Source organism: Nicotiana sylvestris, chromosome 9 (assembly GCF_000393655.2).
Source record: "Nicotiana sylvestris chromosome 9, ASM39365v2, whole genome shotgun sequence".
NCBI lineage: Eukaryota > Viridiplantae > Streptophyta > Magnoliopsida > Solanales > Solanaceae > Nicotiana > Nicotiana sylvestris.
In genome coordinates, this window is record NC_091065.1 from 64,722,102 (window position 1) to 64,794,190 (window position 72,089).

General features: G+C 38.6%; 3 protein-coding genes and 1 long non-coding RNA gene across 5 annotated transcripts; 1 reads left to right on the forward strand and 3 right to left on the reverse strand.

Moving 5' to 3' along the window:
* Positions 1-19,753: 19,753 nt before the first annotated feature.
* On the reverse strand, positions 19,754-20,728 carry LOC138877677 (serine/threonine-protein phosphatase 7 long form homolog). The gene is made up of 3 exons (XM_070157303.1): positions 20,399-20,728; positions 20,073-20,258; positions 19,754-19,996 (listed from the first exon to the last, which is right to left on the reverse strand). Exons 1-3 carry the CDS (start codon positions 20,726-20,728, stop codon positions 19,754-19,756), a joined length of 759 nt encoding a protein of 252 aa, XP_070013404.1.
* A 2,403-nt stretch (positions 20,729-23,131) lies between these two features.
* LOC104245386 (uncharacterized) lies at positions 23,132-29,569 on the forward strand. Its single transcript, XM_009800987.2, has 6 exons — positions 23,132-23,723; positions 24,238-24,449; positions 28,041-28,323; positions 28,408-28,493; positions 28,599-28,690; positions 28,804-29,569. The coding sequence occupies exons 1-6, from the start codon at positions 23,361-23,363 to the stop codon at positions 29,064-29,066; spliced, it is 1,299 nt and encodes a 432-aa protein (XP_009799289.1). The 5' UTR covers positions 23,132-23,360; the 3' UTR covers positions 29,067-29,569.
* Positions 29,570-30,853: 1,284 nt separating this feature from the next.
* On the reverse strand, positions 30,854-35,573 carry LOC104245387 (protein DEHYDRATION-INDUCED 19 homolog 4-like). Of its 2 annotated transcripts, none has more exons than XM_070156506.1 (5): positions 35,234-35,573; positions 34,579-34,775; positions 33,707-33,784; positions 32,891-33,144; positions 30,854-31,377 (listed from the first exon to the last, which is right to left on the reverse strand). In XM_070156506.1, the coding sequence occupies exons 1-5, from the start codon at positions 35,280-35,282 to the stop codon at positions 31,269-31,271; spliced, it is 687 nt and encodes a 228-aa protein (XP_070012607.1). In that variant the 5' UTR covers positions 35,283-35,573; the 3' UTR covers positions 30,854-31,268. The 2 variants fall into 2 exon arrangements, with proteins under 2 accessions (XP_070012607.1, XP_070012608.1); XM_070156507.1 differs by having other exon boundaries at positions 30,854-31,374; positions 35,234-35,569.
* Positions 35,574-58,369: 22,796 nt separating this feature from the next.
* LOC104209994 (uncharacterized) lies at positions 58,370-60,594 on the reverse strand. Its single transcript, XR_706752.2, has 3 exons — positions 60,421-60,594; positions 59,690-59,798; positions 58,370-58,830 (listed from the first exon to the last, which is right to left on the reverse strand). It is a non-coding gene; the product is annotated as an uncharacterized lncRNA (long non-coding RNA).
* Between the last annotated feature and the right edge of the window lie 11,495 nt (positions 60,595-72,089).

Sequence of the window (72,089 nt, forward strand, 5' to 3'; positions counted from 1 at the left end):
GTCAAAATACGATATTACCCTTTTAAATAGTCTAAATGCCTTACTTATCCTAATAAGAATTCTTTAATATTAATATACTGTTTACCGTGAAAATGGTAACAACAATTAAATTTGTAAGTGGAATTCTAAAAATACATGATCTATTCTCGAGATAGTTGTTAGAGCAGATGATGATAAGAACATGAAGTTTAACGATGAAGTGCAAGCTAAAACGAGGCAGTAATCAAACCGAAGAGGCTTGTTGCCCAGATGCAGAACCGGTCGATGAGGACCTCGGGGTCGAGATTCGAGTCGAGCTCGAGCTATCGTTGCAGCCAGGAATGGGATAACAATTAAGGATACGATTAAGCAAGGCTCTTTACGACCGATATTGAGAAATATGGTGAAGAACAAGTAAGAGAACGAAGATATTAAAGTGGCATCGGGCCAGTGTGAACGAGCAAGTTAGAAAGAAAAGAGAGAGAGATATTATTGCACTTGTGGAGAAATAGAGAAACATCATCCCTTTACAAAGTGGTATGGGTTCCCCTTATATAGGCGAGGGAATGCGGTATGGTACAAAGTGCATTAAATGTAAATATACGGGGATGGGACGGCTAGGCAAGGTACTAGAGTTTGCTAAGTCTAGCCGCCTGCCTCGGGAATCCCCCGTCCTCGAAACCTTCATCGGGTCACTGGCGACTTCCTTATCCTCGGAATCTCTGCTGGTTCATGGACGATCCTCGAGAGAGGAAGCTCGATCGTGATCCCACAGCCTCGAGATGCTGCCATGACTTTCCGAATGTACTTTAATGGCGGGAAATAGATCCCCCTGATTTTACCGCATACAGATAGTCTCCGCGTTTCCTAGAACGAAGTAGTAGGAAACGATATTGAACCATCATCTCGAGCTCATTATTGCCATAACATCAAAACATCTAAGAGCATTGAATGCCATGCCCTAGAGAACCGTGCAAGGCCACCGTCAAATGCGGTAACAGAGAAACCCACGAACTGCCCTAGGCTCATCTTTTCTGCTTCCCCAGTGATTCCTATAAATGCACCGGTTGCTAGATATTTTTATCTTCACCCTTCCTTCAAGCTCGCGAATCAGAATTTTGCTATTTGACATCCTTCCCTCTTTTCACAGAAAGGTTTTACCATTTTTCATGGCTAAGACTTCTAGGACAGTCCCCCGACGGAATGATACCACGTTGTCATCCCGATTACCTGAGGGAGAAAACATGTCGGTTCCCATTTTAGAGTAATAGACTCCTCATGATATTGACACGTCGAAGGATTTCGACATTGAGACTCCCTCATCTATGCCGGGTCGATGTTAGCACGTATCTCGATATGTTAGCGTCGTGACCGATGTTAGCAAAGTAAAGGAGGACTGCCGATGGAGCAAGGCAGTAGAGGTAGAGATTCCCGGCCCCAACGACAACATTACCGACTTCAAGGCTGGATTTCTTTACATATATACTTACCCATTCACCTTGGGCCCTGATAAATCTGTTGAATCTCCTCCCTTGGAAATCGACCCAGTTATCCTTGACTTCTGCGCCGGATATCAGGTGACCCTCGGTCAGATCTATCCATCCTTTTAGAGGATCGTGTTAATGCTTAGGCGTTTCACCGAAGGGGTTAAAAGTGAGGTTTTTACCCTTAGCCATTTGATCAGATTGTACCTCCCTCAGCTGTATTAAGGCTTAATCAAGCTCCGTCACCGGTCCAAAAAATCTTTTTTCACGAGTGTCAATGAGGGGAAGGACTGGGGATGGATGAGCAGGTTTGTTTGGGTGAGCACCTCAGACATCATCCCGGCTCAGAGGATGCCCTTTCCGGAGTAGTGGAATGCTCGACGTAAGCGAATTTCCCTTTAACCGCTTCTCGATTACTCTTTCATTCATCATGATAACCTCTTCGTGCTTTTTGCAGCCGCTACTGGCATCCGGAGGTGGTCCCAGATTTGCTGGGATGGATCAGGCACTTGGACGAGAAGTTCCCATACCATGTTCGGTCTTGGACCGTCCTGGCTAAGGAGCATTGGGTGGCCAAGAATCATGGTGAGGTTCCTTCGCCGTCTGCGCTTCGCATTTTGTGTTTTCTTTCGAGCCCTTAGCAAAAATGTATCACGATTTTGTGCTGGTGCAGGTCTCGGTGAGAATATGCAGATGAGGCCGCCCTCTGACGGTGAAGTGGAGGCCTTGGAGCCTGATACGAACAAGAAAAGGAAAAGCAGGGCATTCACTGCTCGTCCTGATGAAACTGTTGCCCCAACATTCGGGTTGAACCCCGATGTCGAGGGGGAGGATGATGATGGAAGTTCGTTGAGGAGGAGAACAAGATCTAGCGTGAGAGATTTACAGGCGCCCCGATCGGAGGCTGCTGAGTTTGGAACAGCTGGCTCCGGCAAGGCTAATGAGTCGGGGGTCCTCGAAGAGGACTCTGATGTAGCTTCGAATCGTATGACCAGATTCGGTGTAGCTTCTGCTAGGAGGATCGTTGGTCTTGAGGGATCGTATTTTGGGGCCTTACAGGAACATGGGTTGCTATTTGGAGAAATCGGCGACCCAAACGATTTCATTCCAAACTTTCCGGTCTCATCAGGAGAACTAAGGGATACTGAAAGGATGATCGATGCCACAGTTGGGACTCCTCTCAGAGGGGGAGACTTCATTGCCAATATTTTGATGGCGTAATCGACAGGGCTGATCTCGACATCTCTGGCGCCATTAAAGCGGCGGAGAAGTCCATGCAATAGGTGACAGCTTTTCCTTGTGCGTTTTTTTTCGTTCTCAGGCATTATTCGCCGTCTTTCTTAATTTTCTCATTATGCCTCAGTGTAAAGAGATGTATGATCATGCCATTCTTCGACTTTGTGGGGAACTTTTTTGCCACGAGAAGGAGCGTAATAACATCACTTTGAAGCTACAGGACTCGGAGGCTCGTGGTGCCCAGGGAGATAAAGAGTATGGGGGAGCTTCGAACCTCTTTGGAGGCGGCGCTCTGAAAGAAGGCCGCTCTTGCTGATCAGGTACTCTGTCTTGCTCATACCCGCCCTTTTACTCCGTATTCACACATGTTCTGGATTCATATATTCATCGACTTGCCCTTCATTGTAGGTCGAGCAGAGTAGCTCGCGGATTAGTCAGTTGGAAACGGAGATCTCCGGGCTGAAAGAGCGAAATGAGATTGTGGCCGAGGAATTGGCGACATCCCGAGATCTTCTCTTGGACACTCGCAGGGAGATTGTTACTTTGTCCATGGCTAAGTCTGAGGCAGAATGAGATGTTTCCACTTATAAGGAGGATGTGGCCACATCGCATACAATGGTTCATGACATATCCCTGGCGGCCGAGCAGAAACTGATCCGAGCTGTCGAACATGCCAAAGCGGAGGCGAAGAGGGAGATCCTGGAAGAACTCGAGGCCAGAGGATTCGATCTGTTTGCCGACCTGGAGTAGGCTCGTGTGGCGGAGGGAAGACTAGCGCTCTTGATTGCCCCTGATAGGGGTGAAGACGATAGTGGCAAGGAGTAGTCTCTGAGCCCTTTTTATATGCCTTCTTTTTTGCTTCATGTGTTCCCCCTCCTGGGAAACGAATAATGTAAAGACATTTTTCCTTTTTGTCAATGAAAGGAACTTTTATTTTGTCAGCCCTTCTTGTTGCTTTCTCTCTTTTTTGTTTTTGTTTTATGATCTAGTATCGGCCCTTTTGAGCCTTTTCATAGGACGGACCGGGGCCCCCAAGACTAGCCATGTACCGAGGTTGAATTGGTAGCTCCTCTGAACCGATATTTACGACGTCGGGGATCTCCCGAGGTCTCTTGGTTTTATGAGTTATGTGGGAGCTTGGAATGATTATGCCAGTGCACTCCCCAAGAAGAATGTGACGTTAACGCGGCCAGAATTAATTGGCCTTCTTGGGCAAATGAGCAGTTTTCGCTTAGCCCCTATATATTTGTTTACCCGCCCTTCAAGCGGCGATTTTGCAGTCTTTGATAAGCCTATCTCCTCTATTGAGCCTGGCGCTTTGTGCGAGTCCTTCCGCTCCTTTGCTTCAGAAAGTTTTTTTCCTGGATCTTCCTCTTCTTCTCCTTGTTCTGTCGTAGTCATGGCCGCTACTTCGACACCTGATCCTCGGATGAAGGGGAGTCCCTCCTGTGTTCCATCTTTGGTTGGCGCCAGCGGCTCGCCCCTAATACCGGGAGAGCGAGGCCTGGGGTGCCCTGCCTCAAAGAGGGTCATCACACCGGGGAAGCCTCCCAATGTTACATCGAGAGCATGTATCGAGGATTATTTCATCGATGAAGGAGGAGAACCTTGAGATGATTAGGAGAGAATGTGGATGGGGGGAAGGCGTGATTCTGCAAGTACCTTCCCTTAAGGAGAGTGTCATGACATATGTTGAGGGATTCTTGAGCGTGTATATCCATGTTCTTGCACCGGGTTCCCCGGACTGGGTCGTGCTTGATTTTTGTAGAAGATATCAAGTAACATTGGCACAGGTTCATCCCTTTCTTTGGAGGATAGTGCAGTCGATGAGATATTTTGCTGACAAGGCCGGGATAGAATTTACCCTCAGTCACCTCATAAGGTTGTACTGGTCATTGCGTTATCAGGGCCTGATTGATCTTCAGCGTAGGTCCACCCAAGACCCTACGATCGGCAGTGAGGAGGATAAGGACCGTGGATGGATGAGTCAGTTCGTTCGAATTCGGACGACCGACATTATCCCTAGAGAATTTTTACCGTTTCTTGAGAAATGGAACTCCACACATAAGCGCTCTCTTCGAACTATATTTTTCTTCATATGAGGTTGGCCCCATAACGATGTCTTCCTGTTCTTTGTTTATAGCAACTCATTGGTTGTCCGGCGAGGTCCTTGATTTAGCCGAATGGTCTCGTAGGCTGGCAGCTTGCTGGACTTACGATAGGCACCGGTGGCGATATCTTTCAAAAGGGAGATGGGAGGCGAAGCATCATGGTAGGTTCCTGGCGTCCCCCCCCCTTTTTAGGGACAACTTCCTTTTTGCTGATTCATCTGCCATATGTGCCGAGAGTTCATTCGAGGCGAGACTGGGTTCCCCGAGGGAAGAGGAGAGATTGCTGGCCTCGGGATCAAGGAGCGCCGGTAAAAGGAAAGGTGCTTCGGGGTGCGAGAAGGCTTGTGGTAAGGTGCCTTCTCCATAGCGGTTAAGGGGAAGCGATTCGGTCGGCCAACAAGTTTTCGGGATTGGTGCACCATCGACATTGCTTTGGCCTTTGACAAGGCTCAGCGTTTTGGCCTTATGGTGAGTTTCGGCCGCGGTAAGGATGTTCTGGCCCTGCGCTCCTTTCTTTTCTTTTTATTCACCTGAATTTCTTTCTCAGGCTTTTGATAGGCTCAAAGCCGAACTGCTTCGTTGTGAGGCCCCGTTGCGGGAGGCTCGAGATAGGGAAAAATCCCTCAAACTTCTCTGTGCGGCAAAGGAAAGCGAGCTCGTTTCTTTGCGGCGTGAGGTGGACCGAAGCCGTGCCCGGGAGGCCCTCTTGGAGAAACAAGTATTCTGCATTTCGCACTAGCTTGTGTTCCCTTTTTTGTTCTGTCATCTTTGACGTGTTGCCGTTTCAGTTGAAGGATAAGGAGGATGAGCTGGAATAACTCTGGGGCGAGGTTGGCAAAGCCAAATGTGAATTCACTAAGCTACAAGTGCATGTTAGTGCCCATTCCGAGGCCAAAGAGAGGGCTCAGGCCGTGGCATCCGTTCTTGAGGCGCAAATTCGAGCCGCATGTGCGAATGATTCTTCTCGGGCAAAAATGATCGCGGGACTCTCATCCGAGCTGTCAAGGGCGAAAACCAAGGTAATGAATGTTCGGGTCGAGGTTGAAATGAATAACACCAGGGCGGGGCAGAAAATGGCGGCTTATTCAAGGAGTGTTGTCGCTGCTAAGGCTGAGTTGAAGAAGACCCTCGATCGTGCAAACAATAGCAGGGAATACGAGAGGTGCAGATCCCGGAGGGAAATCCTCGAGGAGATTTACGCCAGAGGCTTTGATCTTTAGGGGGAGATCGAACAAGACAAAGAGAGAAGTTCGATGCCAAGTTCCTGATGTCCGATGCTGAGAACGATGAGGAGGAGACCGCCGAACCATAGTTGCCGAGAAAAAGGGGAACGAATATTCCCTGCCTTCTTTGTTGCGTATATATAGCTTTCATTATATGACGCAGGCTGAGATTGCGCTTCGTCATCAATACGTAGCAATATGAGGGGGAACCCGCAACTTGTATCTTCTGTATTTCTGCTCGTTGGAGTTTCAATTGGGTCGATTCGATCCCGGATTTGCCCTTAGGCTTGCATGCTTTAACCGTCTTCAGGTTCAGTCTCCGAGTCGGGATCCGACTCGAGCTTAATATACCCTCGAGTTTTGCGTTTGTTTGGGTTGGCGATGATAGCATTTATGTCGTGCCCTTAGGTATACTGCGGTTTAGCTATTTCGGGCCCAGTCTCCGAGTCGCGTTGCGACTTGAGCTTTAATTGACCCTCAAGTACCTTTGGTTTTTAGACTGGCGATAGTGCCTCTTACGATGTTTCGGTCATTGAGACCTTTCAATATGTGGCCCAGAGGCTTGCATAGTTAACTATTTTGGATCCGGTCTCCAAATCGGGTTATGATTCGAGCTCATTTTAATCCTCAAGTTGTCAATTTTTTAGCTGGCGACAATGGCTCTTACGCTGTTTGGTCGTAGAGACCTTTTAATATGTGGCCTAGAGGCTTGCTTAGCTGGCGACAATGGTTTTTACGTTGTTTTTGCTTGTGGGATTTTTTGTAGGCTTTGTTTTCCACTCGTTAAGACCTTTTAATATGTGGCCCGGAGGCTTGCTTAGCTGGCAACAATGGTTCTTACGCTGTTTTTACTTGTGGGATTTTTTGTAGGCTTTATTTTCTACTCGTTAAGGTCTTTTGAGATATTTTTGCCTGACCCGTCGTCGATTTTAGAAGAACCTCGATTTCAAGTCATTGTCGACGATATTTTGAGCACATTAGAAGGTTCATAGCTCATAGGTCGAGTAGATCGACGCTCTTACGATTTGGAGCCGACATGGTCGGAGCTCATTGTTGCTTGTTAAGGGAAGCCTGTTTTAACCGGTTCTTTCCGAAGTATATTCGAAGTAGTGGCCTACGATTTTGTTTAGCGACGATCGGGTGTCCCTGAGTCACGTTATTTTGGCTGTATCAGCCGTTTTGACCGTAGTCATATGTGTTTGGCTGTAGCCATTTTTAATCCCGAGTGATAGTTTAGGCATCTACACTGAGGGTATGCCCTTTAGGGATTCTTACAAATGCGACGTATAGCCTAAACTTTGGGATTTTCATGCATGTTGAGGTCTTACAGTTTGTCATGCCTGTTGAGGCCTTACAGTTTGTCATGCCTGTTGAGGTCTTACAGTTTGTGTAATGTAGAATAGATCTGGTTACACCGAGGCTGCCCGCTAGGGGTCTTACAGTTTTGGGTTTTCTAGCGTATGGCAATTAATGGCAGTCTACGAGTCATCGAGTTTGTTTAAGATTGAAGACCGCTTCTCGTGAGCTCGGAGTTGCCTTGTGGGGGCTTCATGAGCCCGGTGTTCCGACCCTAGGATCGTGCGGGTGTTGAATTGCTGATGTTAAGTCTCCGAGTATCTGGGGATGCATTCGGCGGAGAGGCATTTGCCACGAGCGTGTTAAAATTCCCCTTTCTGAAGTATAAGATGCCGAAAGATATTCTTTATTGCTTGGCATAGATATACGCTATAAATACATGCCGTTTTGTTGTTGCGGGCGCGGCTCCTTGGACCGTTCGGTCTGTTGCATTATTCCCCGTTGGGGTCTCGTTCGTCATTTTTCGGTGTGGGAGCCAGTTGTAGAGAAAATCTCGTAGGCTTGTTGGATCCTTCTTAGGAAGTGCATTGGCGCTGCCTCATTAAAAACCTCTGCCAGTAGAAAACCTGTTTCGAGATAAAAAATCTAATCAAAGAAAAAGAGTGCAACAGACGTTCTGAAGCCTCGGAATCTTCGAGCTGGGGTATCGTCCCGATTATCTTGGTTATTGTCCTGCACAAGGGTAATCGTGAAGTAGAAGATGGGAAGAGGGAGGGGCGCTTATACCTCGGTGGCGACGACGCTTCTCGAGTTCTGGCGCCAATTCAGCGGTTGTTAAATGGTTATTTATTTGAACGTATTCGGGGCGATCATCAAAAGATCGTGTGCATGACGTGTTGATGCTTGTCTGCTTTGTTTCCCTTTGCCATCTCTCCTTCTCGCGATTAATTTCTAGCGCGACTGCTGAGAAGTTCCCGAAGGTGCCCATTGTCAAGCAATTGGGCCACTTCCTCTCGGATTTGCCTGCAATTTTCGGTTTGGTGCCCGCGCGAGTTGTGAAACTCACAAATCAAATTGTAATTTCTGTGGGAAGGATCTGAATGCAACGGTCTGGGCCACCTGGCGTCTCCGATCTTGCTAATGGCGAACACAATGTCTGGCATATCGATGCTGAAGTTGTATCCCGATAAGTGGGGCACGTTTGTTGGCGCTATGCTTCGATCAAACCTGGTTCTATTGACGAACCCTCGAGGGTCCTGTCCTCGATCTACCCTCCGATCATTGCGAGTTAAGTTGTGCCTCGGGGCGTTCCTTCTGTATTCGAGGTACGACTTGTATCTTTTTTTGTTTGATTTCGATTCTTTTACCGGGAGTCTTTTTGGGTACACTGAGCCCGAAGGGGCTCCCAACTGGTCGTCCTCGGCCCTAATCTTTGACTGATACCGGTTGTGGACGTCCGATCAGGTCACGACCGGATATTCGATCAGGTTTTGCTTCAGCTGCTTCGAGGCCACCGAACTTCGTTCGTTCAGGCCTTGGCTGAAGGCTTGCACTGCCCAGTCATCAAAGACCGATGTCAGCTCCATCCATTCCATCTGGAAGCGAGACACGAACTCTTGCAGCATCTCGTTCTCCTTTTGCTTAATCTTGAACACGTCGAACTGCCTTGTTGCTACCTTGATGGTGCTAGCGTGCGCTCTTACGAAGGAGTCCATTGACATGGCGAATGAATCTATGGAGTTGGGAGCTAAGTTGTGATACCACATCATGGCCCCTTCGAAAGCGTTTCTCCGAATTTCTTTAGACGGACTCGATCTCGTCGTTCTTTATATCGTTACCTTTTACTGCGTAGGTATAAGCAGTAACGTGTTCGTTGAGGTCGGCAGTACCGTCGTACTTAGGGAGTTTCGGTATTCTGAACTTTTTAGGAATAGGCTTTGGGGCCGCTTCCTCGGGGAATGGCCTCTATATGAAATTTTTCGAATCCAAACCTTTTAGGACCGAGGATGCTCCCGGGATCTGATCCACTCTAGAGTTGTAGGTCTCGACCTTTTTATCGTTGGCCGCAATCATTTTCTCACCTTATTCGATCCTTCTGGAAAGGTCCTCGAGCATCTTCTCTATGGCAGGGTCAGCCGTTAATCCGTTGTTGCCTGACCTTTCGAGTACTTGCTCGGCAGGGGGAGCTATCTCTAGTGTTGCTGTACTGGGAGTCTTCGGATGGCTTTGCAGCTGAGCAATGGCCAACTGTTGTGCCTGCAACATTTCAAAAATAACATGAAGACTAACTCCCTATTCTTCCTGGGCCGGGATTCTATGAGCTTCATGTCGGTTGTCATGCCATATGCTCCTGTCGGCGTGGGAAGTTTCGTCGGCTTGTTGCGCGTCCTGCGAATCCGCGTCCGCTAGGATCGGTCCGGGCATGATATCAGGATTCTGTAGGGGTGCTCCAGCGGCCGGGACAACCACGCCGTTCCCTCTGTGGTTTACGAGGTTGTCGTTCTCGACTCTGTTTACCGAGCCAGACATTTCGACCTGAATCAAAAGATCTTGGACAAGAAAAAGTGTGAAAGATAATGTGCGTTTGTGCAATGAAACCAGCAAGAAAATAATCACTATTATTTTTAGCCCCACGGTGGGCGCCAAACTGTTTACCATAAAAATGGTAACAACAATTAAATTTGTAAATGGGATTCTAAAAATACGTGATCTATTCTCGAGCTAGTTGTTAGAGCAGATGATGCTAAGAACGTGAAGTTTAACGATGAAGTGCAAGCTAAAATGAGGCAGTAATCAAACCGAAGGGGCCTATTGCCCAGATGCAGAATCGGTCGATGGGGACCTCGGGGTCGAGATTCGAGTCGAGCTCGAGCTATCGGGGGCAGCCGGGAATGGGATAACAATTAAGGATACGATTAAGCAAGGCTCTTTACGACCGATATTGAGCAATATAGTGAAGAACAAGTAAGAGAACGATAGATATTAAAGTGGCCTCGGGCCAGTGTGAACAAGCAAGTTAGAAAGAAAAGAGAGAGAGATATTATTGCATTTGTGGAGAAATATAGTAACATCAGCCCATTACAAAGTGGTAGGGGTTCCCCTTATATAGGCGAGGGAATGCGGTATGGTACAAAGTGCATTAAATGTAAAGATATGGGGATGGGACGGCTAGGCAAGGTACTAGGGTTTGCTGAGTCTAGCCGCCTGCCTAGAGAATCCCCCGTCCTCGAAACCTTCATCGGGTCGCTGGCGACTTCCTTATCCTCGGAATCTCTGCTGGTTCGTGGACGATCCTCGAGAGAGGAAGCTCGATCGTGATCGCACAGCCTCGAGATGCTGCCATGACTTTTCGAATGTACTTTAATGGCGGGAAATAGATCCCCCGATTACACCGCATACATATACTAAATGAAATATTAAATAATTTCGGCAAAACAGCTAACTAAACAATGAGGGAATCGTTTATGACCATTTAGAAATGGTGTCTTTTAGAAAATGATACCTTTTGGTTAGTCTCTTCATTCTAAAAAGAACACTTACAAATATATTTATAGAATTGGTTACAACAACTTTGGAACTTATTTAAGTTATCAACAACCATAACTTATAAGCAATTTTATGATTTCACTTCCCCAAAAATCAAAGATTAAAATCACTTCTACTAAGTAAAACATACTTACTAATGATTAAAACTTCTTATGTTTACAATTTATCAAGTGTCATAAAGACTCCACGAAAGCAAGGGCCAAGGGATTTGGAGAAAAAAAATGAAACAAATATCTCGAAGAAGTATCAAAAGTCAGTTCTAATACTTTTGTATTTTACTTTCCAACATAGAATTGGAAGTGTAGATACTAAATTTGCCAAAATGATCTATAAATGTAGTCGTTTGTTTCCTTTATTTGGTGTGTTCAAAAATTTATGAAAGCAGGCACTAGATTAGATGTGCAAAATGACATTATTTTCCGGGCTCAAACAATTGTCACAAATCGAGTCCTGAGTATGAAAAAATCTTTGGTAGGGAGCGATTTTCCTCGAATGGGGCCCTACGCAGCGCGAATCTAGATATAATCGGGCTCCAATGCGAATACTGAACAACAAGTGAGAAACCAAAAAGAAAAATTTGAGAGATAAGAATGGTTTGACGATAACGAAAATCGGGTTATACTTTCTTTATTCAACTTATTGTTTAGCCGATTATTCTTTGTAATTTACAAAATTCAATATGTATATTAAATGTAATGATAGGTGGTCACAATCTCATAATATTTAGTGTCATGCATACACATTATAATTAGGAATAACTGAGGTTATTATAGTATTCATAGTTTAAAATATTTTTGAGATCATGAAATGATATTTAAGTTTAGACAAATTAAAAGTTTTATAATTGTGAATATTGAGGTCTTCTTGTAATAAACATAATATATTTTTACGCTATACATTATGCTTGACGACAGAAAATGTGAATAATCTGAGTTTGGTGATTTCGCTAAACATATAATTATATATTCATAATAAATTGAGATTATTTACGAGACAAATTGAGATACCTGCTGGTATCTTATGTAAATGTGTTTTAGCGGTCTATGTGAACTATATTGTGGTAGTCAATTCTTTATAAAATTTGGAGAATATAATGAGTTTAAGCCTATTTTTTTCTTTGACAGTACTAAATCTTTGGTGTTGCACAAAGTTATTCGTCTGAGTATACTATTATCTCTTTCTCTTTTCAAGTTTTTAATTTTTTTTTTATTTAATACATATCATCCGTATTTTTGAAAAGAATATCCTATGGATGATGTGTTTGTTAATTACTGAACGACTACATAGGGAAGTTTTTTTTGGTAAATGAGTTACTCTTTAGTTTAGTTTAATTATATGTTTAGAAAGTTTGGTGTTTGTTTGGAATGAACTTTTAAGTTTGGTGTTTATTTGGAATGAACTTTCTTGAAAATTATTATTCTTTTCCTCGTAGATTTAATATTGCATATGTAAATTTATTTTATATTTTTCTTACAACTTAGTTGAATTATTCGGTCAAATAATAAGTAATATGTACTTCCACTTTTACTATTTAGAATTATTTTAATATACTAACTAAAATAATAATAGGTACTGTCAGTGCAAAATGTTAAATTTATTAAGATTGTTTAAAATTATTATTTATTTCAAAGAAAAATGTTAATCATAACAGAAAGTAAAGAGTTTATCTTGAACTATCAAATTTATAGTAGTATTTTTGCTTTGTCATCTCAATAATCGAAGTAGAGTTAGCAAAATTATGTATCTATTAATAAGTCAAAAATGTTGCATATTAGGTGAATACACTTTATTTAATATATGTACCTTATAAAAGTAAATAAGAATAAAATTACATATATCTAATCAAAAATTGATTTTTTTTACAGTTGTAAAATAAACAATATCAAATTATCTTGACCTCGACAAACAACTCACTACACGATAATTCATATTGATTATTTATATAAACTGGTATTTTATTCTTCATGTTTTATTTACGCAAAGCTTTATTCTAATAATATCGATATTATTTATAAAACTATGTATTACATGACTCTGCATACACGTACAACGCACGTGCCGAGAAACTAAAAAACTATGAATTCACGTGTCGGAGTGTATATGCTGCCTCGCCATTGTACTTGATAAGTTCCAACTAGATCCTCTAACAATGACTCTTGTGACATGAAAGCAGAGAAATGTCCGCAAAAATAAAAAATACAACTTCTTCGGTTTCAGTTGTGAATCTAATTTTTTTTATCTGTTCAAAAAAGAATGTTCTCTTTCTAAATTTGGAAACAAATTAGCTTAAACTTTCAATTCTACCCTTAAAGAGAATCTTTTATAATCACACAAATATTCTGGACCTCCTTTTGACTTGTTTAGGACCACAAATTCAAAAAGTTTTTATTTTTTCTTAAATTTCGTACCCAAATTCAAATAAATTGAAACGGTGTGATTATTAGGTTATTTTTTTCTATCTATTGAAGCGGACACGCACCAAGCTGATTCATGGCTCGATTGCATTTTTTCGGTTTTCTTTTTCTCACGTCATAAATTAGGAGAGGTTAGTAGGTTGGAATCAACAAACAGAAAAGTTGAAGAAAAAAGTTGTGGCAAAAACCCGAGAACCAAAAGGGCACATGGCAATATTCAAGTACCGATGGAGGGGGTAAAACACGAGTCCAAAACCTTTTTAATCATTTTTTGGACAAAAAACATTTTTGTACTATTTAAAAAATAAGTTACATAAATAAGTAAAACGCAGTATTATACTGCGAATTACTTTAACGGATTTTTTTTTTTTTGTAAATCGCAGTACTATACTGCGTTTTACTAAGATATATTTGTAAAACGCAGTATAATAATGCGTTTTACATTAAATAATTGCGTTGTACTCTGGTTTTTGCCCCCACCAATAATGAACTGACATAACAATAATTCAATACATAAAACGTAGTATTGTACTGCATTTTACATAGAAAAATTCTACACCCCAACGTCGGACTTGCCTTATTTAAAGGCGTTTCAATTTTATAAAAATTCATTCAATACTTTATTTCAAACTTACGTTCATATTTCTCTCTTTTTCTTATCAATTATTTTTTTACAATGTCTGAAATGGCAAAAATAAGGGTTTCACTATATTGGGGAGGTGAGGTTGTGTTGGAGAATAACTATGTGAGGTATAGCTCACCTCCACAATGTCATGTTAAATTGCCGCTTACTATGGAGTACGATAAATTGGTATCGTTGTTACGTAAAATATGAATGAGAGGAGGCGTTCGGTTAACCTTAAAATAATCGGTAGATTTCCGTATTCAGTGACTCCGCAGGAGTTTGCTTATTATTCTGAGTTTAACATCGAGGATGATGAAACTCTTAGAGATTTTTTGCTGATTCCGGCTGAATATAGGGAATTTATTGTAATAAAATTATTGGAAATGTACGTCAAGGTGGAAGACGTTCCCAATAATGAGGGCGTGCATAGTTGGGATAACCCCCAATCATCGGGTGGTTATTCTGGAGCAGTTTTTGCCGGACAGATTGGTGATGAAAGAGCTTGCCTTGATTTAAACTTGTCACCACCGGCGAATGAGCAGCCACAAAATAATTTTTTGACTTTAGATAATCAACAAGACGACTGGTAAACTTCAATTTTACTACGCTTTAGCGATGTTTAATTTATGTTTTAATTGGATTTGTATTAACACTCATATTTTTCATAGGGGGTACCGTCCGGATATGAATTTTACAAGTTATGACCCTGCCCCTAGTTGGAATATGCGTAGTTCTGGAGTATTGGACCATGGTGGTCCATCTGGGAGTCATCACCAACAAGAAAATATCCATCATGAAACGTCAAGATAATATGACTTGTAAGTAAAGTGATATAGCTATATCTAAAGTATTTATCTAGTTGGGTAACTTATCATTTTGTTCTTTATGTGCAGTGAAAATGAGCTTCTTGAAGCTCCCGACCTCACACAATTGCCCATAGACAACGTATTTACTCGTGATTTGGCAGATGCGCAGAGTCAGGAAGATGATAGTGATTATGACAACAATGCGGATGAGTCTGGGGATGACACACCCTTCCATGATGAGGGTGATGAGGAGGAGGAAGTGAATGTTGAACTGAGTTGACTAGGGAGCATGTTCCTCCACCTCCAACTAGACCAAGAGTGTACGAGTCCCACGTGCCATTTCATGAGCAGAATATTCCCTACCTTGATAATTTGCCAAGCATGCCGAACGTGGATGCCCTCACAAGGGATGATGATGAATTTCGGTCAGCGATGTGGGATGAGTCTAGACCAGCTGTTCTGATAAAGGGCATGTATTTTCCCGATAAAGCTCACCTAATTAGGGCTATAAAAATCTACAGTATAAGAGAGTGTTGTGAGATGACGGTAAGTGAATCAACTAGGGAGAAATACAAGGTTGTATGCCGTAGAGACTTTATGGGTTGTCACTGGATGTTGCGTGCCACCAAGAAAAAATCAGGTTTGTGGAAAGTGGGTAAATTTATTAGCGAGCACAGATGTGAAATGGACACATACAATGAGAATCACTTCAACTTGGATGTGGACTTGATTTCTCTTGTCTTGATTCCATATTTGGAAGTGTCCATTAGGTTCAAGATTAAAGAGTGTATTACAGTCGTCCACCAGGAGTATGGTTATACTATAACCAAAAGAAAGGCATATCTCGGTCGCAAACGTGCCTTTGAACTTATTTATGGCGACTGGTATAAGTCTTTTTCAAATCTGCCCAGGTACATGGCCGCACTGCGACACTTTAACCCCAGGACTATTGTTGAATGGAGGCGTGAGCGGAGTCCGGACAGACCCGAATATATTTTCAACTATGTGTTCTGGTCATTTAAACCAGCAATTGATGGTTTTGTGCATTGTCGTCCTGTTATTTCCATAGACGGTACTCATGTCTATGGAAAGTATGATATTAAGCTTTTGATTGCAGTTGCAGTAGATGCCAACGGGCAAATATTTCCACTAGCTTTTGCCATATGTGCCAACGAAAGTGAAGAGACATGGACGCTTTTTTTGAACCACTTGAAGCAGCACGTTGTCAAACAACGTTCAGGTATTTGTCTAATATCTGATCGGCATGGTGGTATTTTAAGTTCTGTACGTCACTTGCCTGAATGGCAGGAACCATATGCATACCACCGTTACTGTGTGCGTCACCTGAAGGCCAATTTCCAGAAGAAATATCCTGACAAGGCATTGCATGACTTAATGTGGCTGGCTGCAACTGAGCACCAGCAGTGCAAATTCACGAGGCGCATGGAAGCGATCCGGCAGTTAGAACCACGAGCCTATACTTGGTTGATGGGGCATGAGCTTCACATGTGGACATTGCATGCTGATGGCGGCAAATGATGGGGAGCCCTCACTACAAACGTGTCGGAGTCATTCAACGGCTTGTTGAAGTCTGCCTGTGGACTGCCTGTCACTACCATAGTCCGCATGACATTCAAACAGAGTGCGGAGAGGTTTGTTGAAAGGCATGCAACTACATCAGCATTGATGGACAGGGGTGTTCAATTTATGCCAATACCCATGAAAAGATTTGAAAGGTCCAGCAGGCGAGCACAGTGGCATTCATTTCTTCAGTACGATCATGAACGGGGTGTTTTTGAAGTTAAGACCGCTATCCACGGACACCGTGGGAATAATCTACAGACGGTGAATGAAAATAGAAGGTTATGTTCATGTGGGAAATGGACCATCTACCACATGTCGTGCGCACATGCGTTGAAGTGCTTTCAACAAGTTGGATATGGGGAAACAAACTATATTGATAGGCAATATAGTGTTGCTGCATACATAGACACGTATAGTGGGAAGTTGCAGCCATTAGGTGTTGAGCATTATTGGGCGCCGGAACCTTTTAAGATGGTATGTAACAAGGACTATTTGCGCAAGCTGCAAGTGCAAAAGAGAACGCGTATACGGAACCAAATGGATGTTGGTGACACCGTTTATGCGCGTAAATGTGGCATATGCTCGCAAACAGGACACGACCGTCGTAAATGTCCTTCAGGTGGTGTGCGTGGCGGTGGTAATCCGGCTCCTGGTGCAAGTTCGTCGAATGTACCCAACTATCAAGGATACCCCTAGTCTTTTATTTTGGTATTGTTTTTTGTAATACATGTTTTTACTTGTGTATGTTGCAATATATATCAAATAAAATTATGTTCCACAATTTGAAATGAGTGAAGAAAAAGCTGTTTAATTGTAGGAAATGTAATATGTAAAGCGTGGTTTGATAGTTTCATATGCGCAACACAAGCACTTAAACTTAACTTGCACTTCAATTAAAATAAAGCAATACTACAACACAAACACAAATATAACAGGCCAACATAATAAAAATACATGAAATATGAAAAATACACTAAACACATACAAGCAAATATTTAGTCCCGGTTACCATTTATTCTCCGCTCCAACCACTTAAATCGTTCTTCGATTCGTTCTTTTTCTTCTTCTACCTCTTTCAGTTTCGCCTTCACCTCCGCAAGTTCCCGTTTATATTTTTCTTTTCGTTCCTTTTGTACTTCACAATTCCATTGTGCTTTCCATTTTTCTTCTCCCACCTTCTTCAGTTTCGCCCTCATTTCTACAATAATTCTATCGCTTTCTCTTTGTGTTTCCCGATGGCATAAACACATATTATGAAGAAACTGCAGTTGTTCTCTGTAGCATTCCTGATAACATGGTTTATCAACCCATTCCTGAAAATCACAAATAGGTTCGCCGGAAACCTTGTATAACTGGTTCATACAACACCAGTAGCGGCGTCCAACTTCACCATCGTCCCAATAATTTTGCATCGAGCATTCTTTTCCACAGTTGCACTTTGGTGCACGAAGAGGTTGAGCCATTTGATGAAATATTTGCTTTTAGTAAAAAAAAAACCTTACTTTTAATGAAATATTTGCTTTTACTAATTTTTGAGCACACAAAATAACTATAATGATGCCGTTATTTATAGGCGAGACAAAATACATAAAGCGTAGTATAGTACTACGTTTTATGGAGTTGTCTTGTCGTTCTGAAAAAGATGAAAACCATGTGAAAAAGCTGGTTTATCGCAGAAAAATTTAACACATAAAGCGTTGTATAGTACTACGTTTTATGGAGTTGTCTTGTCGTTCTGAAAAAGATGAAAACCATGTGAAAAAGCTGGTTTATTGCAGAAAAATTTAACACATAAAGCGTAGTATAGTACTACATTTTATGGAGTTGTCTTGTCGTTCTGAAAAAGAAGAAAACCATGTGAAAAAAGCTGGTTTTAGTTATCCTTTGTGCAGTGATGGATTTAGTTCTATTGTTTGTTTTTCTGTGTACTGCTATCCTTTGTGCAGTGATGGTTTTAGTTCTAGTATAGTACTACGTTTTGCAATGTTTGTGTTTCTTGTGTACTGTTTAAGTAAAACTGTTGTTCAAATGCAATTAAAATATAAATGCTGTTAAACGATAATTGTTATCATTATATACATAATGCACTATTTACACAAACTAAAAACCTAAGTAAATCAGTGAGTCCCGCAGCCTGTGTGCTTCAGTGCTGCTGCTGGCCTGAGTCGCATCCCCTTTCGCCCGGGTACACTATCTGGATCATCATCATCAAGCCGCCTCTTTATGTGAGAATGTGCAGCAGCATCGACACCACAACTGGCAGGATCGGAAGAATAGGCCGTCGGGCCGTCAGCAACCTACAAAACAAGTACTAAACTTAGCATGTGACAAAGTATATTTGTATTGTACGTGTTAAGTCAAAAAATATATTCCCACTGTGGTCTCGTCGACCTCCTGAATATACGCATCAGTGGTGTCCTCATCAAAGCATGTAGTGGCCTCAAAGATGGGCTGGGACGATGCCTTCATAAGAAAGTTAAAAATTAATTAATGGCAGCTCATTAAGGAAAAAAACAAAGTGAAATTTTAAAGTAATACAAACATACCTGCGCCTGTGATAGATCCGCATCAACCGCCGGGGATGAGGCATAACTCAACTTGCGCCCGCCATCCACGTCCCGGGTGGGCCGATCCTCAGCTTCGGTAGATGGGTATGCAAAGTACTGGTCTGCATCCTCGTCTAATGTACCCGTGATCGACAATGCTCCTGACGGGGTGACCTGCGATGCTGGCAGAGATAGCTGAAGGTTGTACGAAGGCATGCTGCTAGAAGGCTCATCTTGCCGAGGTATATAACCCAGCTGATCATCTTCAAGCGCCACAACTCCAAAGTCCTCATCATGTCCCTCAACAGGTGGGTCGACAGGTGCCTCAACGCCCCCTTACTGGGGACCACCTCCTCGCCGTCCCCGGTGACCCCCGCGACCCCGTGGAGCACCCCTACCTCGTGGGGCACCCCTCCCTCGTGCCCTACCCCTGCCTTGTGGGACACCCCTACCCCGATGGTAGTCCTCTGGCGCCGCATACTGAGCCTCATGGTCCAACCTCACGACATCTCTCGCCTGAAACAGGGTCCGACGAGCCAACTGTGCCACCCGCCGGCCATAGTCAACGACTGCAGGGATGTCGGTATGCTGCTGCATCTCCTGTCCCAACTAGTAGAGGTGATGATGCCCAATAGCCTGTGAAATATTTAAAATATTAATTAAATAACGCAATATAACAATTATACGATATTAATAAGCCAAAAAACATACCAGTGCCTCGTGTCTCCCGGCGTATGGTCTGTAGCGCTCGCCAAGTACATGAATGGGGTTCCCGATAATCAGTCGGGTGTGACGGCGGTACCATGATGCATACATATGAATAGTGGCCTCCTGGGTAAATGTAGGTGCTGGCGGAATACGGTCAGCTAGGTGCTCCTCCCAAATAAGGACCTGCTGCTCCAGCTATCCCATATATATATCGTCCAGCCTGGCACGGTCATCCCGCTGATAGTGTATAGCCACCCATCCAGGATCCCTAGGTATAGGCTGGGGACGGTGAAACTGGCGAAGCACACGCTCTGTGGCATGATACTCAACCATATCGAAGAAGATCATCTGGACGGAGGTGCTCCAAAGCATTCTATCGACTGAGCAATAAAAGGGCAGCTGAGCTACCAACTCGTCGCTGTATGGCGTCCAGATGAACTGCCAAATAATAACATAAAAGTGAGTATGCACAACACAACTCAATTTAAACAAGTAAGTGTAGGTACATATCTACATGTCCGTCCACCAGCATATCTAGCACATCCTTGATAAGGGGGAGATTATGATGAGCATCGGTCCCTCGGTAGTTCCCACGCCGGAGAATCCACCTAGAAGCTAGAGGGAGAAACGGATAAGCCTCACCAGGCGCAAGTGCTGGTAGAGGTGGCTGCAACGGCATGATCCGCTGCCAGGCCCAAACCTAAGATAAAAGGTTGATGTAAAATTTATGAGTCATTTCGACCATATAGAATTCGGAGAAATGAACAGAGTATTCGAAAATGTTGTCACATGTAGGAGGGGCAGAAAACCACATATGTCCACCGCTGGGCCCATGCTTGCCCGACACATGCTCCTATACAGGTATGCGAGAACAGCAGCACCCCAACTGTACTGGGGTAAACCATCCAACTCCTGAAGATGATGGAGAAAGCGCATACTCACTTTACTCCCCGAAGTGTTCGGGAACAAGACACACCCGAAAAGCAGGAGCAGCGCCAACCGCGTGTACCTCTCAATATGGAGATCCTCCGTCTCGCCGGTAATGTCTGGGTGCAAAAACGCCATATGATCTCTGATGGCTGACAAAGCAACGCGACTGCCCCCAGCGTCACCCTGAGGTCTATAATCAGTAAAATGCATCATCATATCCAAAAATTGTGCACGCGTCATGGATCTAATGTACTGGGGCAGTGCTACGGCCCGTCCATCTACGCGCAGCCCGTACAAAACCTGAACATCCTCCAGCGTGATAGTGGCCTCTCCAGTGGGCAAGTGAAAAGTGTGCATCTCCGGTCGCCACCGCTCTACCAAGGCCGTGATGAGAGACCAATCAAGCTGCACCCGTCCAAGCTAAAAAATCGCATAGAAGCCCGTAGCCTGTAGGCATGCGACTACGCGGGCATGGAAAGGATGCTCCCCGATGAACTCCCGTAAATCGTCAGGTCTCCTGGGGCGGAGAGGCTGCATCGATAGCTGTCCCTCCCATACAAATGAGGACCTATGGTCGCCCTGCAACACTAGTAGCTGATCCTCGGCAGGTCCGGGATGCGCAGGCGGAGGAAAGTCCATGTCGTTTACTATAATTTAAACAAAATTAATTGTGTGTGTTTGCTTAATAAATTAAATAATTAATTATGTTTACAATTGGACTGAATAATTATGTATGGGTTCCAGGCTCATTTTTTGAGGCCCGGTAGCACCGAGTTATCCTTAATTATTATGCGTGTCAATTTCAACATTTTTAGAATTGTGTCTGTTAGCTTAATAAATTAAATAATTAATTATGTTTACAATTGGACTGAATAATTATGTATGGGTTCCAGGCTCATTTTTTGAGGCCCGGTAGCACCGAGTTATCCTTAATTATTATGCGTGTCAATTTCAACATTTTTAGAATTGTGTCTGTTAGCTTAATAAATTAAATAATTAATTATGTTTACAATTGGACTGAATAATTATGTATGGGTTCCAGGCTCGATTTTTGAGGCTCGATAGCACCGAGTTATCCTTAATTATTATGCGTGTCAATTTTAACATTTTTAGAATTGTGTGTGCTAGTTTAATAAATTAAATAATTAATTATATTTACAATTGGACTGAATAATTATGTATGGGTTCCAGGCTCATTTTTTGAGGCCCGGTAGCACCGAGTTATCCTTAATTATTATGCGTGTCAATTTCAACATTTTTAGAATTGTGTCTGTTAGCTTAATAAATTAAATAATTAATTATGTTTACAATTGGACTGAATAATTATGTATGGGTTCCAGGCTCGATTTTTGAGGCTCGGTAGCACCGAGTTATCCTTAATTATTATGCGTGTCAATTTTAACATTTTTAGAATTGTGTGTGCTAGCTTAATAAATAAAATAATTAATTATGTTTACAATTGGACTGAATAATTATGTATGGGTTCCAGGCTCGATATTTGAGTTAATTTTACAACATATAGGAATTTGTTACTTTTGTAAGTTTATTGTTATAATTAAATAATTAATTTTGTAAAGTGTAATTGGATAGAGTTTGCAGTTACTACATACTTAAACTACATAGACTCTACGTTAAAAGGCTCTACATTTTACTACGCTAAAAGGCTCTATATTTTACAACACTAACAGGTTCTATATTTTACTACAGTAAAAGGCTCTATATTTTACTACGCTAAAAGACTATTTATTTTACTACGCTAAAAGGTCACTATTACATATAAAAACAACTAACATAAAATACAAATATGAACAACAAACAAAATAAATAATATTAATTTTTTAACAATACAAATAATTTATCAAATTTTAACAATTTTTTGTACCAAAGCTAATAAATCAATCCGGGTATAAATAAGATACAAATTTAAACACAAACATAACACAAATTAACATGGAAACACATTAAACAATACAAATATGCATGTACTATACGAGTTTCGACATAAACAAAATTGAAATACCTCGATTTAAGTTTTTTAAATTTGATTGAAATCGAATTTTTGCACCCGAAAGAAGGAATCCAAAGCTTGTCTTGTATGTGGGACCTACACTCCTTGCTCTTTAGGTGACGGGTGGGTCCCAAATTTTTTTTTTAAAAATTTTACGAGGGGGGGGGGTGGGGGACCAGCAGAATCGAAGGTTTTTGGTTTCCTTCGGTTCAGTGGTTCAAGGAAGAAGAAGGGGCTATATTTTATTGAAGCTGTTCACAGTATTATACTGCATTTTAAGTAAAACGCAGTATAATATTGCGAACAACTTTAATAAAATATAGTTGGGCCCAACATCTTAGTAAAACGCAGTATAGTACTGCGATTTACAAAAAAAAAAAATTTTTTAAACAAAAACGCAGTACTATACTGCGAATTATAATAATGCGTTTTACTCATTTATGTAACTTTTTTTTAAGTAGTACAAAAGTGTTTTTTGTCCAAAAAATGATTAAAAAGGTTTTGGACTCGGTAAAACACAGTGTTTCTAATTGGTTGAAGGCAAAGAGTAATACACGCGTCACAAAACGACTGCTCATGAAAGTGAAAGCTCAAACCCCTTTTCTCCTCTCCACAACTCGGTCTCCTATTTTCCTTTTTCCTTTTTTTTTCTTTTAAATTTTTATTTTTTCGCCTTCAGAAACTCCGAAAAATCAACAAAAGTTTCAACCTCCAAAAACCTCCAAAACCCTAATCAGATTTTCATATTTCCACACTTCAATTCAATCCCATTTCACAAATCTATCAATTTTCGCCAACTTAATTTCACCATTTTAGACTCGTTAAGCAGCTTAATTAACTACACACACAAATTTGGGAGTAATAATGGCTGGTTCTGGAAGCTTCGCGGTGTCGCGGAGTCATGGCGGTGACCGATTCTACAATCCTCCTGCTATGCGCCGGCACCAGCAGATGCTATTACAACAGCAACAGCAGCAGCAGTTACAGAAACAACAACAACAACAACAGCAGCAGCAGTTGCAGAGAGCAGCTAATAAAGCTGAGGCGCCTGCTGCTGAGGCGGCTGGGAACCGGACGGACTCGGACGATTCGACTACGACATTGTCTAAGACGCCCTCCGTTTGCTCCGCTGCTTCGCCGCCACGGCCGCCGCCAGTAAATGTTACTAATTTGGATAGTTTGATTGAATCTGTTACTCCCTTCGTGCCCGCCCTGCATTTTTCTGAGGTATAAGAGGTGTTTCAGTTATTTCTAAGTTATAAGTTACTAGCAGTTTTTTTTTTACAAGTAACACAATCTTTATAGTAGCAGGATTTTGCTTTTTCATTTTGCTCTGCTCAAACTATCGTCCTTGCTTGCATATGAGGCGAGATCTATTTATAGATTTCAAGTTTTTATTTTTCATTAACGTTCCTCTTTTATAGTTGGAGTGGAATGGATATTGAAGAATCACATTAGCCAAACCAGTTTGTGATTTAGGAGTAATAGTTATAGTAAAGGTAGTAGTTGTTGTTCTCATATTTAGGAAGCAAATGCTGTTTGATTTGCTTTCAAGATTTTAAGATTTCTGGTTTAGATGTCAAGATTTTATGTTTTCTTCACATTTCTCACGTTTAGGAATCAAGTGGTGATTTTATTTTTTTACCGATATGCATTAATTTTGCGATTTATTTGTTGCATTAAGAATGAATAGCATCAAAACGAAGAATACTTATCAATTTATCAAGCTTTGTATGGACAGGTGAATGTAAGAGGCCGTAGAACTAGGGAAGCAGAGTCAAATCCCTATTATTGCCTTGGGGATCTCTGGGAAGCTTTTAGTGAGTGGAGTGTCTATGGAGTGGGCGTACCACTATTGTTGAATGGGAAAGACTCAATTATACAGTATTATGTTCCTTTCTTATCCGGCATCCAGTTGTATGTAGATCCATCTAAGCCATCTTCACGCCTTAGGTAAGCCAACCTTTGATGTTCTTTTTCTATTTTCGTGCTAATTAGTCTTTTAATTGGTATATAGTTATTCACCATTTCTCCGAATGCTTATTCTGCTTGCCATCTAAATTGGTATCCACTTTAGCCATGCTTCGTAATTTTTCAATTGCTCAGTTCAGTTTGAGTGGGTTACAAAAATATATATTCAATTTGAGCGGATTACAACATAGACGCACAAGCTTTAACTTGGACGTGCATTGAGTTCACTGTTTCAATTGCCTAATTCCTTGAGATGAGGATATTATTGTTGTTCCATTGCCACAAAACGCTCTTAAAGGAACCATTGCAATAAAAATGCTCCAAAATTGGTTCTTCTTTTTCCTATGTTGTTGAAATCACCCCCCTTATGAGAGACTTTAATAACTCTCCATGCCGCAAATGGGATGTTGGGATGATTAGGATGAATAGAATCTTCAGAGGGAATAGGATTCACTTGGAATCATGGATTTTATGACGTTGAAGTGTAGTTTAAGACACTGCTATTTGGTAGTCATTTATGGGAATATCTTTTCATTGCAAATGATGCCTTAAAATAGAAGCTAAGGGGTAGTTATTTCATAATTTTGCTTAGGATGGCGATCTATTCTTTTTGATAACTTACCACGTTTACTAAATTGCATGTGATGGTTGACTGTTTTATATTGCAGTCTGTTATTTTGTCCATATCATCTATCCACAGCCTCCAACTCTTGGAGGGATATTTCGTATGCATTTTGTGGAAGTGTGATGTGATTCATAGAAAGCTTTATGCTGCTTGTTGAAGAAAATTGAGAGTACCAACTTGATAGGTACATTAAATAGACAAGAGTATGTGCATTAAATAGACAAGAGTATATTGAGAGTATCAACTTGATGGTTGCATTAAATTATTTACGATTTACCTTGTTGATGGTTCTCGGTGGTGTTAAAATTTTTAGGGTTTAGCTAACGTGCATTCTAACCATATGCTATAATTTTATGGAGTTCTTTCTATACTAGTAAACTACAAGTATGTCTTGCATATTCTTAGTGGTTGTGTAGCACTTTCTTAGTTCTTCTTGTTCATCAATAATATCTTACCTTGTCAAAAAGAAAAAAAAGTATGTCTTGCATATTCTGCCTTAGAGAATGGATTAAGGTAACAAATTTGATGGATGCCTTAAATCCTAAGTTGCTCGGACTCGGGTGCGAGCATCCGATACGGACACGGATCCGAGTGTCGGATTGGGCAAATATAAATTTTAAGATTCGAGGGTGCGAATCCAAGTATAGATACTGGTGCGGGAATTTGGATAAAAAAATTCAAAATTATAAAAAAATAGAGATATAAAGAGAAAAAGAAAGCCATTCAAGGCGTTCCACCAACTCTCCATCTATATCGTTGCTACTGTCTACCAGAAGTTCAAACTCAGAACACGACCCCTTGAATTCTTGATTTTTCTCAAACACAAAGCAGCATAATACGAGACAAAAGTACTACAATAATGAAGGTATGCCATTTCCCATGTCTTAAATCTATTTTATTTTTAATTTTTAGAAATCAAAATCTCAGGCCCCCTCCCCCCAAATTTGTCGATGGACTCAGCTTAAAGTATCCGAAGTTAGTTGACCGAATCCGGGACGTAGCCCGCACCAAAAATGAAGAGTCCGCGACTTAGCTTAAATCTTCCTCACTGATGGTATTAAATAGTTTTTAATTTTTGCTCCGAATCTGAGCTGGCACAAAAGTTAAAAGCTTCTGAAGTCTAGACCGACAAAGATAAATCATAACAGAAAACTGAGACCTGCAACATCCTTAATGAGAATTTCCCTGTCCTTAAAGGCCTCTATGGTTCCTGGTCTTCTCCATTACGGGAGCTTATTTCTTAAGTACAACATTAGTTAGTATACTCATATGAGTTAATATACTAATCAAAAACAATAAAACACTAGTTAATATACTCAAATGACATCAATAGAGCCTTCACATTTCACCTAATGTGCTCTTGGTTACTTGCATTTGCTCGTTCTCATTTATTAGCCCCCCACCCCCCACCCCCCACCCCCAACACACACACACACACACAAAACCCTTGCCTGTGTGAAAATATCTCTCTGAAGTGTAATAAGTAGCAGTGTTTCACTGGCTTGCTCCCTCTTGATCAATGATCATACTCAACGCGCACTCAAGCTTGTGCTGTTAATAAAATAAATATATTAGGTAATACAATAAAAGAAATACTAGGTAATATGATCATATTCTACTAGTTGAAGTTGTGTTCCAATAGTGGCAGATCCAACATGGACTTGAATAAAATCTGCTTACATCTTGCTTTGTGGAAAGAACTTCTTGCAGAACCAGGAGTAATTAAGCAGCAGTCATCCCTGTGTTTAGATGGCTCTTTCCATTAATAAATCAAAGTTCCATTTGATCTTTGAATGAATTCCTGGTCAGTTGTGCATGCTGCTTGTAATTGCTGTTCCTTATGATGATGCTTGTTAATCCGAAAAAGTTATAATGTAATGATACATTAACATTTTGTTTATGTTGCAACCACAACTTCTTTTCTCGCATTGCATGACTTGTCTGAACATTGTTGAGACTCTACTCTGGATGCCCTTTAAGCTTCATTATTACTTAACTAATAGCGATATTTTAACATCTTTCGCGTCATCTCTCTAACCATTTAAAACATTTTTAACCAATTGGATTATTGCCAGTTTCGAAGTAAATGCATGGTTCTCTCTCCTTATTTTGCTATTAATATCTTTCTGCTGTGTTGAGGGTGTGTTAAAATGCGGGTGTACTTTACCCTACAGGCTTACCTGGATAGGCTATTCGGTGATCCCTTGCTTGGTAAATGGTGGATGTACCTTTTTGAAGGCACCAGCAATTTCACAAGTTTCTGAACTAATTTCTTCTGCAACTCATCTTGGTGCTGCTATTCCTTTTTCTGAAACTAAACTTTTTGGTTTCAAGACAAATTTTGCATAGACAACTTGAGACTTTTTATCTGTTTGGCACTTTCCATAGGCTAGTAGAATGGTTGATGTTAGAGATTCATGATCTGTTTCATGATATTACCATTTCGTGGTAATGAAACACACATGCCAAATTAGTGCAGGTTTCCAATTTTCCGGGGTTTTAGTTTTATTATGATACTTGTGAGATGGGAACCTGGAGCAGCACTTGAAAATTGTTCAGTGAGAAACAGGGTTAGCTTCGGAACTGTAGACAGCCACTTTAGCTACTAAAGTGGCTAAAGTAACTTGGTACTTGGTGCATCTTCCATATTTGATGGTGAGACTTGTTCTTTTAGTACTTATGTGGACCTTTTCTCCAGAAATAGTATATCGAAGAAGAAGCTTGTCAACATATTATGATTTTTACTTGTCAGAAAAAAGATATTTATGTGTTTGGTCCAAGCCGATTAACTGATTGCTATTATTGTCTGTTATTGTGAATATTAATTGGATATTTTAGCTAATGTTTCTTTCTTTCACGGTTTCACCTAAAGAAAACTTCATCTGGCACAGTTGGGCATTTTAACATGAATCCTACCTTGTATCTTGTGTTCCTTTTGTTTTATCCAGGAGGCCTGGTGAAGAGGGTGATGCTGACTCATCAAGGGAGACCAGTAGTGGTGGAAGCAGTGACTGTGATGAGAGGCGGTCCAAATCCTCTTCCGATGGGCTGTGGAACCAGCACAGCCTTGTAAATCAAAATGCCCAGCAACTAAATAGACTATCATTGAGGGACAAGTCTGTCACGGGTTCATCGAGCGATGAAGCTGAAATTTCGAATTCTCTTGGGGTGCTCTTGTTCGAGTATTTGGAACAGGAGCAACCACATCATCGAAGACCATTGGCTGACAAGGTAACTCGTTTATTAGTGTTTGAAACGAATCACTTCTTTGTCCTAAATGCGTATTTTGTTCTGCATTCATATCTTCTTTTTCAGATAGCAGTTCTGGCATCTCAATTTCCAGTGCTGAAGAAGTGCAGGAGCTGTGATTTACTGCCTTCTAGTTGGATTTCTGTAGCTTGGTATGTTTACAACCCTGTAGAACTTAAGAGTAATTTGCAACATGATGAGGATATTTGAAGCTCTTATTTTGCATTTTAGTTTGTGACTGCTGCAGTGTGTTGTAGGTATCCAATATATAGAATACCCATGGGTCCCACGTTGCGGGATCTGGACGCTTCTTTCTTAACCTTTCATTCTTTGTCCACACAATCCAGAGGTATGTCCTCCGCCCTTTGTGTGCAAACAGACAGATTTATGTTTTTGTTGTATGCATGTGTGTTTCTACTTCCTAGTGCTTCTTCTGAAGTAATGTTTCTGTCATTTTCTTAGCTCTGAGTACAGTTCAGCCACGCTACCATGGTGCAACTGGCAGGAAAGTTCTTGGCAATGTAAATGCGTGCTCAAGAATTTCGTTACCAGTCTTTGGCCTTGCCACATACAAACTGAAAGGGTCAATCTTGAGTCCATGTGGACCTCATGAATCCGAGCAAGAAGATTCTCTATTGCAAGCTGCAGACAGTTGGCTTCGACGCTTGCAGGTTATCCTTCCCGATTACCAGTTTTTCCGTGTGCACTATTCTCCATGGAGATGATCCAGCTGTTGAAGCTCCTATTTTTTGCTGATAATGGGGAGAAATTTAGATTGTCAGTTTGGTTAAAAAGTTTTGAGATCTAAAACCCCAGCCTTTGACCAATCTTGGTCAAAGATCCATATCTCCATTAAGCCTTCCATTTTTGGGTGGAAGGTTTTTGTATTGGATTGAGGGAGAAAAAGATAGGCCGGGCGTGATAACTCTCAGTGAGTCTATTGGACGCTCACAGTGGAAAAGCTGCTGCGTTGTACTTTATGATTGTTTCCTGAAATGTGGCAGGACTCCTCATTACCCTGCCTTCTTTACTTTGCTGGGGTGGATAAAATATAATCTTCTGATATGGATAGGCCTGTTGTCTTTGTTGAGTCAGGAGCAGAAGTTCTTGACAAGTGATAGTGACGAAAGATTTGGAACCTGTATTTTCAGATTGCACATAAAAATTGATAGAAATACTTTGTTTTAGTTTGTCAAATTCATACAAGAAGTACGTTGTGTTCCTGAAATTGCAATCTCATGATTTCTTTCCTTATATTCTCTTTTTTTGCATGCTTAATAGTCTTAACAAGGGTGCATGGGAGGTGGTTTTTCTTTGCAAGAGAATCTGGCTCATGACAATGACACAAGTGAAGTGGGAACTGCAATGGATAATTGTGCTAGTATAGGTTATGGTATATCCACTTGTACTCGAGATTTAGGTATCAGTTTCTTCATTAACCATATAATATTTTGTGGATTGGGTTTGTAACAATGGTGAAGCTTCTAGGTGTAAGAAAACAATTTTCTTCATGACCTCGAAGATGGTTTTGAATTCGTAAAGACTTGTTCGTGTGATTATATGGCGTAGGGTTATACAACTACTTTTAAATGAACTTTTTCTTATAAATTCTACTCCCATCTCTCGGAAAACCATCGTTGGAAGCAGTAGAACAAACGAGAATGAGAAGCTAAGCAGTTTCATATTCAAGCTGCAAAAAGTAATGGAAGGGTGAGAAGGTAACCAAACTTATTTGTAGGATTCTCCCTGTTTATTTTTGTCGATTGAAGGTTGATGAGATCAGAACAATATCAGGCAAAGAAAACCTGGTGCCAAATTTCGTACTAATTCCAATATAAGTAACTGCCAACAACTTAGATCCATTGACTAAAATTTGGTAAAATGTTACAATATCATAACTCAGAGTTACTATAAATATTTATTCCAGTGAAAGAAAGTGTAATGTGTTAAAAGGTCATATTCACAAGATGTTTAGCATCGTTTGATATAGAAACCTGAAGACTTCATGGACTATTCAAATTGAATTGAAGTGATATTTTCAAAGTGCTCTTTCTATCATCACTAGTTCCTTTTTAATAGAAAAATCACAATAGCATTTTAAACTCCCTGTACAACAAAATAGTGTCAGAAGGTAGCAAAGCTTTAATGTCCAAAAGAAATAGTAAAGCTCGATCAAGGTAGTCAGTCTTTTGAAGACAAGAGAAAGGTATTCTTCGTCCGATTTCATTAATTAGTACCCCATTCTCCATGATAACCACCGGACTGGAGTCGTTTGCTGGATGTCACTATTTGAGTAGCCAATCCTAAATTAGTAGTCTTTGATAATCTACCTATTCCGTGATAACTTCCATGTCTTCCCCACATCCCAACATGTAGAACTCATGTCACATAATTCTCAAATGATATTCAAGTCATCGCTACATTATTCACTCTGCTTTTAGACTATATGAGGATAAAATAGCATGAAGCAAGGGACTATAATGTAAAGCTGCAGAAACTTGCACATGAACAATTCAAAGAATGACATCTAATTTCTTTTGCAAAATGTGACAATGACGTAAAAATGCTACTTCATAATTAGTCCTTTTGGATCTGACTATATGAATGAAAAATTTCTGTTTCCAGTCACGGATAGTCAAGTGCATGATGTAGTATAAGCTACATCAGCTAAGAGGGCAACAAAGAAAGAGAAATAGCACGCTGAAGTCACTTTAATTGAAAGAATTGTGTTAAAGCATGTTAACCGGACATATCTTTGCATAGGCAACCACAGCAGGGAGCAAGTCAACTACAAGGTGAACACTGCTTTAACTCCAACCAACAGCTTCTAGCTGCTAATAAATTAATCATCATATTTCGTGGAGCATCTTCAAAGAGCTTCTGTGCCAGTATCCAAATAATGGAAAAGAAGCATTTGATGTTCAGTCTCATAAATAGTCTTCCAGTATGGTGGAGAGCAATAGTCCTTTCACAAATTCAGATCTCTGGAACTTCTCTTCCTGATCCTTGTCCATTGAAGGAAACGGTTGGGACCTTCTTTGACAAGGATTTGATTAAAATGAAAAGAGTCAACTTTTACCATCCAGCCAAATGTAAGTTAGGAGGTAGCAAGAAATCAAAAGGATAATACGTGCTTTCCTAGAATAACATTTAGCAAGCATTCAGGAAAAGGATACATCTAAAGTTCTCTACACAACTCAAGTTCCAAATTCAGTGCCATGGACACTTAGACCAAGCGAATATGTTATGTAGTTCACTTACAATGTGAATTTCCTGCTATGTTCATTTCAAAACAATCATTTTTTGCCACCTACGCTTGAGTTACTCATGAAACAAACAGTGAACTTGCTAATTGAAGGAAGACAACATCAGCAAAATAACCAGCTTCTATGTCACTCAAGGTTTGGCTCAGGAAAATGTTATTGTAGGGCTAAATGAAATATCGTTCAAAATGACTAGATAAATTAGAAAAGGGAAGGCATTTGAAGGGAAAGGACAAAGTGAAGAAGGATGATGAAGATCAAGAAAGATATTGTTACATATATAGTAGGAGAAAAGAAGGAGAAAACCGTTGGATGAAAGCATCAGGCATCAGAATTAACCTTGGAATGCTCCTGGTGCTAATCAGATTGAAGGGGATAAAAATAAATGGTGATACAGTGTCTTCCTGACAATTTTTTGAGAAGAATGCATAAATGACCATTTTTTATTGCCCTACTGTTCACCTGTGATAACAAAGTAATAAAATTTGGGAGAAATGACCCCCCAAAAACAAATGGTTCCATGAGTTCTCGTAGTTGGCTTGATTTTAGAAGCCTTCTGAGTGAAGCTTTTTTAACTTTTAGCAAATGGAACTACAGCATTTTCCTTAGCAAGGGAATAACAAAATCCAAAAACTTGGCAATCATGCATTGATGTTCCTATTATATTCCCTACAAATTGTTAAACTAGGTTTTCTCTCACAATTTCAGATATATGTAAAGCACTACATATCCAGCATAGGCAAAATTTCTAAGGACACCTCAGTTCTCGAATTAAGCTAACTTGCTGCCAACGTCACTTCTTGCATAATCCAGAGATGTGATGCATACAAGTATAATCAGCAGCAATCAAAAGCAAATTCAAGCAACAACGCTCTATGCACATCATCGTTTCCATGAACGATCACATTTAATGAAATTTAACCGAGCAAAAGTATGAGGAACTTATCATTGCTAGATGAACCAAAACTATAACTAGTTAGCTATCTATCGAGCTTGTGTGGTTCGGTTGTCTCCAGTGATCAAATCAAGTCTGGTTCTAAGTTCGAATTAAGTTACAAGCTGTTGTTCTCCAATTAGTTTGCAATGACAATAATTGATAAAGGACAAGCTTCTAACAAATGGAAGATATTGAGTGTGCCTACTCCTATATATCCAGCTTTCTCTTGTCCACTAATTTGTCCTTTTTCATCATCGTGATCAGTGCCATTTGATGTTGGCAGATGATGAGAGATAACACATAGAACCATGACCAAACTGTTGAAATTAAATCATAATAACCTTCTTACCTTTCACTAACATGGTCATCTAGGCTGTTTACAGATGAACTTGCTTCAGCTGAAGTGCAGGATTGTCTTGTATGAAGTCTTTTGGAAGGCTGCTGATTGCCGACAAATGATAACAGTAACTGGTTGGTTGCCATATTAGAGGAAGGAGTGACATGGCTGGACTTCTTTTCCAAATAAGCACTCAGCAACTCTTTCCTCAGTAAGGATAAGGCTGAGAAAGATCCACCATTTTGAAGTTTCTTTTTGCTGAGAGCTTAAGGTTTGTTAAGGTAAATCAACTTATAGCTCCACATGCTCATATGATAAACAAAATATAACATTTCTCCTAAAATAATGATTGATGCAGAATCATGCTCAAGGAAATAACTCAGATAAACCAATAAACATGAAAGTTGGCAAGGTTTTTCTTTTCTTTTTCGGATAAGGGAAAGAGGGCAAAGTTAATAACATTTGGAAGCAGCAACACTACCTAAGTGTCACTTTATTAATAATATTTAATTATAAAAAGGAAGGCATCTGCCACTATCTTTCATTAAGCATAATGATTGATGAAGATGTTAGAAGTTATGAATTAGACAATACACAGAGGAAAATTGAGAAGCTACTGCATTCCAGTTCACTATATAAGCAAATATCAAGCTCACTAATCCAGACTCACTCAATGCAGAAATTTCTATATTGTCTTCCCAATTGACTATAAAGAACAACTATGAAACTTGATTCGCTATTCTCTTACAATCAGCTATGAAAAGTCAATAACTCCTACACTTAACCTGACCATGTAAAGCTGATAAATTGAAATAAAGTGAAGGATATTTTTAGTATACTTTCATGTTGCACGATGACATGTGTAGCCATATTCATTCGCACCTGGACAGCACATAGAGGACATATCTGGAGATAAAGAAATACAGATCATAAGAAATTCAGACTTCAAAAGACTAAGGCTGAAAACACAATGGCCATAAGATAATTTCACACAACACTGAAGTACTACTGTTCGTTATAAGCAAACATATCTCAGATTGAGACAGTGTGCAAATACGCCAAACCAATTGAATGTATTTGTATCAAATTCCTAGGATTACAAAACTCAGGCACGAACTGCAATAATTGAAAAGTTGCAGTTAGTTTCGTCCTAATAGGAATCATCAAATAGAGAAAAAGGTACTTTTTGGAGGTTCCAGCTCAGTGTAAATCAAATAAAACCACCTTTCTCCCAACCCTCTCATTTGCTCGAAAAGTGGATAGTTCCGTGCTTCTTGGTCATATTGAAGGAACATTTTATTTATTTAGGTTTGCACCACATTCTCTCACATGCATCTGGCTTCTTTTCTCACGAGTACATGGAAATATTTTTTTTTTAATAATAGGTAGGTGATACTCAAACTCTACCTGATACAACCAATTAATCTAAAAGTTCGAGACATTCAAGAAAGCAAGCTGCCCTAACAATTACCACTCTACCATAGACTTTGCGTCTTCACAATCAACACGTAATGACCTTTAAGAAAGTTTCCACCAATGGCAGATGTGAACAACAGCCTCAATCCAACAGGTGACTATCCTTATCCTAATTTAAACCCTTCAAGAGCAAACTCTCTTCTAAAAATTATTAAAGAGAAGACAAAACCAAAATTCAAAATACTTCCAACATGAAAATGAAAGAAAATATAGGTATTGTTTACCCCGGTCTTTGCCTCCATGCGATGCTCGCTGTCAATGTGGCAGCACAATCCAAGCATATCGAAGTCTTCTGAACAAAATGGACATGCCAATTCTGTTTTCACATTTTCATTGTTAACATCTTCATCATCACCCTCCTCCTCCTCTTCTTCTTCTTCTTCCTCCTCCTCCTCCTCCTCTTCAATATCCACACAACCATCTATTTCAAGATTCAACATGATTATGCCCAAAGAACATATAGTCCGCAAATACACAAATAAACACGCACACACAAAAGCAATACATATTGTTCCCCTATGTCCCAAAAGATTTGGCATTTCTTTATTTCCAAGAATCAAAGTAAGTGGATTTTGACCAAAAACAACAACTACAACATAACTGGGGTCTAGGAGGGTAGGATGTACACAGACCTTACCCCTACCCGGAGGAGTAGGGCTATTTCCGATAGACCTTCGGCTCAAGAAGACTAAGTGGAATTTAAAAATGTAATTTTTCATGTATGAGAAGAATTGAAACAACTAAAATGATTCGTCCCACAGTTTCCAAGTATTTAAATTTAATTTTTAAAGAACAAATTAATCTAGTTCGATTTAGCCCCTAAACTTAGTCGGATAATAAAAATTACCAAATAAACAGAGACGGTTGAGAAAACAGTACCCTTTAAAGCAGAGAGCAGAATTTCCCAATCGTCATCATGATCATCCATTGAGAGTTTGCCTGTAGAAGAAAGCCTAATTCCTATAAATAGAAAATACCCAGGAAATATAAATACATAAAGATTCTATTTATGTATACACAAAGCTTAAAGGGTTTTAGGGCACTTTTGAGTAGGAATTTTTGGTGGTGTGTGATATGTGAGAAAAGACTATCGAGACCAGAAGAAGAAGAAGAAGAGCGTCTGCCTCTGGTAGAATGCTGAACGAGAGGAAATGGGTAATTAATTGGGTCGGGTACGAATCGGGTACCGAAATACCCGTGGACTCCCGCGTTTTCTGGTCAACTCACGAATCAGTCGCAGCAGCTAAATAATAGAACCAGCCTAACGATTTGTTTATTTATATTCTTTTGTGTATATAGTAGTTAGAACGAAATCTACCGCTATGTCCATTTATAGGTAGCTCATTATAAAAATTGGTCAATTTATAAAATATTACTAATATTAGCCAAATAGTTATTTGTAGCAAAAAAAGGTCAAATTTTTGCTTTCTTTTGAGTGAGTATTATTAGAATAGGTTGGGTTCATCTTAAGGAGCTTGAATCTCAAAACCTCAGTTTTGAGATGATTTGGTGAAGTTTTGAGGTGGTTGGAATTGAAAATTCGAAGTAAAAACTAAACTTGAAAAAAAAGATATGTGTATCACATTGTGAATGATTTGTGTATCACATATGTATCATATTTGTATCAATTGTGTTTCACATGTATATCCATGTGTGTGAGATACATGCGTGATACATGTGTCGCAGAAGAATTTTTTGTACTCGATTTAATTATGAATTTTGATACAAAACCAGTTCAAATCAACTCCAATCTTCCTCAAATTTTGTATATTGACTTATCTATATGTTTTCAATGAATTTCAACTATACTCATTGAAAAAGTTTCTTTTTTGCTTAGATTTTTGAAATATTGAACTTTTTTTTTTGTATTTCATCATCTTATTTGCTATCTCATTCATGAAATTTCCTTTCCGTCCTGCATCTAATGTTGCTATCACACTTAAAAATATCGAAGATGATTTTTGCATGTGATTTTTTGAGAGAAAGAACTTTATTTATTTAGTTTTTCAATTTTAATATGTACTTGGCTAGTTTTGGTAAGTCTATGACTAATGACTAGATGTTGGTAAATTGAGATTTATTTGAGACATTTGTGTAAAATTCCCTAGTTACAATCTGTCTAATTTTTGACATTTTAAAATATTTGGCACAATTTTATTTCTGAAACTTTTCTAACTTTGAATAGTCTTAATTGATCAAACTATTCACTCTTTAACATTGACGTGACATTTTTTTCTCTTTTAATCACTATATTTATTATCGTCCATCATCATTAATACATTGAGTTCTATTTTCTTAAACTCATTACCAATAATCAAGTCAAACACCTGTCACAAAATGTAATGGAAGATATAATTGATTACTTCGGTATCTATTTCAGAGTTAGCAATCGAATTTATTTATGTACTAGTTAATTTTTTCACGCTTCTCGCGGTTATTAGAAACAATAGTAAATGTATGTAGTATATAATTATTATTTTTCTTCTAAATTTAGTTGAGATAAAAGAGAAAATCTTATTTATATGCATACAAAATTTAATCCTATGAATTGATTATATTACTAATATAAATTATTTTCAATTACAAACCAAGTGCCCAATTGCCATACTTCAAGTCCTATACATGTTACAACTTACAAGATAGGGGCATCCAAATGTTCCAACACATCACTTCAATAAATGCTTTAAATACTTTAAACGACTGATAAAATACGATTGATGATTTGCAACGCATAAAATAAAACAAAATCCTTCTTTTTCTTCCTAATTTGGTGACATATATCTCTTTTTCTCTAAATAAATATAAGTGAGACGAAAATTGCATTGACTTAAATGATGTTTAATGTTGCCGTAAGTATTATAGAATATTGTACGTGAGTGTATGTTCTAAACCTCCAGAATCTATCAAATAGATCATGAAAATATATGCTTGAGAACCTGCAAAGAGAAAATTAAAATAAATAGTAAATGATATACTTATAAATAAAAAGGAAAATGGAAAAAGCTCAGACTTAGTAGTTTAAAATTATACTATTCACATAATCATTAGACATCTTTAACTATCTTGAGTTATAATAATAACTTCCCCAATTTTTATAAATATAGATTTTTGTAAAATAAGTTACTTGATTTTTAATTTTTGTTCTTTACTTTATACCAATACAGAAATTAAAGAAGAGGAAAAAATGCGATCAAAAGTGATTCGCAATTCGAATTTTCTGCAGTTGTTTTTCTTTCCGTTCTCATTTCTTTCTTCCTTTTATTTTTTTCTTTAACTTTTTACTGTTCTCTTTCTTTTCCTTTTAATTTCTCGCACCCTCAAATTTGACCGCCAAAATAACTACTTAAACAATTTTTTTTTAACGCAGTTTTTCTTTCAATTTTTTTTATAGTTTTGATTATTTCCCCAAATAAATATTTCTACTGTATGAACATCTTATCACCCTCTCTTATCAGTTTAGCACATAGGGGAGTCACAGAGGATACCATTGAAGGCGATAAGATCATAGAGATAAGAGCAGTTGTATAAAAAAATTGAAATAATTTTCTGAGAACTCAGATGAATATTGATCACCATATTATCTTGCGTTGAGTTAAAAAGAAAGTAAAAAAAATAAATAAAAATTAAGGAAAGCTTTAAAGATGAAAACGAAGAAAGGAAAATAAAATTACAGAGAGATTATCACAAACGTATAGAATACCTTGGGGAAGAGTTCGTTCGTAAGCGGAAAGTTGACATCGCGAAGTTCGAATACTGGAAATTTCTGTGTTCTAGCAAAATCGACAATTTCACAAAACAATTCATATGTCCTTATATAAGAATCAACTTATTTAGGGGATAAAGCTTTAGTTTCTAATCTAGGAAGTTAGTTGATTGAAATGAAGAGGAAATTCAATTGTAATATCAATTTTATAGTCTCCAATTTATCTAGTGATAGGCTTTTCAAATTCTGATGTGTTTTAATTAATTCTGGTTAGTCATTATAGGTCTTGATGATGAGTAACCGAAACATTACTTTGGTTCATAAAAGCTGGCAGAACGTAGGCTATTCCAAGAGAAGTAAAGAAGTGTCGTTTGAGTTTTTGCACTTAAAACTAAATAAATGAAAAAAAATAAGGAGAAAGCAAAAAAACCCAGGGAAAAGATAAATAGGAATTCTGGTATTTGGGATGTGTCACATCAGCTTTCTGATTAACTTATATATATATACTAGTAAATTCACTCACGCGTCGCGCGATCTTAAAAGATAAATAAATTATAAGAAAATAATAGTAATGTCTTAAATTTTATAGAAGAAAAATCAGTCTTTACTAAGAAAATATACTTTCCGATTCTACTATGTGTTATAAGTATTACAATTAATGTAAATGACCTGTTATTAATTGGTTAACAGATATTAACAGAGAAAAATCTTCTATAATGTTAATCCTTAACCTTTATTCTCTAAGCACTTGAAAGTAAAGGAATTAATTAATTATACTGTTATATCAACGCCTTGAATTGTTAATGCTCTTGTCATTGTATTTTAGATCTGAGTATGTATTGATTAGAGCAAGTATGTGTGTCGATTTGACTATTCAATCATAGATGTCTTATGTTTACACAATTATGCGTTAAGTGAAACTTTATATCAAAGTAAGAACTTAAGTAATGAAGAGCAAAGAATATTTTTACGATTCTGCAAAAAAAACAAAAAAAACAAAAACAAAACGTCCATATTACCGTTCAAAAGCAATGTTGCTATTGCCTTTCAAACACTAACCAATACAAGCATCTACGAAATATATAAGACCATTAAACTATTGAAAATTGATGTTTTCTTAATCATTATACTCTTTCTTTTTTACAAAGAAATACTTGCTAAATGTCAGAGAAATATACTCCATCCATTCTATTTTACGTGAACTTTTTTTTTTTAATCTGTTAAGAAAATGAAACTTTTGTTTATAGTCTAGTCAAAAACTATGTTACTTTAAATTTCCTATTTATCCTTTTATAGCTATAAGAAAAAATATTTTTTCGGTATAAATATCTGGCATCCAAAATTTCTCGCGCGGAATATTTTGATACATACCTTGAAGGGGGAATCAGATTTCTCTAGAAAAATCATTGCATATTATTTAAGATCCATGATTGTAAAAAAAAATATTTTCTCGCTTAACTAATCTCAACTAAACAGGTTTAATTATATGAAAAGAAAGTTAAAAGGAGTACATATTATGCAACGCAAATATTATACATCACACTTTAAAAAAAAAATTCTTAAACACTATGCTTAAACTGATTCATATAAAACAAAACCGAGGGAGTACATATTATACAACATAATGATGTACATAACGTTGGAAAACAACATATTAACATGTCTGTATCAATTATGTCAAGGAAAATACTACTTTGAGAAATTGTACAAACTTACAAAAGGTAGGAGGATAACAACTATGATTTGTCTTCTTGTAATAAAAAGTAGTAAAAGTGAAACAGGAAGAAGCAAATAAAAAGATTAAGACAAACCTTACAACGAAAATGAAAAATTTCCCAAACGCTGTAATTTCAATCTTCTCAACTGCTGCCTCTGCAGGAGCATCTCTTGAGTTCAGCAACAACCATAAAATCAGTCAATCTCTAAGCCTAACACCACATTCTCCACAAAAAAAAAAAAAAAAGTAAGCGTGTCTATTATTGGACTACATGATAAAAATCATGAACAGAGAAACACCACAACAAGGAATAAGATCAATACTTAAAGCGTTTAAAGCAAAATGTTATCGAACAACAATTAATATATCTAAGATATCTAGTATTGACACTCCAATCATTCTCCAACATATACAAATTGACCCTGTTGATAGAAGAGTTACCTACTGCAAATGCATATTCTTCACTAACTAAAATCTCACTTCAATCAATCTCGCATGAAATTCTCTATTGTTTCTGGGAATGTTGATTGTATGTGCACTTGTATGTAGGAAAGAAGATAAGTAAAAGAGAAGCTGTTAAGAAAATTAATGGGAAGAAGAGGAAGAGACGTTCTTTTCAATCAATCCCGATTGGAATTCCCCCATTATTTTTGGGAATGTTCATTCTACTGTATTTGTTTGTAGGAAAGAAGATAAATAAAGAGCAATAATTAAGAAAATTAATGATAAGAAGAGGAAGAGACGTTTTTTCTCGCTTTTTTTTTTTTTAGGAAAATGCAAACGGTTATATTGTTTAAGTTTTTATTTAATAGACACTTTATGTTCTTTAATTTTTGCGACTCTTCATTGCCTTAATTACTGTTACAATTCTTTAATGTAGTTACATAGAAAAGAGGACAAGAAAAACAAAAAAATTGCGATAATACATAAATAGGATCCTTGGCCAAAGAGAGGTGCCAACTCATTTCCTATTTTTCCAACTTTATATATATAGATTCATATCTATTAATATTGGATTTGAAGAGTAATTTATATTTGAATGATTACCTCTATTATATGGTTGATGACAAGTATTACAATAATGCATGACTATGTATTCAAGATATTTTTTTAAATCGAATGTCACCCAAGGAACTATGCATTTAAGATATTTCTTTAGTTTTTATTATGTTTTAGATATATTACAAGTACTACTTTCTTGCCTCTTTTTGTATATCTATCTATATCTATATATATAATAAAGTTGGAAAAATAAAAGATAATGTGGCATGTTTCTTTAGCCAAGGATTACATTTATCTTTTTTCTTAGATTTTATACCTTTTCCCTTAATTTTGCATTTAAATTTTGTTAACAATTAACCATTCCTTATTTATTTCTTTCATCATTAATATATTATTCATCTCTTTTTCTAAAACGTTTATCGGCATTAATCAACGGAGGAGAACCATTCCGGTTCTCTTTAGTTTCTCTTCAAAGATCTTTATTTCAATTAATAACGTCTGAAAGGGTAAAATATGAAGAGGTTGACAGTTGCTCTTAATTCTCATTAAAGTATCACTCTAGTCCGGGGCGGACCTAGAGCATACAATACGGGTTCTCGGGAACCCAGTAACTTTTGCGTAGATCTTGTATTTATATTAAGAAATTCACTAAATATTTGTAAATATCTAACTGTGAACCCAGTTATTATTGCATATTAATCTAAAATTACGGTAGGAACTCATAAGCCTCAAATCCTAGATCCGCCTCTGAGTCTCTAGCTTCCCTATAAATTGTTAGAAAATAATAAACAAAATTGGCTTTGAGGCGTGAAATCGACTGTCCTTAAAGAGTTATCGCCTGTATACTAATTTAGGGAAAATACAAAACGATTCTCTTCAGGATACAACAAAGCCTGCAATAACACTTGTGATTTTCTATATCCACTTCGTTGGAATTCTTGTGTATCTATAGGCAACCAACAGACCCTTTCAGAAAAGATGTCTTGTTTCACAAACAGACACGACTATTTATTTGAATTTTGAATTTAAAATTCAAATAAATTTGATTTTTCTGTTAAAAATAATTAACTCTAGGATCTCGTGCCTGTTGAGTCAATCTCGTGCCTGTTGAGTCAGTCTCGTGCCTGTTGAGTCAGTCTCGTGCCTGTTGAGTCAGTCTCGTGCCTGTTGAGTCAATCTCGTGCCTGTTGAGTCAGTCTCGTGCCTGTTATGTGCTATTTCATAATGATCAGTTTCGAGGCTAACATGCACGGTACGAGTAAGGTCGGTCCCGGGGTTGTTTCACATGACAGGCACGAAACTTCTTTCTTCCGATGTGGGAAGAATCCCACTTCCAACTTGCCAATAACAAACTATCTTACAATCCCCCACTAGTTTGTTATTTCACTTCATAACACTTGTGAATAATTGAAAGTATCTTTTACAGATTTGAACTTTCCTTTAGTGTAAGTATATTAAAGTTTTGACGAAGTTAATGGTATCTTAAGATTTGAACCACAAATCCTTGTGCCAAAACCGAAAATACCACACACACAGCGTTATCTAGTAGCTTAGAAAATCCAGTATTCGCTTTAGCACGTTTACGGCCATGTGCTCATCCTGAATTCATGAATATTTACAAGATCAACCCTTTAAATCTTGCTAGAAGCGGCACCACTTCAATATTCATATAGGTGGAATTAGTTACTATGTCCCTGTTACTCCAGACATTAATAATTCCATTAAGATTAATCAACCTCTTCATGTAACAGTATGCACTTTGGAGTTTGTCTTTATGCCCCTGTTATAACAAGCATTTAACAACTCCTTAACTCCTCACATAACAGTAAGTAGTACAATAGAATTAGGGCTCCTAAAGAGGAGATCAGTGCTTAAACAATACAAGTAACTTGTTATTACCCATTGAACTTATATTGTTAGAGTGTATACTAACTCAAAGTGGGGTTCCTATTCCTTGTATTTAATTTAAGGGTCTCAGCCCCATCCCTCCACAAGTTTGTTGTACTACATCTCTACCTAATGGCTTCGTAAGTGGATCAGCCAAATTCTTATTTGATCTCACATATATTATAGCTATAGCTCCATTTGTAATTAATTCTCTTATATAAGCATGTCTCAAGCTTATATGTCTCGATTTCCCATTGTATATTTTATTGTGAGCAACACACATTGTAGTCTCACTATCACAGAATATGGAAATGGCTGGCATAGGTTGTGGCCACAACTTTATATCAAGTAACATATTCCTCAGCCATTCTGCTTCTTTTCCAGCAGCTGCTAATGCAATAAATTCAGATTCCATAGTAGAATGGAAAATACATGTTTGTTTCTTGGATGCCCAACTAATGGCTCCACCGCCTAGAGTAAATATCCATCCTGATGTGGATTTATTATCATTAACACTTGTAATCCAACTTGCATCAGAATATCCCTCTAATACATTAGGAAAACCATTATAGCAAATGCCTAAGTGCTTTGTATATTTTAAATATCCAAGTACTCTACTTATTGCTTTCCAATGATCATTACCTGGATTACTGGTAAACCTTGAAAGTTTACAAACAGCAAATGCAATGTCGGGTCTAGTGCAATGCATTGCATACATCATACTACCTATCGCACTTGCATACTCCAACTGTGCTACTGCTCTTCCAGTATTTGCAGTTAGCTTAACACTAGAATCATAAGGAGTATTATACCCCTTTATTCCTAAATGACTGAATTTAGTAAGGATTTTATCTATATAATGTGCTTGTGACAAAGTCACTTGCTTGTTATCTCTTTTGACCTTGATTCCCAAAATAGTATCAACTTCATTTAAATCCTTCATTTTAAAAACTGAGGTTAGATACTTCTTGGTCTCGGTAATTCCTTGTAGATTCGTACCAAAAATCAGCATGTCATCGACATATAAACAAATTATTACTCCATATTCTTTTGTAAATTTAGAGTAAATGCACTTGTCTGCATTATTATGTACGAATCTGGTTGATAGTATTACACTATCAAATCTTTCATGCCACTGTTTAGGCGCTTGTTTAAGACCATAAAGAGACTTTATCAATTTACAAACTTTCTTCTCGTTTTCCGGAAGAACAAAACCTTCAGGTTGTTGCATATATATTTCTTCACAAAGGTTCCCATTTAAAAAGGCTGTTTTAACATCCATTTGATGTACGTAAAGATCATAGATAGAGGCCAAGGATAAAAGGACTCTAATGGATGTTATTCTTGCAACAGGAGCATATGTATCAAAATAGTCTATGCCTTCCTTTTGAGTGAAACCTTTTGCAACTAATCTTGCTTTGAAGGTTTGGACAGAACCATCTGTATTGTACTTTCTCCTAAAGACCCACTTACAACCTATAGGTTTTGATCCAAGAGGAAGATCAACCAAAACCCAAGTGTTGTTGGATATAATTGAGTCCATTTCATCATTAATGGCCTCTTTCCAAAAGGCAGCGTCTCTAGAAGACATTGCTTCTTGAAACGTCTTTGGGTCTTCTTCAACATTTAATACAATAGGAATTTGATTACAAACGTTTGTCCTATCTCCTTCAACAAGAAATACTATAGATTGTGAAGAAATAAAATCAGAACCAAGATGTTTTTCTTTTCTTATTCTTTGGCTTTTCCTTGGTTCTATCTGCATATCATCACTTCTTTCCTTAGTTTTAATAATTTCAGAAAGCGACAATTTATTAGCATCAATACGTTTTCCATTTATTTCAGTCATTTCATCAACATTGTCATTTATAAATCTATTTTCAATAAATTCAACATGTATAGATTCTATAATGACATTAGATTCTAGATCTAGCAGTCTATAAGCTTTGGAGTGTTGTGCATATCCTACAAAAACACTTTTAATTCCTCTAGGACCCAATTTTGTTCTTTGATGGTCAGGTACTCTATAATAGGATATACACCCCCACACTTTAAAATAATTTAAATTTGGTTTTCTACCATTCCAAAGCTCATAAGGCGAAATATGCATACTTTTTGAAGGCACTCTATTTAAAATATAACATGCAGTTAGTAGTGCTTCACCCCATAAATTATGTGGCAGATGTGCATTAAGTAACATAGCATTAACCATATCCACCAAAGTTCTATTTTTTCTTTCCGCTAACCCATTTTGTTGAGGAGTATAAGGGGCACTCATTTGATGTATTAGGCCATGCTCTTCACAGAACTTATTAAATTCGTTAGGAAAATATTCTCCGCCTCTATCACTTCGAATAATTTTAATTTTCCTACTCCTTTGATTTTCCACAACAGACTTGTATTCTTTAAACTTTTGAAAAGCTTCGTCCTTAGTTCTAAGTAGGTAAACATATGTAAATCTAGAGAAGTCGTCTATAAAAGTAATAAAATATCTTTTGCCTCCTCTAGTTAATTCTCCATTTAATTCACACAAGTCTGAATGTATTAAATCTAATAGTTCTGTGGATCTTTCAACTTTACGAAATGGTTTCTTTGTCATCTTTGCTTGTATGCAAATTTCACATTTTATATGTTGAGTTTTACATGAGATATAACCATTTTTGGACATATAATTCAAGGAGCCAAAATTTAAATGTCCTAGTCTAGCATGCCATAAACAAGAATCAGACTCAACGATGTAAGCAGAAACATAATTTATTTCATTAATACTCAATTTGAACATGCCGTTACAGTTATAGCCTTTTCCAACAAAAACTCCATTCTTAGACACTATTACATGATCAGACTCAATAACTATCTTGAAGCCTTTCTTTGACAGCAAAGCAGCGGACATTAAGTTTTTCTTCATATCAGGAACATGATACACATTCAGTAACGTCAACTTCTGGCCAGATGTGAAGTTAATCTCAATACTTCCTTTTCCAGCAACATCTGCCGCAACATGGTTTCCCATCAAGACTTGTTCAGAATCCTGCACTTCTGCATATGTCTTGAACATCTTCTTGTCATAACAGACATGAATAGTAGCACCCGAATCTAGCCACCAGTCTTGAGTATTTGTAGCAGCGGTAGCCACATTCAACTCTGTGACCATACCAATTTGCATTGCGGAAACCATGGCAACCAGTCCTTGGGCAGAATTTTCCACTACGTTTGCCTTTTCAGAATTTCCAGATTTTTTAATCTTTCTAGACTTTTCGGTATTGCCTGCATTGAAATTTATTCCTGCCTTTCTATATCTGCAGTCCCGAATCATATGGCCTTTCTTTCCACAATGATGACAACTAAAGTTCTTTCTCTTTTTAAAAGAAGACTTTTTGGAAACTTTCAGATGTTTGTTCCCACTTCCTGAACCATTCTGACTGACAAAATTGACTGCGGAACTCGAAGGCTGACTAATAGCATCACGAGCACGAGTCTCACTTTCAATTTGAATGTGAGTACGAAATTGTTCCACAGTCATTTTATCCATAGAATGTAGGATTTTCTTTCTATAGTCATTCCAAGAGGAAGGCAATTTCGAAAGAATAACACCTATTTGAAGTGCATCAGGAATTTTAACTTCAAGATCACTTAGTTTTGATACTAAGATTTGCAGTTCATGAATCTGATCCATTATAGGCCTAGTATCAAATATTTTAAATTCAAAGTACTGTAGAGCCAGGAATTTGTCAATACCTCGTTTTTTCATTCTGGTATGCAGTTTGTAGAGCAGTCCAAATCTCTCTTGGCGACTTCAGATTGCAGTAAAGATCATAGAGTCGATCTGTCAAAGTATTCAGAATATGGCCGCGACACAACAGTTCATCATGTTCTCGTTTCTTCCTTTCTTCCTTGACTACGTCAGAATCTTCTGCTGTGGGATCAGGCATCGGAGGCAAGGCAGAATCAAGAACATAGTAGATATTGAGAGCGGACAACAAGAATATCATCTTGTCTCTCCAACGGGTAAAGTTTGTTCCATCAAAGCGATCAAGTTTGATGAACTCCTTCGGATTCTCAACAACAGACATCAATTTCTCCATAGCAGAATAACTCTTTAAGATTGTTAGAAAATAATAAACAAAATTGGCTTTGAGGCGTGAAAATCGACTGTCCTTAAAGAGTTATCGCATGTATACTAATTTAGGGAAAATACAAAACGATTCTCTTCAGGATACAACAAAGCCTGCAATAACACTTGTGATTTTCTATATCCACTTCGTTGGAATTCTTGTGTATTTATAGGCAACCAATAGACCCTTTCAGAAAAGATGTCTTGTTTCACAAACAGACACGACTATTTATTCGAATTTTGAATTTAAAATTCAAATAAATTTGATTTTTCTGTTAAAAATAATTAACTCTAGGATCTCGTGCCTGTTGAGTCAGTCTCGTGCCTGTTGAGTCAGTCTCGTGCCTGTTATGTGCTATTTCATAATGATCAGTTCCGAGGATAACATGCACGGTACGAGTAAGGTCGGTCCCGGAATTGTTTCACATGACAGGCACGGAACTTCTTTCTTCCGATGTGGGAAGAATCTCACTTCCAACTTGCCAATAACAAACTATCTTACATAAATTACCCATGCATAACAAGAATCTTCAAACTCACTGAAACAGAAAAAACAAATCATGTAAGCTGCCTTTCCCTTCGGTTTTGCTTTTCTTTTATTCATTTTTGTTCGTTACTAGATCTCCTTTTGATTATATTTGCCGTTATATGCAAATATTAAATTCTATTTTAATCCCATGAATATGTATTAAAAAAATTAGGGTCAGGAGTGTAATGCTGCTTTGATAAGAAGGGACGTGGGCGTAATTAAAACACGACGTTGACAGTACCTCTTAATTAAGGGTGTTAAACGGGTGGGCCGGGCCGGGCCGGGTTGCTATTTTTTGGACCCGTACGGGTTACGGTCCGGACCGATTACGGGTTGGGGCTTAACGGGTTTAACAGGTTCGGATTCATCCGGATAAAAATTGAACCGTACGGGTTACAAGTTGAGGGGGTCGGGCCGGGCCGGGTTTAGTGTATTTTTTATTTTTTTTTGTATTTTATATAACTATTGTAAGTTATATTAATACTTTGTATTAATTTAAAGATTACAAATTATATTAATACAAAAGTATTAATATAAATTGCAAGTGCTACATTTATTTCAAAATTAAAGTTTGCATTTAAAAAGTAAATTAACAAAAAATAGTAAAATTAAATTTTCATGCATAATAAATTAACAATACTTCAAATTAATCTAACAAACTAAAACATTAAGCATAAATACGTCTAATAATTTTAAAATAACACAAATTGTCTTAAAATCTTAAATACGAATTTCCGGAGGACGCTCAAGACAATACTTGATATGCCTCCTTAAACTGCCTGTGCCAGACTCTGAACGAAAATTTAAGACTTGACCACAGTTCTTGCACTTTACTTTCTGACCTTCTTCATTTTCTTCTACCACCTCAAAGTGTTGCCAAACATATGAGCGCACTCTAGAAGTACGAGACATGATTTAAATTGAATTGAGATTTGAGATTGAGACTTGAAATCTTGAAAATTGGAGAATAAGAGAAATTGAGATTGAGAAATGAGAGTTGAGTGAAGAAATGAAGAAGAGGGGGTGTATTTATAGTTTTAGAGAAGATTAATTTTGTAAATTGAAAAAAAGTTAAATTTTAAAGAAAAAAGAGGCTATTAATGCAATTAACCCGTTGGGCAACGGATCCCTGCCAGGTCTTACCGTTGCCAACGGTTAGTGGGCCCCACTTAATTCAAAAAATTTAAAAAAAAAAAAGATTGTACGGGGCCGGGCCGGTTTAACCGGTACACGGTACTGTTCACGTGGACCGGGTTTGACCGGTCCGGTTAACCGTTACCAAAATTTAAACGGACCAACCCCCTCTACCCCTCCTACCCAGCCCCACCCGGCCCCCTATGTACTGGGCCGGTCCGGTTACGGGTCAACCCGACCCGTTAAACACCTTTACTCTTAATTCTTAAAATACTTTTTTCTGAACGAATGCATTAACTTTCTCCTTTATCTTTGACATTATATTATATGGTACTTCTCCATAATTTTTACGCTCATCGGCATCACCAATCTTTTGTCTCTTTTGGCAATTCTTTCCAAAACGTATGAGTTACTTATATAGGCTGCATATATGGAGAAATTTCATAAAATAGTCTCATAACTTATACATTAAATATTTGGGGTTATGAAAATGAAATGCATGAGAGTTATCAATAATATTAAACATAGAAGTTATGAAGATGAAAGGCATGAGAATTAAGACTAATTTAAACATAGAAGTTATGGAAATGAAGAGGTGTTAGTTACTATAGGTAGCCTCTCCTTATTTCATTCATTTATGACAGAAATTATTGGAGCTATCTGTTAGGACCGAATATGGTAAGAAAATTATGGCAAACACCTAACACTATCAAGAAGAACTAATCACCTCTTAATAATTCCCTCCCCAAAATGAAAGAAATTATGCTTAACAAGCAACTGTTGGCACAAAATTCTTAAAGTAAGAGGAAGCAAAAGTAAATTCTTAAGTAAGAGATAGCAAAAGTGAAGTGTCTGATGAAAATACTTAAGAGTCTTCCTATATAAAAATAAATAAACAGATTTTGATAGATAAAAATATAAAAGACATGACTAGTGTAACCATACTGTAGCAATTATCGAGGGTGCAAATAAAATTTGTATATATTGTTTGATCTTTCTCGTAACATGTCCCTATATAACACTAAGAGCAATGTTTAATATTACTAAAATATAACTAAAGGAAGTAAAAAGGAATAAAAGGAAAGTATCATGAAAATAAAAAAATCACGATCTTCTATATCACCAATTCCTCTCTAGTATTCGTGATTTTCATTGTCACGATGGAAAATTTGCTGCTTCCCACGTAACTGTGTAAAAAAGAAAAGAAGATGGCAAAATCTGACAATCCTCTTTGTTGCTTTCACAATTCATCATTGTCCTCATTGGTATTTATTTTACAGTTGTAAATACACATTAAATTATGTTGTAACTTCATGAATATATTGAATTATTTATTAATAAAATAAGGTAAAAGGCCAAAAAAACCAAAGATTAGATAAATACTGTTGTTGGCCAAAGAGCATTGAAAGTTTCATCAGTTTTGTCTTTTGGAGTAAATATAAGAATAGGACAAACTCTATGCTTGGAGTAGGGCAAAAAAAATGGCTGGAGGAAGATGACAACAAGAAAGTATGTTTTACTGAGATGGTCATGTTTATTCTTCTTTTAGTTATTTTATTATTGGCCCTTCAATTCTTCTCTTGATATTATTACAACCAATTTCTCCTTTTAATTTGGTATCCCGATTCCCGAGCCAACAACGAAATCAAAGGAAAAGAAAAGAGGAATTTGCGAGGATTGGTTGTCAATTGATGATACTAGGTTATTTATCTTTTTTCTCCCTTTTTGGCATTGTTCTATCTTCGTAACTCTTACCTCATTATCGTTAATAATAATCTCAATAACTCTTATGTCTTTTATATTCATAACCCCCAAATATTTAATATGTAAATTTATGACAATTTGTATTTATCTTTTGTCCTTTATTTATTTTAAAAATTTTATTTTACTTTTCTCTTTATTTATTTTTTCTCTTAAATTTTTAATACAATTAATACATATTCATGGGATTAAAATAGAATTTAATGTTTGCCTATAACGGTAAAATTAGTGTTAATAAGGAGAATAAAGAATTATGAATGCAATAAAAAATTGCAGCAAATGAGGGTAATAAAGGGCCATGATGCCTCCTCCTCACGAAGATAAAGGCTCCTATAACTTTTACGTCACTATGTGATAGTGACTGATTCAGACATTTCACTTCTTATTAAAATCATAGTCTATGATTGATTAGTCTAATACTCTTAATGAAAATCCTTAAAAGTATATTCATTGTAATTAAAATATGAAGAGGTTGACAGTACCTCTTAATTCTCATTAAAGTATCACTCTAGCTTCCCTACAAATTACCCACACATAACCAGAATCTTCAAACTCACTAAAACACAAAAAACAAATCATGTAAGCTGTCTTTCCCTTCGGTTTTGCTTTTCTTTTATTCATTTTTTTTCGTTACTAAATCTCCTTTTGATTATATTTTCTCTTGCAGCGCTAGCACTACTATTACTGAACAACTCAAGAGGATACTATTACTCAATATGATATATTCCCATTTTATCTTTCTTTTCTCATTTTTTAACCATTCTCTTATATTTTCTATTTAATAAGAGTTTAAACTATTGTTATTTTTCCTTTCTTTTTTTTGCTAATAAAAAGTAATATTTATGTGTTGTCTAATGGCTACAAATAGTTATTATTTTTTATTTTACTTCTTTCTGCAATGAGAAGCAATGTTAATGTGTTGTATAATGATTATAAATAGTTGCATTTGATGAAGAGGATTATAAAACGAAGGAAATCTATAGAGGAGACAGCTGAGAAATGGATGATACGTTGAATACAGAGTGGACAACAAAAAAGGATCGAGTAAGGGTATCAAATATTTATTTTTCTAAAATAATACATAACATAATTGTGTTTTTTTAGATGATCACCTTATTATCTTTCTATAGATAAAGAAAGAGTTTAGTATTCCATTCAAGTCTTAAACTCTCCAGTTATGTTTTTGACAATTCGTACTACGGTTTACTTTTGCGAATGAACTTATAAATGCTACTGATATTTTATTAACTTATATATGTAGATATTAATTACTAGGGGTATATATATAATATGATACTTAAGGTATTGTGCTTTACATGTATCAGACACAAATACCTATAAAATATATAAGCTACTAAATTACCTCTAAAATATAAACGCAACTAAACCAAAATTTTAATTTTAGATATGGTTTCGTTTTATAGGGATTTAATAAAATGATGTTATCACGATCCGAATTTTTCACCTTCGGGAGTCGTGATGGTGCCTACTAGTAAAAGCTAGGCAACCCAATAAGTCCAATTATTTCACCATTTTTATTTTTAATCCCTTAACAATCCCAAACAACATAACAAAAACAGCGGAAATAATGATAACAAAAACACTATGGAAGACGGAATTTGATAATTTAGATTAATACAAACTGTGAAAGTCTAAGTACAACTCTACCCAGAATTTGGTGTCACAATTTCACAAATTGTCTAAGAGTACTACAAATAAGGGTCCGAAAGATAAATACAAGTTATTTCAGAAATACATAGAAGAAACAATATAGAAAGATAGAAGGAGACGCCAAGGCCTGCGGACGCCTGCAGTGTCACGGCCCAAAAATCGACCCGGTCGTGATGGCGCCTATCGTGAAACTAGGTCAGCCGTCACAACTCCCGAATCAACCATTTTCCAATAAAAGTTGTTTTTATACCATTTATAAACCAATAATCTCATAATGAAAATTTAAAAGAAAAGTGCGGAATAATTACACAAGCCCGACATCGGGGTGTCACTAGTCATGAGCATCTACCAAGGTCTAAATACAACAAAATCAGTCAAAAATGTACTAAGTACAGTAATGGAAATGAGAGGAAGGAAGCAGTGCTGCGAACGTCGTGCAACCACCTTGTTAACTCTGATGACTCCGCGTCTGAGCAATCAACACCCATTACCGGGTTCCAAAATACCTGAATCTGCACACGAGGTGCAGGGAGTAATGTGAGTACTCCAACCCAGTAAGTAATAAGAGTAAATAAAGACTGAGTAGTAGGAAACAATGAATCCACATTTATGATAAACTCAATAAGCACAACAGGCTTTCAAATCAGAATACGAGTCAATCGTCTCATTTAAAATCCAGTTTTTGGTAAAAATCATTTGAAAATACTTTCCAACAGTTTCAGTAGGGGTTCAATACCATTTATAATAAAAAAGATGAAAACAATAATCGGCCCCTCGGGCAAAACATAGTTCGCATACAGCCCCTCGGGCAAAACATAGTTCGCATACAGCCCCTCGGGCAAAACATAGTTCGCATTCCTTTTCATAACTTAAAAACTTCAGTTTGAATGAAAGTTGTTTAAAGCATTTGTTCAACATTTTCAATAGAGGCGCGATCTAAAGATGAGTGAAAGCAGTAATTAAACCAACATATTCGATAAAAATTCACTTTAAGGAGAAGTGAAAAACAATAAGTTCATAAACAGGCCCCTCAGGCAAAGCATCACTCATGTACATGTATGTCTATAGCCCCTCGGGCAAGCCTCTCAGTCACTCGAGACTCAACTCTCATCAATCAGCGCTCACACTCAGCACTCACACTCAATAAGTACCATATAGTAACCGCTGCGGCGTCCAACCCGATCCATATATCGCTGCGTCGTGCAGCCCGATCCATATATATAGTTGACTACGCTCACTGGGGGTGTGCAGACTCCGGAGGGGCTCCTACAGCCCAAGCGCGATATCGTTGCGGCGCGCAGCCCGGATCCATATATATATCGTTGCGGCGTACAACCCCATCCATATACATATCGCCGTGGCGTGCAGCCCGATCCATATATCTATATATATATATATATATATTGCTGCGGTGTGCAGCCCGATCCATAGATATATAATCCTCACAACCAAGCCCTCGACCTCTCTCAGTCATTAACCTCACAATCAGATCCTCGGTCTATCTCAGTCATCAACCTCACAATCAGACCTTCGGTCTATCTCAGTCATCAACCTCACAATCACTCGGACCATCAGTAAAACAGGGAACTCAGCCCAAACAGTTTTCACATTTTAAGAAGTAAAGTGATAAACCAGATTTAAACAATACACAGGTAAAACATGATGAGGATATGCTTTAAAAACAAATAGAGTGAGGAATTTTTTTTTAGGGAAAATGCCCTTAAGGATCTCAACAGGTCAGCACAAGGCCCCAAACATGACATACAACTCAAAATATAATATCAATCTCTAAAATATAGAATATCATAAGATTTCAAATCAAATACGTGACTTAGCAGTCGTACGGGATGGACCAAGTCTCAATCCCCAACGGTACACAACTTCACGCTCGTCATCTAACGTGTGTGTCACCTCAAAGTAGCACAACGATGTGAAATCCGGGGTTTCAAACCTTCAGGACAGTATTTACAATCATTACTTACCTCGATCTGGTCCAAACTCTAGCCCACGATGCCTTTGTTCTTATGAATTGACCTCCGAATGCTCCAAATCTAGCCACAATCAGTACATAACTATTAAAATATGCTAAGAGAACAAAGCCCACTCGAAAATATCCAATTTGCATAAAAAATCACGAAATTTCTCAAACTCGCCCCCCGGGCCCACATCTCGGATTCCGATAAATTTTACATCAATAGGTTCCTTATCCTCCCACGAGTATATTCATACCAAGAACATCAAAATCGGACCTCAATTGCCCATTCAAATTCCCAATTTACACTCTCCAAATTCAAGCCCTAATTCCTCAATTTTAGGCTTAATTTCCATGATTAATTAGGTAGAATTCACACAAGAATCGAGTATTGAGTTAAAATCTTACCTTCAGGTGTTATCTCTTGAATCCCTCTTCAAATCCTCTCAAAAAGCTCCAAAATCGCCCAAAAATGGTGAAAGTTAGCCCCAAAATCGCGGACAATGGCTATTTAAACATTCTGCCCAGACATCAAAAACCTTCTTCGCGAACGGAGGATAACCATCGTGTTCGCGATGAACAAAAACACCAGCCATCAAAATGCCCTATGCGTTCGAGGCACCAGCCTCGCGAACGCGATACACATTGGATACAGGGCTATGCGAACGCGTCCAAAGACTCGCGAACACAATGAAGAAAGGTCCTCCATCCCAGCTCCTAGCCAACTTTATGCGAACGCGAAGGAGTCCTCCCCTAACACTATGCGAACGCGGGACACACTTCGTGATCGCGAAAAGCAATTTGCTGCTGCCATGCAAATACACTATGTGTTTGCGACACGTGACGCGAACGCGATGAAGAACTGAGGCACCAGATATCAGGAGAACACAACAGTGAAACATGAAGGAAAAATAGCCTGGAATCAATCCGAAAATGCGCCCGAGCCCCTCGTGACCACAACCAACATGCCAACATATCTCATAACCTCATTCGAATTTGTTCCAACCTTCGGAACACTCAAACAACATCAAAACACCAAAATCGCATCGGATTCAAGCCTAAGAATTCCAAGAACTTCCAAATTACACTTTTGATCAAAACCCAACCAAACCACGTCCGAATGACCTAAAATTTTGCACACGCGTCACAAATGACACCACGGAGCTACTGCAACTTTCGGAATTCTATTCCGACCCCTATATCAAAATCTCACTATCAAACCGGAAACTTAAAAAATTCAACTTTCGGCATTTCAAGCCTAAATAAGCTACGGACCTCCAAAACACAATCTGAACACGCTCCTAAATCCCAAATCACCTAACGAAGCTAACCAAATCATAAAAATTCTGATCCGAGATCATATACAAACAAGTTAAATCTTGGTTAAACCTTTCGAATTTCAAGCTTCAAACTAAGAACTGTTCTTCCAAATTCATTTCGATTACCCTGAAAACCAAAACCAACGATTTACATAAGTCATAATACATCACACGGGGCAAGTCATGCCCGAGAACTAGCGATCGAAGTGTAAAAGATCAAAATGACCGGTCGGGTCGTTACATGCAGGACTACCTCGGGTCGCCTGAATGGACTAAAGACAGCACCCTCACTGCGGTCCAAAACCTACTGCACCGGGATCTGCACACAGTGTAGAGTGTAGTATCAGCATAACCGCCCTCATGTGCTGGTAAGTGCCTAGCCTAATCTCGGCAAAGTAGTGACAAGGCTAGGACCAGACTACCAAATAAACCTGTGCAGTTAAATCATATACAGCGGAAAAATAAAAGTAGATATTTACAGTTAAAGATGAGAGGGGGAAAGCATGCTGCGAGGAGTATTAGATAACAACAAAATACCAAAAGAGGAATATAAAAAAACCAAAATTCAATTGTTAACAAGGATAAAGAAAACAAACACAGTATTCACTTTCATTTCTTCCTTGTTGTAGGCGTGCAACCCGATCCCATTTCAAATATTACGTGGCGGCGTGCCACCCGATCCCATTTCATATATTTTGTTGCAGGCATGCAATCCGATCCCATTTCATATCTCTTGTTGCAGGCGTTTAAAACAATCTCATTTCATATCTCTTGTTGCAGGCGTGCAACCCGATCCCATTTCATATATCACCGGGAGATGCGTGTCACCCGATCCCATTTCATATATCTTGTTGCAGGAATGCAACCCGATCCCATTTCAAATATCACCGTGGCGGCGTGCCACCTACTCCCATTTCATATGAACATCAATCATAAAAGAATCCCGACAAGGGAACAAGATTATAACAACAACGTCCCGGCAATGGAGACAATATCGTAAACAATAACATCCCGGCAAGGGAGACAATGCCATAACAATAACATCCCGGCAAGGGAGACAATACCATAAACAATAACATCTCGGCAAGGGAACCAACAATGATAATCAACATATTAAGCATGAACAAATCACAACGGAGTCACAACAAGTACAATACGAGACTCACGGGCATGCTTAACACCGACGTATAGATACTCGTCACCATGCTTATACGTCGTACTCCACAATTAACACATAGCAAATAAGACATAACTCGTAATCCCTCAAGCTAAGGTTAGACCAAACACTTACCTCGATGCCACGAACACGATTCAAGCCTCAACTACAGCTTTACCTCTTGTTTCCACCACCAATTCGCTTGTATCTAGCCACAATTTACTTAACTATATCAATAAATGCTAAATGAATCAATTCTAATGCATGAAAATAAGTTTTCCAATGATTTCCTCAAAAAGTCAAAAATCGACCCCGGGTCCACATGATCAAAACCCGAGGTTCGAACCAAAACCCGATTACCCATTCACCCACGAACCCAAATATATAATTTGTTTTGAAATCGGACCTCAAATCGAGGTCCAAATCTCCAAAATTGAAAAACCTAAGTTCTACCCAAAACACCCAATTTCCCCCATGAAAACCTTGATTTTTAGTTGAAATCATGTGAAAAGATGTTAAAGATTAAGAAAAACGAGTTAGAATTGACTTACAATCGATTTGGAAGAGTAGTTGTCTTTGAAAAATCGCCCAAAGGTGTTTAGGTTTTGAAAAGGCTTGAAAAATGTGAAATTTTCGGTTAAGTTATGATTTAGCAGGTTGCAGATGTCGCAATTGCGAACCCCTTCAGGACCTGCTATCACGCATTTGCGATCAGATGTTCGCAATTGCGAACTCGCATTTGCGAAGGGAGTGTCGCATTTATGATAGTTGGGGATTTATAGGTTATTCGTATTTGCGAAGAATTGATCGCAATTGCGAGAAAGGCTGGCCAGGGCATACTTCGCAATTGCGAAGTGACCCTCGCAATTCCCAAGCCTAATAGGCTCGCAATTGCGACACCTGATCTCGCAATTGCGAGATCAGGGCCTACAACACATACCAGCTGAAAACCTGCAACTTCCTAAGTTCAATTCCACTTCGTGGCCTATCCAAAACTCACCCGCGCTCTCGGGGCTCCCAACCAAACATGCACACTAACCTAAAAACATCATACGGGCTTGCTCGTGCAATCAAATCATCAAAATAACATCAAGAACTATGAATTAAACCTCAAATTCATGAAATCATTCATGAACACCAAAATTTCCAATTTCTCAACTTTAAGTCCGTTTTATACCAAACTGATTCCGATCTTTACCAAATTTTACAGATTCAACCTGATTATTATTTCAAACTTGTACCGGGCTCCGAAACCAAAATACGGGCCCGATACCATCAATTTCAAATATATTTCATTTCCAAAAACTCTTATATATTCTAGAAAATAATTTTCTTTAAAAATTTATTTCTTGGGCTTGGAACCTCGAAATTCAATACCGGGCATACGCCCAAGTCCCATATTTTCCTACGGACCCTCCGGGACCGTCGAATCACGGGTCCGGGTCCGTTTACCCAAAATGTTGTTCGAAGTCAACTTAAATTCATTTTAAAAGCAATTTTTTTCATTTTTCACAGATTTTCACATAATGGTTTTCCGGATACACACCCGGACTACACACGCAAATCAAGGTGACACTACAAGAAAGTAAGGAAACGACGACATTAAATAAATGTCGTATTAGGTCACTTAAATGTCGTTAATTTATTTACCGACATTTAATTTACATTTGTACTAAATGTCGTAAATTTTGGTGTCGGGAATTTTCCGACATTTATGTTAATGTCGGTAAGAGATTTGCGACATTTATTTGTGACATTTATAAAATTCACTTGAAATTTATGACATTTAGCCTAATGTTGGTAAAACATTTGCGACATGTATTTATAGCCTTTTTAAAATGTCACAATCATATTTCTGACATTTATATTAGAATGGAAATAAAAGATTCACGACATTTATTTATGAATTTTGGGAAATGTCATATCAAAATTTTCAACATTAAGGTTAATGTCAATACAAAATTAGTTGTTTCATAGTGACATAAATATTTTATCAAGTCTGTAATTTCATAAATATGAAACACCATATCAATGTAACAAATACAACATATATCTAAAGAAAATAACTCTTATTATTGTATCAAAAAAAAAAAATTAAAGTGATGACCGAATAAGCGTACTCCTTACAATTTAGATGGCATCAAATTAAATCATCTCTCCATTACTAATTAAATCAAAAAAGACAAATCTTAAAACTAATTAAATCATAAAAGACATAATCCATCATACACCTATGTTAAGATCACTCCTATTCCGAGCTAATTCCCTTTAACTTCCAGAATAAATTATGCAATAAAGCTCTGTGGAACCATCTTTCCAAAAGTCGAGCACTCCCTGGCTAGTAATTGATCTCACATCCACCAAAAATACTGTACAAGAAGTCCACATAAAAAAAATTCTAACTATATAGTAATAAAGAGAAAGAAGAGTGTCTTCTATACTTTTTCACAATTTACCCTCTTATTTTTCTCCATGCCAGCTTCACTGTTTGCAATTCTTGATTATGTTAACCTGACAAAAAACAATTAGACTATTCAAAACTTAAATTTGATTATCAAGCTATTTTAGAGAAACACCAAACACAAGACTTCAGAGACCGAACTTCCTAGAAAAAGCAGAATTTACAAGTTGATCCTAAAGAAATAAATGTTCTTTCAGTAAATTAAGAATGCTAATAATTGTTCCTGAGAAGTAGAATAAATTGCTACTTAACAATATTAACCTCAGCTCTTTCTCAAAAATTTAAGAGGGACAACAACATTAAAGAGAAAAAGAACTTGAATCCTATAACCAGTTATACAACACTACTCCTGGACTCTAAGGAAAGGCTTCCCTTGTATGTACAAATTGAGCTCGGAGTCAAGAGTTGATACATGGTAAATGATCAAATTATTGAGCAGAAATAAAGATACACAGAAGTATTTAACCAAAAGAGCACCACATAAAGAAAAAACCACATATATGACATACAAAGAATATGAAAGAAGAAATGCCTTGTAGGTGCTGTTTTATGGAGAAGAAATCTATCTGCTACCACAACTTTATATCTCTTTCTCTGTCGGGCAAGAGAGTTAAATTACAATCACTATCAAATTCAAAAAGTAATCTAGGACCATTTTCTTGGCTGAAAATTCACATTTATACTTAATATATTCATTAAATTAGCCAAGGACTATTTTAGCAACAGTATATTAAGAATATGACATGCAAGAGCACACATTTTGCCTATTAGTCAATGAATGTTCAAATGAACAATTCACAAGCTCTTTCCATCTCATCCTAGATAAGAATAATGGCCCATAATACACAAATCAAAGTGCAAACTTAAAAATAAGATGTAAATGAAACCTGAAAGAATTATCAATCCAACCTGACTAGAAGGCCAAGTGTGTCGTGCTATGCAAAAGAGGCTAAGAAAAATCTTCCTAACTGAACCATAAATTTGAACTACTTGAAATCCCAATGAAACATTGGATTACCTGAAATCGCAACGAAACAGAGTTTAATAGCCAGAACCCACAGGTCATTCATGTGAATCTGCTATCTCATTTCAAAGCAGGTCGAAAAGCAATCCTCTAAACAGAACTCAAACTCGAATATCCAATTTAAATTTAACAATACAATGCTAAAATTTATACTCTTCTCAGTGTCCAACATGTCATAATAGCGAAGTGTTGTAGTGCACTTAGCAGATACAAAATCTAAATTAAAAACTGAAAATAGAGTTGGCCAGAAACGAAGGTAGTTCCTAAAATTGTCCTGCGTCATAGAATTAGTTCACAAGCATAAGGTGAAAAAAATATGTATTACAGCCTTGCATATAATACCCTAATGCTCCACCCAAAAGTCAAAATTAAAGCAAATATTAATTGGCAAAAATTTCAAAACAAAAAATAAACATAAAAAATAGCAAACAAGACGTCAATTATGAATGACGACACTCGAAAATTTTGTTCTTGAATCTTATTAAATAAAAATAAAAATTTACAAGGGTGGAAATCCTTCGTAGAAACATAGATCTCCGATTAAAATAGAAAACCCAGAATTCAGAAAAGAGATAGGAGAGTGTATATATATACATAGAGAGATGAGTTGGGTTACCTGGAATGGTTGCCGGTGACGGTGAGAGAGAGATAAATTGGGCAGAGGCGACCGCAATTCCTAAACTTCGATAGATAAGGGTTTTTTACTTAATTCATTATGCCCTAAATTTTCACTTATGGGACGGAATAGGTGATTGTCGTGGGAAAAATGGGAGGGAAAGATAAAATACTAAAATTTTCATTTAATTACTGGAAAAAATGTAGAGAAATTTCTAACATTTGTTATAAATGTTGTTAATTACTGACAAATATTATGACATTTGAAATAAATGTCACTATAACCGTGACATTTTGTATTAAATGTCTTTATTTTTGCAACTCTTTCTTATAAATGTCATAAAATCCCCTTTTTTGCGACATTTATTTTAAATGTCATTAAATAAATGTCGTCATATCCTACTTTTCTTGTAGTGTGAGGCAAAAGAGGTTTTTAAGGCCTCAGATCATAGAAGAAAGTACCTGAGTCGGAGAAAAGATGGGGATATCGGCTCTGCATATCAGACTCGGACTCTCAGGTTGCTGCCTCAACAGGATGACCTCTCCACTGAACACGAACAGAAGGAAAACTCTTTGACCTCAACTGACGAACCTGTCGGTCTAGAATAGCTACCGGCTCCTCCTCATAGGACAAGTCCTTGTCCAACTGGACAGTTCTGAAGTCTAACACGTAGGATGGATCGCCGTGATACTTCCGAAGCATGGACACATGAAACACTGGATGCACGGCTGATAAGCTCGGCGGCAATGTAAGTCTGTAAGCCACCTCTCCCACTCGATCAAGAACCTCAAACGGGCCAATGAATCTAGGGCTAAGCTTGCCCCTCTTCCCAAATCTCATCACGCCCTTCATAGGCGACACCCGAAGCAACACCGCGCGCCAACCATGAATGCCATATCACGAACCTTACGGTCGGCATAACTCTTTTGCCTGGACTGAGCTATACGAAGCCTATCCTAAATGATCCTGACCTTGTCCAAGGCATCATATACTAGATTCGTACCCAACAACCGAGCCTCTCCCGGCTCAAACCATCCAACCGACGACCGACACTGCCTACCATATAAAGCCTTATAAGGAGCCATTTGGATACTCGTCTAGTAGTTGTTGTTGTAGGCAAACTCCGCTAAAGGCAAGAACTGATCCCACGAGCCTCCAAAGTCAATGACACAAGCTCGGAGCATATCCTCCAAAATCTGAATAGTGCGCTCGGACTGCCCGTCCGTCTGAGGATGAAATGTTGTGCTCAACTCAACCCCTGTGCCCAACTCACGCTGAGCTGCTCTCCAGAAATGTGAGGTAAACTGCGTACCTCAGTCCGAAATGATAGACACGGGCACACCATGAAGACGAACAATCTCCCACATATAGATCTCAGCTAACCTCTCAGAAGAATAGGAGACTACAACAGAAATGAAATGTGCTGACTTGGTCAGCCTATCAACAATAACCCATACTGCATCGAACTTCCTCTAAGTTCGCGGGAGTCCAACAACGAAGTCCATAGTGATACGCTCCCACTTCCACTCAAGAATCTCGATCTTCAGGAACAAACCACCAGGTCTCTGATGCTCGTACTTTACATGCTGACAATTCAAACACCGAGCCTCATATGCAACAATATCCTTCTTCATCCTCCTCCACTAATAATGCTGCCGCAAATCATGATACATCTTAGCGGCGTCCGGATGAATATAGTACCGGGAACTATGTGCCTCCTCTAAAATCAACTCTCGCAGTCCATCCAAATTAGGCAGACAAACTCGACCATGTAGCCTCAAAACCCCATCATCTCCCAATGTAACCTGCTTGGCACCTCTGTGCTGCACCGTCTCCCTAAGGACACACAAATTAGGATCATCATACTGCCGATCTCGGATACGCTCAAATAATGAAGAACGAGCGACTATGCAAGCTAACACACTGCTGGGCTCAGAAACGTCCAACCTCATGAACTGATTGGCCAAAGCCTGAACATCCAAGGCAAGCGGTCTCTCACCGACCAGAATATATGCAAGACTGCCCATACTAGCTGACTTCCTACTCAAAGCATCGGCCACTACATTGGCCTTCCCCGGGTGATATAAGATGGTGATATCATAGTCTTTCAATAGCTCCAACCACCTTCTATGCCTCAAATTTAGCTCCTTTTGCTTGAACAAGTACTACAGACTCTTGTGATCCGTGAACACCTCACATGACACCCCATACAGATAATGCCTCCAAATCTTCAGTGTGTGAACAATGGCTGCTAACTCCAAATCATGGAATGGATAATTCTTCTCATAAATCTTCAATTGTTGCGAAGCATAAGTAATGACCTTGTCATCCTGCATAAACACCACACCAAGTCCAATACGAGATGCATCACAATAAACTGTATATGACCCTGAACCTATGGGCAAAACCAACACTGGCGCCGTAGTCAAAGCTGTCTTAAGCTTCTGAAAGCTCACCTTACACTCGTCCGACCACTTGAACTGGGTACCCTTCTGGGTCAACTTGGTCATCGGGGCTGCAATAGATGAAAACCCTTCCACAAATCGACGATAATAGCCTGCCAAACCCAAGAAACTTCGGATCTTTATAGCTGATGCGGGTCTAGGCCAGTTCTTGACTGCCTCTATCTTCTTCGGATCTACCTGAATACCCTCTGCTGATACAACATGACCCAAGAATGCAACCGAACTCAACCAGAACTCACACTTCGAAAACTTAGCATACAACTGACTATCTCTCAAAGTTTGAAGAATCACTCTTAGATGCTGTTCATGCTCCTCCCGGTTTCAGGAATAGATCAAAATATCATCAATGAAGACTATCACGAACGAATCCAAGTAAGGCTTGAACACTCGGTTCATCAAATCCATAAAAGTTGCTGGGGCATTTGTCAACCCGAATGACATCACCAAGAACTCATAATGCCCGTACCGAGTGCAGAAAGTTGTCTTAGGGACATCAGATGCCCTAATCCTTAACTAATGGTAGCCAAATCTCAAGTCAATCTTCGAAAATACCTTGGCACCCTGAAGCTGATCAAACAAATCATCAATCCTCGGCAATGGATACTTATTCTTGATTGTAACCTTGTTCAACTACCGTTAATCTATACACATCCTCATCGATCCATCCTTCTTCTTAACAAACAACACTAGCGCACCCTAAGGCGAGACACTAGGCCTAATGAATCCTTTATCAAGCAAGTCTTGCAATTGCTCCTTTAATTCTTTCAACTCAGGCAGGGCCATGTGATACGGCGAGATAGAAATGGGCTGGGTGCCTGGAGCCAAATCAATGCAGAAGTCAATATCCCTATCGGGTGACATACCTGACAGGTCTGAAGGAAACACCTCAGGAAACTCACGAACAACAGGCACAAAATCCATAGAAGGAACCTCACCTCACAAACATATTCCAAATAGGCCAAACATCCCTTATCGATCATTCACCGTGCCTTCATATATGAGATAACACTATGAGTAGAATGACCAGGAGTCCCTCTCCACTCTAAACGAGGCAACCCCGACAAGGCTAAGGTAACAATCTTGGCATGACAGTCCAAGATAGCGTGGTAAGGTGATAACCAGTCCATCCCCAATATGATATCAAAATCAACCATGTCCAAAAGTAACAAATCTACTCGAGTCTCAAGACCCCCAATCACAACTATACATGAACGATGGACACGATCTACCATAATAGAATCACCCACCGGTATAGACACATATACAGGAGCACTCAAAGAATCACTAGGCATGACCAGATACTGTACAAAATAAGATGACACATAGGAGTGTCACACCTCCTTTTTCCGCGCCCGAGGGGGCAGAGGGAGTTTTTTCCAATTAAAGGACAATCGAAACGGGATTTATTTGTTTATTTCAGAGTCGCCACTTGGGAGATTTAGGGTGTCCCAAGTCACCAATTTTAATCCCGAATCGAGGAAAATAATGACTCTATATTACAGTCTGCGTACCAGAAATCTAGATAAGGAATTCTGTTAACCCGGGAGAAGGTGTTAGGCATTCCCGAGTTCCGTGGTTCTAGCACGGTCGCTCAACTGTTATATTTGGCTTATTTATCTGATTTTTAATACACTATGAACTTATGTGCAAATTTATCTTTTAACCGCTTTATTATTATTGTTTTTACAAGAATGTGAACATCGCTTAAAATATATCTTTGGACTGTGTCACATGAAATGCACCCACAATCCGAAACATATTTTATTTGATGTTTTAGGATTTGGATTTGGGTCGCATGAAATGCACACCCGAGTTTAAGAAAAATAGATTATTAAAGGTGCGCCTAAAGAGACTATCGCGTTATTATTTTGCGGAGGCCGTGAAATTCGCTAAACAACCCTCCTGAATTCTAAGTAATTTTAAACAAGTATTTACTGAGGGCCCCGCAATCTGTATTTTTATTCGGCGAGGCTCATCTCATTCTTATTTTTTTTTTAAGAATTTGCAACGTCATGAAATGCATCTCGGGCCACGCCACAATCAATGCGCCCGTGACTAAAGACATATTTCGACTCCGTTGAGATTTGGACTTGGGTCACATAAATGTGCACCCGAGTTTAGGGAGATAACATTATTAAAGGCGCGCCTAAAGCAACTAGCGCATTATTATTTTTGGGGAGGGCCGTGAAATTTGTTAAACGGCCCATCCCGGAATCTAAGTATTTAATACATATATTTTGTGAGGGCCCCGCAATTTGTCCCTTTTATTCAGCGAGGCTCGTCTCATTTTATTCTTTTTTTTTTATTTTATATTTTTTATTTTTTATTTTTTTTTTTAAAAAAAATACCATTTTTACGCCTTTAACAATACTAAACCTTACGGCTTCTTTACAACTACAATCTCGTAACTTGTCAAGATTTGATAAAAGAAGTTAAGCGAATGAGTGTTTCGGGCGTAGTAACAACAGGTACTAATACTAATTTTGTCCAAATAAACTAAGACAATGAAGGGACGAGCGAATCAACGTCAAACGGTGTCTTAGGATTACTAATACAACTAAATCAAATGACATCAAGTAAACAATAATAACATAACACAAAAAATGAACTAAAATGCATACGATGAAACATAAGCAGAAAATTATCATATCAATTGATATATTGCAACTTCAAACATTGAACGTAAAATTTCTTTAATCCAATACATCGAGGCTTACTAACCTGAATAAACAGAAACGCATAGAGCCATGGACCGAACCCCTACAGCGACCTCTACGGATAACCTCGACCGGGAAACCATAGAAAAGGTTATCAAAGCTCGGACGGAATAGCTCGTGTCGGAAACTCGAACCCGAACGGACTAACAATGAGTCATGGCTACAACCGACTTTTCCAGGCGGTCATTTGGGCGTGGGGGAGCTGAACGGAACAGCAGTGATGGTTGTTCCGGCGTGAGGGAGTGTCGCGACTGGTTTTGGACGTGAGGGAGAGGAGGGCTACTGACGTTTTGACGATGCTACTTGCCGGACTGGTTTGGGTGGAGCTGGAGCTCGTGGCGGATGGCAATGGTGGTTGACGGAGGTGCGACTGGTTCGTGATGGAGGTTGTTTTTGTTGGTTATGGTGTTAGGGCGATGGTGTTTGGACGGTGGTGATGAGGGAGTTGGTCAGGTGGTCGTGAGGCAGTAGGGAATGTGACGGGGTGGTTTGGGTGATGTTCCGGACTGGGGTTGCGACGATGGAGGTTCGTTGGAAGCTTGGTGGTCAGTGGTCGACGATGGCGGAGCTCGCAATGGCAACAATGGCGGATTCAAGGAGGAGGAAGGCGATGGTCGTCACTGTCGCGACTGGTTTTAGTTACGACGGGGTGAGGGCTGCTGACGACGGAGGTGGTGCTGGTGGTTATGGACGCTGGGCCGCTGGAGTTTTCTCCTTCTTCTTCTTCTGAAGAAGAAGTTTGAACAGTAGTCCTTTTTTTTGTAGGGTTTTGCTTCTTCTTCTTTTATGAAGAAGAAGCTGAACAGTAGTATTTGTTTCCTTTTTTTTTTTTTTTTTCGTTCCAAAATTTTTTTCTGTTTTTTTGTTTTCTTCCGTGTATTTGTAATGTTTTGCCCTCAAAAAATGAGCCCACGCGTGGTGGGGTTCAAGGCATATGTCCCCCACGCGTGGTGGGGTTCCCCATGTGTCCTGGACACTGTTTATTATGGGCTAGGTCCGAAAATTAGGCCTAAAACCGGGTAGTTTAAACCCGAATATTATTCTTTTGCCCGGACCCGAGAAATAGGAACACGTTGCTTAACTAGTCCTATGTAAGCGAAAATAACTACCAAAAATAAGACTAGTATTCAACAAAACTATATATTTTTAAAATATTTTTTTAAAGATTTAAAATAGCTACAAAATATTAATGAAACTATTTTTTGTAATTTTCGTTTTTCTTAAATATTAAGATAAAATATGAAGTAATAATATTTTTTGTATTTTTCAAAGTTAAAATGATTATAGAATATTAATAAAACTATTTTTTTGTAATTTTCGTTTTTAATAAAGACAAAAATAAAAAGTAATATTTTTTGTATTTTTCCAAAATTAAAACGACTACAAAACATTAATAGAATTATATTTTTGTAATTTTCGAATTTATATAAAGTACCAAAATAAAGTGCAATTTTTGATTTTTTCAAGTTTATGAGGGATACATAAACTAAAATTTATATATATACCTTTTTTTGTAATTTTTCTTTTTGCAACGAAATAAAGTAAAAATAGTTAAAATAGCTATACTAGACCCAATTTCACATATTCACGCAAAAATGTGAAAATTCTCGGGGAGGGTCAAAAATCACGTGGATAGCGTGGTAAGGTGATAACCAGTCCATCCCCAATATGATATCAAAATCAACCATGTCCAAAAGTAACAAATCTACTCGAGTCTCAAGACCCCCAATCACAACTATACATGAACGATGGACACGATCTACCATAATAGAATCACCCACCGGTATAGACACATATACAGGAGCACTCAAAGAATCACTAGGCATGACCAGATACTGTACAAAATAAGATGACACATAGGAGTATGTAGACTCTGTATCAAATAGAACTAAAGCATCTCTACTACAAACCAGGACAGTACCTGTGATAACTACATCGGAAGCCTCAGCCTCAGTCTTGGCTGGAAGAGCGTAACATCGGGGCTGGGCCCCACCACTCTAAACTACATCTCTGGGACGGCCTCCTACTGGCTGGCCTCCACCTCTAGCGGCATGAGCTCCACCTCTAATACCTCTACCTCCGCCTCTAGCACCCCTACCTCCACCTCTAGCACCCCTACCTCCACCTCTAGCACCCCTACCTCCACCTCTAGCTGGCTAGGCGAGCGGTGGAACACTCGGTGCCTGAACCATGGCACGGGAACCGTGGTGCTGAGAACTGCTCGGTGCTCGAGGGCAAAATCTAGCAATGTGCCTCGTGTCTCCACAAGTAAAACAAGCCCTAGACTGCTGGAACTGACGACCGTGAAAACTCTGAAGCGGAGGTGCACTGATAGGAGCTGGCAATGCACTATAGGACTGCTGTCAGAATACTGCATGTGAGAACCATGACCACCTGGGGCACCGTGAGAAGCCTGCAGTGCTAACTAAAAATGCCTAGGAGGATGGCCTCTACCAAAAGAATCCCTGCCTTTAGATGAGGCACCACTGAACCTATCAGAATGATGAGGTCTTTTGTCAGACCTCTGACCACTCCCTTGTGATAGAACCATATCAACTCTCCTGGCCACATTGGCCGCATCCTGAAAAGAAATCTTGCTCCCCGTCTCCTTAGCCATCTACAATCGAATAGGCTGAACGAGTCCCTCAATTAATCTCTCTTCACTCTCTCTCTCTCAGTGGGAATTATAAGAAGAGCATGACGTGCCAAATCAATAAATCTGGTGTCGTACTGAGTAACAATCATAGAACCCTACTGGAGACGCTCAAACTGCTTTCGATAGTTCTCCCTCTGAGTGACAGGAAGAAACTTCTCCAAAAATAGCTGAGAAAACTGATCCCAAGTCAAAGCTGGTGACCTAACTGGTCTAGCCAAACAATAATCTCTCCACCAAGTCTTGGCAGATCCAGATAAGAAAAAAGAAGTAAAGTCAACCCCATTGGTCTCCACTATCCCCATGTTCTTGAGAACCTCATGACAGCTGTCTAAATAATCCCGGGGTTCCTCAGAAGATGCACCGCTGAAGGTGGTAGTGAAGAGCTTAGTGAACTTGTCCAATCTCTATAAGGCATCAACAGACATAGCTGCTCCATCACCGGTCTGAACTACCACACCCCGCTAAACTGCTCCAACTGGCTAAGCTACTGGAGTCTGAAACTGGAGAGCTATCTGCTCCGGAGTGCGAGTAGCGAAAGTCTGTGCTCTTCCTCTGGCCCGAGAGACGGCTGGTGCTACTGGAAGTAAGCCTACCCGGGTGACACTCTCCATAAGGCCCACTAGACGGACCAGAGCATCCTGGAGTACTGGGGTAGCAATGAACCCCTCTGGGACCTGAGTTGGGCCCACTGGAACTGCCTGGGCCGGAACCTCATCATCAAACTCAACCTGAGGCTCCGCCGCTGGTGCTGCTACCCTGGGCTAAGCTCTGCCTCTACCTCAGCCTCTAGCACGGCCTCGGCCTCGCCCTCTGCCTCTTGTGGGAGCTGCTGCTAGGGGCTCGGGCTGTTGATCAGTGGATGAGGAAGTGCATGTTCTCGCCATCTGTGAAAGAACAAAGTAGAAATTCAATTAGCATTGAAAAACCAAACCACACGACATGAAAGAATAAATGTGAAGTTTTTCCTAACTCTGTAGCCTATGGGGGATAAATACAGATGTCTCCGTACCGATCCCTCAGACTCTACTAAGCCTGTCCATGAATTGTAAGACCTAAGTAACCTAGAGCTTTGATACCAACTTGTCACAACCCGGATTTTTCACCCTCGGGAGTCATGATGACACCTATTAGTGAAATCTAGGCAAGCCAATTAGTCCAATTAATTCACCATTTTCATTTTTAATACCTTAGCAATCCCAAACAACATAACAAAAACAGGGAAATAATGATAACAAAAACAATGCGGAAGATGGAATTTGATAATTTGGATTAATACAAACTGCGAAAGTCTAAGTACAATTCTACCTAGAATTTGGTATCACAATTTCACAGACTGTCTAAGAGTACTACAAATAAGGGTCCGAAAGATAAATACAAGCTGTTTCAGAAATACATAGAAGAAACAATATAGAAAGATAGAAGGAGACGCTAGGGCCTGCGGACACCTGCAGGACTACCTCGGGTCGCCTGAATGGACTGAAGACAACACCATTACTGTGGTCCAAAAGCTGCTGCACTAGGATCTTCATATAGTGCAGAGTGTAGTATCAGCACAACCGACCCCATGTGATGGTAAGTGTCTAGCCTAACCTCGGCGAAGTAGTGACGAGGCTAGGACAAGACTACAAAATAAACCTGTGTAGTTAAATCATATATGTCACACCTCCTTTTTACCTACACCCCGTAAAGGGTATAAATATAAGGGAGTTTTTCCAATTAAAGGACAATCGAAATGAGATTTGTTTATTTTAAGATCAGAGTCGCCACTTGGGAGATTTATGGTGTCCCAAGTCACCGGTTGAATCCCGAATCGAGGAAAATATTGACTCTGTATTACAGTCCGCGAACCAGAAATTCGAGTAAGGAATTCTGTTAACCCGGGAGAAGGTGTTAGGCATTCCCGAGTTCCGTAGTTCTAGCTCGGTCGCTCAACTGTCATATTCGGCTTATTTATCTGATTTTAATACATGTTGAACCTATGTGCAAATTCTAATTTTTTACCGCTTTATTATTATTATTTTAAAAGAGAATTTCAACGTCGTAAAAATGCGTCTCGAACCACGTCACATCAACGTACCCGTGGTTGTTGAAACATCTCGACTCCGTTGAGATTTGGATTTGGGTCACATAAATGTGCACCCGAGTTTTGGGAGGTAATGTTATTAAAATACGCGCCCAAAGAGACTAACACATTATTATTTTGGGGAAGGCCGTAAAATTCACTAAACGGCCCGTCCCAAATTCTAAATGTTTTATTTTAACCATTTATTGAGGGCCCTGCAGAGTTGCATTTTTATTTGGCGAGGCTCGTCTCATTTTTATTCAAAGGTCGATCCTAAAGTGACTATGATTTTCTATTTTTTGTCTCTCAAAGAAAAAAAAATTAATTAAAGTGCTCAAAAGCTTAAGGTCCAGTTTAAGAAGATGTATGAACTTAGTCACATTAATGGGCATGGTATTGGGCCTGAGACGGGACCCAAGTTGGATGGGGCGGAACCGCCCAGGCGAGGTTAAGGAGTCGAACCCTTGTAGCCGGGCAAGCCACGAAACGGCTCACCGATGTGTTCGTCATTTAATCAAACATAATTAAGCAATGGACTCATTTTTCTTTGTAAGTTATGCTTTCTTTTTTCGGCTTCCAGTTATTAGAGCAGATGTGAAATGAGATACCCCAAATTCCTTTTAATTACAAATGAAAGGAAAGATAACTACTGAAAGTTTATCTTATTGTTGGTTTGGCTTTTCAAACATATTTACAAAGGAAACACATGATAGGAAACTGGTTGAAGCTAACCTAACTTATTATACCAACTTATATTGAACCTAATTACAACTAACACTCAAACTAAAGCAGAAAACTTACATACATTTCGGGGCAAAACAATTAACAGTCCATGCTAATACCAACTGTTTTTCAGTTTATTATTACATAACTAATTCAGTCCTACTTGTATAACTTCAAGCAAAGGTCTTAATACATTAAGAAATCAAACATTCTGATACATAAATCAAATGACTAAATCACATAATCTCATGCTTCAGTTTCTATGCAATTCTTCACATTTCAGTTCACAATTAACCAGGATCAAGTTGTGTACCTGGAAATGGCAATACAAGAAGAGGAGAAGGAATAGTCAGCAACAGCAGATAACACAGCAACAACAAACAGCAATCCGCAAATAGCCTAGTAACATATGCAGCAAACCCAGGTGAATTTGAAACCAGTCAAAACCGGGACACTCAACCTTAAACAGCTCAAATGACCTCAGAATGAAATCAGAAAAACACACTACTGCAACACTAGACCCAAACTCATCTCAAGCTGTCTCAAAACCTTTGAAATCTCGACAGCAACAAAACTCAATCGAAAATCTACTCAACATTGACCAAAATTACCTAGCATGAAACTCTAAACCAATGTAACAACATTTTTTTTATGGAACAGTAGCTCCTTTCAGGGTTGAATGCTATAACTTTTAAGAATATTATCTAAGACCTGGCCTGAATGGAACAATAGAACCCAAGTGTGTATGCCTATATTCTCAGCCTATTTTCAGCCTCAAAGATTCTGTTAACAATGCTCTTACAATACTCTCCAAAATGTTCTCTTCCCTCCCCTACCTAAAATTGATCCCCCATATTTATACCCAACTCTTGAACCCCTTTCCAGCCCCCTTTTTTTCTTTACAGTTGTAAGAGAGATATTTTATTATTGCCCCCATGTTTCTTTTACTTTCCAGCTTGTAATATTCCTCTACTATGTGTATCCTTTAGCTTTTATCATTACCCCCATACCATTATGTCTTGTTCCCCACTATCATTAAGCAAATA

Excerpts from the sequence above, each read along its gene's own strand:
- LOC138877677 (XM_070157303.1), bottom strand. The coding sequence starts at position 20,728 with ATGACGCGTGCACAATTTTTGGATATGATGATGCATTTTACTGATTAT. Across the intron at positions 20,259-20,398 it reads TGTATAGGAGCATGTGTCGG|GTTTGGGCCTGGCAGCGGAT; the intron begins GCAAGCATGGGC and ends CTTTTATCTTAG. Across the intron at positions 19,997-20,072 it reads ATATGCTGGTGGACGGACAT|TTCATCTGGACGCCATACAG; the intron begins GTAGATATGTAC and ends ATTATTTGGCAG.
- LOC104245387 (XM_070156506.1), bottom strand. The coding sequence starts at position 35,282 with ATGGATGATCATGATGACGATTGGGAAATTCTGCTCTCTGCTTTAAAG. Across the intron at positions 34,776-35,233 it reads TCTGCTCTCTGCTTTAAAGG|ATGGTTGTGTGGATATTGAA; the intron begins GTACTGTTTTCT and ends ATCTTGAAATAG. Across the intron at positions 33,785-34,578 it reads GCATGGAGGCAAAGACCGGG|ATATGTCCTCTATGTGCTGT; the intron begins GTAAACAATACC and ends CTTTATCTCCAG.
- LOC104245386 (XM_009800987.2), top strand. The coding sequence starts at position 23,361 with ATGGCTGGTTCTGGAAGCTTCGCGGTGTCGCGGAGTCATGGCGGTGAC. Across the intron at positions 28,324-28,407 it reads GAAGACCATTGGCTGACAAG|ATAGCAGTTCTGGCATCTCA; the intron begins GTAACTCGTTTA and ends CTTCTTTTTCAG. Across the intron at positions 28,691-28,803 it reads TTTGTCCACACAATCCAGAG|CTCTGAGTACAGTTCAGCCA; the intron begins GTATGTCCTCCG and ends TCATTTTCTTAG.